Source organism: Chroicocephalus ridibundus, unplaced genomic scaffold, assembly GCF_963924245.1.
Source record: "Chroicocephalus ridibundus unplaced genomic scaffold, bChrRid1.1 SCAFFOLD_26, whole genome shotgun sequence".
Taxonomy (NCBI): Eukaryota; Metazoa; Chordata; class Aves; order Charadriiformes; family Laridae; genus Chroicocephalus; species Chroicocephalus ridibundus.
In genome coordinates, this window is record NW_026961775.1 from 1,208,421 (window position 1) to 1,279,468 (window position 71,048).

The following is a 71,048-nucleotide window of genomic DNA, read 5'->3' on the forward strand; positions in this document are numbered from 1 at the left end:
TTTGGTTAGTCACCCCTTGCACCCTGCTGTGGGCCTGGAAGCACTGAGCATCTCCTGCACTGGGCTCATCCAAGAAGCCATGAGGCAAGTGTCCATCTGCCCCCAAGCTGCGGTGACCATGGAGCGGGGACTGCACCAGGGTCTGTGTCAGGATGGGGAGGAAACAGCCCCTGCCCCTGCTACCGACCTCACTGTGCTGGGAGCAGCATCTGGGAGAGGTCTTCATCAGGGCAAGGGCTCCATCCCAGGAGTGTTGGCTTGTCCGTCCCTCCCTGCAGACCCCCACAGTGAGTCCCTCGCAGGAGCCGGAGCTGGATCATGTCCCTGCCCTGGCAGCAGACGGGAAGCCCAGAGGCTCAGACGTGTCCCTGACTCTCAGTGTGTCACCCAGGGGCCGTTATTCCCCACGGGCGGAGCGGGAGCTGGAGCCTGCAGGTGCACAAACCACAGCCCACGTGGCCTCGACGCGCTCCCCCCGCTCCCCCCGCAGCGCCCGGGCAGGAAGTCTGTGGTTTCCTCCTGGCGCCGTGCCCAGGCACATCCCTGGGGTGCCCCCGAGCCACCCCCACCCCGACTGCTCCAGCCAGGGCCACAGGGTCTGCTCCTTCGGCCTCGCAGACACGGGGACGGGCAGCTCCCAGCCCCCGTCATGCCCCTGTCATGCACACGGCCGCTCTGCACCGAGCCCCACGGGCACGGGGTGACATCGGTGACGTGACCTCACACCCTTCCTACTGCCAAAGCTGTGTGTTCGTGGGTTATACTGACGGTGACCTCACACTCTCCTCCTTCTGCTGCCGTGTGCTCATGAGTGGTACTGACAGCGACCTCACGTCCCTCCTGTTGCCACCACCGTGTGCTCAGGGGTTACAGTGACCATGACCTCACACCCTCCTGCTGCTGCTGCTGCGTGCTCAGGAGTCCTGCTGTCACACGTGTGTGTGTGTTGTGTACAGGCTTCTGATGACAATGGTTCTTCCAAAAAGCCATATTGGGGTGGGGTCCAAGTATTATTGTAATGGCATCAGAAGCAGCCACACAAGCCATATGCCTGCTCCTTGCCCAAAGGGTACACAGGCAGTGGTGAAATCACAAGAGCGACATTCACAAGCCACATTCCACCTCCACGGTAAGACCAGGATGGAGACACAGGGGAGGCTGATGAAACCTCTCCAGAAGTCAACGTCAGCTGCAAACTCCAAAGTTTCTTGGAGCGTTAATGGGTCCCACTGAGGGCCATTACTGCCAAAGGCTCCTGGGGGCTCATTCAAGGGAAAACTGGAGGCAGTGAGGGCAGGTAGGCAAAGGCAATGGAGAGGTGTCTCTGATGCTGGCTAATGCTGAATGTGTGAGAGGAAGGCAAAGGGCCAAGCCCTGGCCTCCAGCCCCTGGGAAGGGAGATCCTGCCCCACAAGCACAGCTCAGGGCTCTTGCTGGGGCATTGTGATGGGAGGACGTGCAATGCCAAGGGCAGAAACAGAGAATGATGGCTCCCGGGTGGGGAAGAGGAGGCGCTAAGGCCCTAGTGCTGTAAGGATAAGGTGTCTTCTGGTAGCCTTGGTGGCACAGACGACAGCCACAGCCAAGAGGAGAAAGACATAAGCAGTGTTGGGGGCTTTCAGCCTTGCCAACTCCCTTGATCGTCTCCACCCCTGGTTGTGCTATGGTGTCCCACATCTGCTCCTCTTCCCCTGCAGGCTGCAGACATCCCCCCTGCTTCCCCGTCTTGCTCTCCCCTCAGCATCTCACTGCCTTTACTCATCTCTCTCCATCGTCCTTGGCTGTTCCTGAAACACAACGCCTTGGGCTGATCCCGACTCCCTCTGGGTGATCTGTTGCAGCACAGCGCTGCCCTTGCAGTGGCATTTCTTTCTCCTGGTGCCCAGTCTCCACCTCCCAAGCTGCCCTTTGTTGCATTATTTCTTTCTCCTGCTGTTTCCCACCAAAGAAAAGCTCCATTGTCTCTGAAACAACCTTTCAACCAGGTTCAGGCTATTCCAATAGTGCCCAGAGCCTCCCTGCCCCTGGGCCAGAGAAGCCCAGGTCCTTCAGCCTCTCCACCAAGCACACATGCACTGGGCCCTAAAGGCCGTCTTGGCAGACCTCCTCTGGACACTCTCCAGGTCCTCGCCACTTCTCCAAAATGGGGAGCCACACACTGGGACACAGCTGTGTGCGTTGGACCACAGCAGTGCTGAGTCAAAGGGGAAGGTGACTCAAGTTGCCTGGGGGGCACACGTTCCTCCTCCTGCAGCCCCGTAGGCAGCCGGCCTTGTTCATAGTGAGCGTGCACCACTGGCTCATGAGGCGTCCCTCAGGGTGCCCAGCCCCGTCTCCACAGGGTCACTGCTCAGCACATCAGGTCCCAGCCTGTCCTGCTGCATTGGGGTTATTCTTCCCCGGGATGCAGGACTGGACACTTCTCCTTGAAAAACTTCAAGACATTTTTGTTGGCCAAATCCCAGCGTTTCTCCAGCTGCCCCTGGACTCAAGCTCCATTTGGTCAGCTGTTAATGTTTGTGTGCAGATGGTCACCCTGATGCTTGTTCCCCAGGGCTCGGTATTGGGGCCAGTTCACTTTAAGATCTTTATCAATGATCTGGATGAGGGGATCGAGTGCACCCTCAGTAAGTTTGCAGATGACACCAAGTTGGGTGGGAGTGTCGACCTGCTTGAGGGTAGAAAGGCATTGTAGAGGGATCTGGTGAGTCTGGATCGATGGTCCAAGGCCAGTGGTATGAGGTTCAACAAGGCCAAGTGCCGGGTCCTGCACTTGGGTCACACCAACCCCATGCAGCGTTACAAGCCTGGGGAGGAGTGGCTGGAGAGCTGCCCTGCAGGAAAGGACCTGGGGGTGTTGGTCGACTGCCGGCTGAATATGAGCAAGCAGTGTGCCCAGGTGGCCAAGGAGCCCAACAGCATCCTGGCCTGTATCAGGAACAGTGTGGTGAGCAGGAGTAAGATAGTGATTGTCCCGCTGTCGGCACGGGTGAGGCCCCACCTGGAGTACTGTGTCTGGTTTTGGGCCCCTCACCACAAAAAAGACATTGAGGTGCTGGAGCAGGTCCAGAGAAGGGCAACGGAGCTGGTGAGGGATCTGGAGAATAAACATTATGTGGAGCAGCTGAGACAGCTGGGATTGTTTAGCCTGGAGAAAAGGAGGCTGAGGGGAGACCTTCTCACTCTACAGCTCCCAGAAAGGAGGTTGTAGAGAGGTAGGGATCGGTCTCTTCTCCCAAGTAAGAGGTGAGAGGACCAGAGGAAACGGCCTCAAGTTGTGCCAGGGGAGGTTTAGGCAGGATATTAGGAAAACTTTTTACACTGAGGGGGTTATTAAGCATTGGAACAGGCTGCCCAGGAAGTTTTTGAGGCACCATCCCTGGAGGTATTTAAAAGATGGACAGACATAGTGCTTAGAGCTATGGTTTAGCGATGGCTTTTGTCAGAGGTAGGTTGATGGTTGGACTAGGTGATCTGAAAGGTCCCTTCCAACCAAGCAATTTGATGTTCCTCTTTTCCTTTCATGCCCTTTTCCGTTCTTTTTCCACTCTCAAGTTCTTCTCTTGGATCATCCTCATCTCCTCCCATATAAAGAGCCAACTCTTTTTCACCATTTCCTTGTTGGCCCTTCCCTTGGTGTTTCTGAGATGGTGACGGTGGCACTTTCCACCTTCCTCATGACGTCCATGACACTAGTAACCCCTTTTCTGACCTCTGCTGTCCTACAGCTACTCAGTTGTCTCGTTAGAGGAACCACGACTCAGCATGAACCATCTGCACATACAATTTAAATGCTGACGTGCTGGAGCTTCAGTGCACAGGGACCTTGAGACACCTGGGGACGTGGCCAACACAAACCTCCTCAAGCTTTTCAAGGAGAAGGGGCAAAGTGGGAGAGGACGAGGTGAGGAGTGAGTCTGAGGAGAGGGGCCTGGGCATTTTGAGGGATGCCATATGAGCCTCTGGTAAAGGCTCAGCACCATTAAGACCAGCTGCATATGGGGTGGTGTTAGAAGGACTGTGCCACCCAGACAAGGGGAGTTATTGTCCCCCTTGACTCAGGACTGGTGTGGCCACATCTCCTCTCATAGTGTCCCAGCATGCAATGGATTTGAAGGGACGTTTAAAGGTCATGTAGTCCAATCCCTGTTTTTTAGGGACATCTGTGACTCGATCAGGATGCTCAAAGCCCCGCCCTACCTGACCCTGAACACCGCCAACGATGGGCAATCCACAACTTCTCTGGGCAACCTTTTCCAGTGTCTCACCACCCTCATTGTAAAATTTCCTCCCTATGTCCAATCTAAATCTACCCTCTTTCAGTGTAAAACCATTGCCCCTTGTCCTGTCATTACTGGCCCTGGTAAAATCTCTCTCTCTCTCTTATAAGCCTGCCTCATAGGTTAAAAGGCCACAAGAAGGTCTCCTTGGTGCTTTTTTGTTTCCAGGCTCAACAACTTCAACTCTCTCAGCTTTTCTTCCTTGGAGAGGTCTTCCAGCCTCCAATGATTTTTGGTGATCCTTCCCTTGACCCTCTCTAACAGGTCCATGTCTTTCTTGTGCTGGGGCCCCTAGAACTGGACACAGCATTCCAGATGAAATTGTATGAGATTGGAGTAGAGACGGGGAATCCCCTCCCTCCACCTGCTGGACACGCTTCTGTAGATGCAGCCCAGGCTATGATTGGCTTTCTGGGCTGCTGTCCTGGTTCCGGCAGGGATAGGGTTAATTCTCTCCAGGACACAGACTGTTCTAACAGATGGAGCCCAGAGCCATGGATGAAATGAACTCAACGGGCACTTTGGAGGGATGGCCCATAGACTAAGGGCACTATATCTGCATGAATATATACGTATATATATACATGACAGGGGAAAGTGGTGGCAATTCATTGGAACCTGTAAGATGTGGGCATGGCATAGATGGTCTGGAATAAGGGGTGGATAATGTCCTGGTTGCGGCGGGGACAGGGTTACTTCTCCCCAGGACACAGGTATTCCATGCCATGTGAGCCATGCCCACCCTGAGCTGCCGGGGGAGGGGGCAGGACATCTCCGCTTGGAGCGGGCTGGGGCATCCCGGGTCCGGTCGGGGAGCGTCGGGGAGCGTGGGTTCCATAATCGTGTTTGTACATTCCTCTGTCCGTGTGATTGTTGTTGTTTTCTTGTTCCCTTTGCTGTTCTGTGAAACTGCCTTTGTCTCAACCCAAGAGTCTTGCCTTTTTCCTTCCGATGCTTCCCGTATTGGGAAGGCCCAAGCGAGCGGCACGTGCTTCTTTGTTGTCGTCTGAGGCTAAAACACACCATGGGAGCACTGGGACCACACTGGGAGCACTGGGGGGAGTGAGGGGGTCACACTGGAAGGACTGGGAGCGCACTGGGAGCACTGAGGGGGGGTTAGGGGGTCATACTGGGATCACTGGGACTGTACTGGGAGCCCTGGGGGGAGTCAGGGGATCATACTGGGACCACTGGGACCGCACTGGGAGAACGTCGGGAAGTCAAGGGGGTCATACTGGGAGCACCTTGAGCACCCTGGGAGCACTGGGAGGAGTCAGGGGGTCACACGGGGAACACTGGTACAGCAGTGGGAGCACTGTGGGGAGTCAGGGGGTCATACTGGGGGCACTGGGAGCACCCTGGGAGCACTGGGTGGAGTCAGCGAGACAGACTGGGAGCACTGGAACCACACTGGGAACACTGCGGGGAGCCCCGGTGGTCATACTGGGAGCACTGGGAGAGCACTGGGAGCACTTGGGGGAGTCAGGGAGTCTTACTGCGAGCACTGGGAGCACCCTGGGAGCACTGGGGGGAGTTAGGGGGTTATACTGGGAGCACTGGGACAGAACTGGGAGCACTGGGAGGAGTCAGGGGGTCATACTGGGAGCACTGGGACTGCACTGGGAGCACTGGGGGGAGTCAGGGAGACATACTGTGAGCACTGGGACCATAACTGGGAGAACTGGGGAACCAGGAAGTCATACTGGGAGCACTGGGACCGCACTGGGATCGCTCTATGCTGGTCCATACTGGGATCACTGGCCCGTACTGGGATCACTGGTCCGCACCGGCCCGTACTCCATCTCCCATCATCCCCTGCGCCGGAAGTGGGCGCGGTTTCCGGCCGCGGTGGGCGTTGCCCTGTGACGCGCGGCAGCATGGCGGAGCTGGGGTCGCCGCGGGAGGTCGCGCAGGTCGGTTGGCCCGGGGACACCCTGGGGACACCCTGGGGGGGGGACGGGACACCGCTGAGACTCTCCCGGGACCCCCCGGCCCCCACCCGCCCGTGGGCGGCCCCCGCTACCGGGTCGCGCTCATCGCTCGGTCCCCCCCCGCCATGTCCGCCTGATCCCGCACCCGCTTCCGGGTCCCGCCACGGTTCTGGGTCTCCCCCCCATCCGAGGGTGCCCCCCCACTTTCTGGCTGCGCCCCCCCGAATATCTGGGTGCCTCCCCCCATCTCTGTGTGCCCCCCCCAGTCTCTGGGTACCCCCTCCCCATCTCTGGCGTCCCCCTCCAGTTTCTGGGTGCCCCCCCATGGGTGACAGCCCCCCCAGTCTCTGGGTGCCCTCCCCAACCCATGGGTACTGTCCCCCCGCAATGTCCGGGTGCCCCCCCTTGCCCAGGTGTCCTCTCTCATCTGGGTTTCACCACCATCACCCTACCCCCGGGTGCCGCCACCCCTGCTTGCAGCCCCCCCCCACGCCCCCCCAGGAGGAGCTGCCGCCCCACGCCCTGCCCCGTCTCTGTCCTTCCTGGTGCCCGAACCCGAGGACCTGGAGGACCTTGACACCTTCCACAAGGTGGGTGTGGGCACGGGGGGTGCAGGCAGGAGAGGGTCCAGGCAGGCGGGCGGCGGGCAGGAGGGGGTGCAGGCAGATGATGGGGGCAGGCAGGACCTCCCCCCGACCTCCAGCTGTGGCAGGAGAAGCTGCAGCAGGAGCTGGAGTTCCTGGAGGCGGGGGAGGAGCACGTCAAGGAGGAGCAGAAGAACCTGAAGAAGGAGCTCCCGTCCCTCCTGCTGCCACCCTTGTGTGCGCAGGGGTTACGGTGATCGTGACCTCGCGCCCTCCTGCTGCTGCTGCTGCGTGCTCAGGAGTCCCGCTGTCACCCGCGTGTGTGTGCTGTGTCTGGGCTTCTGCTGACGATGGTTCTTCCAAAAACCCCATATTGGGGTGGGGACCAAATACTATTTTAGTGGCATCAGCTACTCAGGCACCCGTGATACCACCCATGTTCCTGCTCCTGCCCTACCAGGTACGCGGCCAGCAGTGACTTCACCAGCTCCTACACAACCCATGTTTCTGCTGGGCTCCTCAGGCACCAGTGACATCGCAGAGACATCCACAAGCCAGGTGACAGCTCCTGGCCTCTCGTCTGCGCAGGCACCAGTGACCTCCAGGCACCTACACAATCCCTAGGCCTGTTCCTGGCCCACTGGCTACTCGGGCGTGAGTGACCTCATAAGCACAGACACAGGGCGTGGGCCTGCTCCTGGCCTGTCAGGTGTCCGGACATGAAGGATCTCACCAAACCTACACGAGCCGTGGGTCAGCTCGTGGCCTGTCAGCTGAGCGGGACCTCACAAGTCCTTGATTTCCATTTTTATTAACTCATTCGTGTTACTCATCCCGTTTGTGTCCCAGAGCTCAAAATCCACCTTTTTGAGTGCAAGTTGAAGGTAAGTGTCCATTTAGTTTTAGGACCATCCCTACCCCACCCCAGAGGAGACCCCCCTCAGACCCATAGGGCCACCCCATAGAGCTGCCCCAGCCCCACAGGGCCCCGCACCGTGATGGTGACCAGGATGGGTTTGGGGTTTGGGCGCAGGTTGGGGTCCAGGGAGAAGACGCAGAACTGCACTGGGGAGGTACGGGATTGTAGGAATGTGTCTGAGAGAAAATGGCCATGTGAGCCAGCCTCCCTGCTGTGAGAGATTAGATTAAGGGCAAAACAGGTGGTAGAAGATGGAATTAGTACATGGGAAAAACGGGACTGAGAAGGCAGAAAACATGTTGTGCTAGTGACTAAGCAATTTACGACGCGAATTCTTGTAACCAATCTGATGTGTGAATGAACTGCATGCACAGCGCGTGGACAGTGTAACGAGCTAATCAGAAATAAGCGAGTCACGTGTACAGCTACAACGCAGGGTATAAAAGATGATGATCTGTGCTTAATAAACGGCTTCTGTTGATTCACATTGGATCGTCTGGAGTCCAGTTATTTCTCCTCAGATGGTGACCCCGACGTGATCCCGATCGGCGCTTGGCTTGAGCAACGGAACGCGAGGGGCGGAAGACCCAGAAGGAGATCCACCGGCTGGAGGATGGCTCAGATGGACTGAGACCGGGCGGATTGGGCGGCAATCCGGAATAAACAGACAACGTGGCCACGGACACCCGGAGAGAGGTGAGCGGCCGGGGCAGGAGATGGGGCAACAAGTAACAAAAGAAGAAGGGGCTATATTAAGACTTCTCCTGCATATCCTCTCTAAGAGAGGGGTGAAATACGATGAGCGTATGCTCCGAAGGTTGTTAATATGGTGCAGAGAGAACGGATTCGCACCAGAGCCCCAGACAGCTTTTAAAGCAGAAATATGGGAGGCTGTTGGGAAAAAACTGTGGGAAGTGATAAGTAAAGGAGACAAAGAGGCATCACCGTTGGCGACGACATAGCGGTTGGTGTTATCGACCTTACAAGATATGAAGGCGGAGCGAGCCACAGCGGCCGGGGCTTTTGCAGCATTACAACCCACGGGAGGGGGATCGAACAGGCCAGGTCCGAAGGTTTGGGACGATCCCCTGCTGATCCCCTCTGCTCCACCTGAGGAAGTTCCAGAGAAAGAAGAACCGATGGAGGAGGATGTTCCCTGGCCAGCACCGCCACCCTCGGAAGCAAGACCAACGGCACCTCCACCAGAGTGGTACAACCCCAGAACTGGGTTTTATGAAGGTCCACCTAAGCCTCCACGGCAACATGTTGATGTGCACCCCAGACCACCTTTTGATCCATCACTGTACCCACCGCTTCCACCGTCGCCTCCCTCTCCCGCTGAACAAGAATTGCCGCAAGGCGCATGCGCGACGGCAAAAACACTGCAACAGAAATTGGAACAGTTAGAGAGAGAACAACAGAGACCATGGAAACAAGAGGAGGAGCAAGCGATATGAAATATGGAGAGGCGACAGAGGGGTGAAAGCGGGGAGGGGTATGGGGCGGCGGTAACAGGAACGCGGGAGGAGAGTTGGATAACGGGAACGTGGGAGGAGAGTTGGGGGGTGCGACCGTGGGCTCAGGGGAGCCGCCAGATCCGCAAGTGCATTGGAAAGGAATCATTTAAAATGCCTTGGTAGAGGGTATAATGTTACCAAAAGCATTTCCGGCGATACTGGGGGGAACTACAGGAGGTCGAAGGAATCCCAATAAATGGGAGGGTCTTCCTTGGCTGATCGTAAAAGAAGCGAGAAAATTAGTGTATGACTTTGGCCTTAGTTCTCCCTACACTCAGTCGTTTCTTAACAGTTTTTTCACTACTAATATTATGAGTCCTTTTGATAGCCGGACACTGATGTCCATTATCCTCACACCAATGCAAGAACTAACATGGAGATCAAGGTGGGAGGATGGTGTACAACGTGCAGTGATAGCGAATTTGAGTAGAGTGGAGGGGGGTCCGTTGCGGCTGGCAACCATGGAGATGTTATTAGGAACAGGTCCTTTCGCTGATGCTCAGCAACAAGCGCGGCTAGGCGTCGCTATCTTACAACAGTCCGCAGAGTTGGCTCGCGAAGCACTGAGGACGTTGCCGGAGGATGGCAAGGTCACTCCCCCATATACGACGATAAAACAGGGCCCCAGCGAGGGATTCATGCAGTTTCTTGGTAGACTAAGGAATGCGTTAGACCGGGGAGAACTGCCAGCGGCAGCCAAAGAGGCGGTATTTCAATCATTGGCCGTAGAGAACGCAAATCCAGCCTGTAAGCGTATCTTGCAAACTTTGCCTCGACACGCCACCATTACCGACATGATAGAGGCATGCTGTAGGGTAGGGACACCTGAAGAACAGGCAGGATTTTTGGCCTCCGCTTTTGCTGCGGCTGTCAAGCCCTTGGTCAGTAATCGTAATTCAGGACCGAAATGCTTTAAGTGTGGGAAGGTCGGTCATTTGAAGATACAGTGTAGAGTAGGAAAGCAGAGGGGAGAGACAGATATGACGCCTGCTAGGAGCGGAGGAACGGGAGGATTTACGGGCACATGAAATCAGTGTTAGAAATTTGGACATAGAGCATCTGAATGCCGCTCAAAATTCCATAAGGATGGCACGCCATAGGGAAACGGGCTGATGAGCGCGGGGGGCCCAAGCGCGATGACACAAACCAGGCCTCAGGGTCAGGGTGCGTGGGTAGCGCAGCCTCTGCCACCACAGGGAGTGCCGGAGTGGACGTGGCAACAATAAAGGAGGTTACCCTTACAGACTCCCAAGTGCAGTGCATTCCTACTGATATGGAAGGGCCACTGGGGCATGGACTGAGTGCACTATTATTGGGACGATCTTCCATTACCAGACGGGGTTTGTTTGTGTTACCTGGGGTAATAGACGCTGATTATACAGGTCCAATTAAAATAATGGTATGGACACCCACTCCACCTGTGCATATCCCAGCGGGTACTCGCATTGGACAAGTCATGCCATTTAAGGCCGCCGTTCCGACGGCCGGAAATCAGATAAGGGGGGATAAAGGTTTTGGCTCAACAGGTAATGCCGATATATATTTAGCCCTGAAATCAGTAAAACAAAGCCCTTGCGGCGAGTTGCCCTAAGAGCACCAGGGGGTCAAAAGTGCGTACTTGATATGCTTGTAGACACCGGCGCTGATGTGACTATTATCAGTCAAGGTCGTTGGCCACCCTCTTGGCCCCTAGAAGACCCAGCTATACCCATAATGGGGGTCGGAGGAACTCAGACAAGAAGAATAAGCAAAGAGGTGATCCAATGCCAAATGCCTGATGGTGGAGCTTGTTCAATACGACCGTATGTGCCAGTAGCGCCGGTGTGCCTGCTCGGCCGGGATGCTTTAAGTCAACTGGGTGCTTGCTTAACAACTGGGGGGACGGGTTTTCTGGGGCGGCCATTGGGGAAGGGCGACCTATTTTGAAATTGAAGTGGAAAACGAACGACCCGGTATGGGTGGAGCAATGGCCGCTCAATTCGGAAAAAATCGAGCAATTGAGCAATTAGTACAGGAACAGTTGGAGAAGGGACATATAGAACCAACAACCAGCCCCTGGAATACACCCATTTTTACCATCCCAAAAAAGAGTGGCAAATGGCGGTTACTGCACGATTTACGAAAAATTAATGAGGCTATGGAGGACATGGGTGCTTTACAGCCAGGTTTGCCATCCCCTATCATGATCCCTAAAGGGTGGGAGATTCTGAAAATAGATCTGAAGGACTGCTTTTTCACCATATCCTTGCACCCCGATGACTATCCGAAATTCACTTTTTCTGTGCCAACAACAAATAAGAACGGGCCTATGTGCAGGTATCATTGGGTAGTGTTGCCACAGGGAATGAAAAATTCACCCGCCTTGTGCCAGATGTACATAGCATGGGCTTTGGCACCAGTGCAGAAAAAACACCCTGAGTGGATAATTTATCATTATATGGATGACATCTTGACAGCTGGACAACAATTAGAGTGTGACAAGGCTATTGAGGAGCTGCAGCAGGTACTAGGGAAAGCAGGGTTACAAATTGCACCAGAAAAAGTTCAAAAAGAACCACCCTGGAAATATTTAGGATGGGAAATAGCTAAAACTACAGTTAGGCCACAGAAGTTGGAGATTAGAACACACATTTCGACACTGAATGATGTTCAAAAACTCTTAGGAGATCTAAACTGGGTTCGTACATTGTGTGGTCTTACGAACGAAGACTTAGCACCTCTCATGCGCTTGTTGCGAGGAGGCGGTGGCGTTGATGCCCCTAGGCAGTTATCCTTAGATGCACAGAAGGCGATGCAGATGGTCAGTGATAAGGTCATCAACGCCTACGCGCATCAATGGGACCCTGATCATTCGATAGGTTTACTAATTATAAATCATGACGAACATCCTTTCACTTTAGTAATGCAATGGGTACAGGAAAGGGACCCGCTACGAATTCTGGAGTGGATTTTCTTATCTGGCCAACCAAAGCTTACGGTTACCCCGAGGGTAGAGGCGATGGCGCAACTTGTGATTAAGGGGCGTCAGAGGATCGTTGAGATATCCGGACAGGAACCTGAATATGTGGTAATTTCTTTAGTAGCTGAATACTTGCAGTGGGCCTTGCGACACTCTATGGTGTTGCAGATTGCGCTTTTGAACTATCCTGGGACAGTTAAGGTACATTCGCCTCTGCACAAGTTTTTTAGTGTGCTACAAGTAGGACAGATTGAGGAAATTCCTGCGTTGTCTCAATGACTTGTCCAAGGGCCGACAATCTTTACAGATGCCGGGGGGAAGACACAGAAAGCAGCAATAACATGGTACACGGACAATAAATGGCATGATATTGTGATCACAGACTGTAAAGGGTCCACACAAAAGCTAGAATTACGTGCTGTACTAGAAGTGTTTCGCAGGTGGACAAAAGGAGGTATTAATATCGTATGTGACTCCTTATATGTGGTTGGAATCGTTCAACGAATGGAGCGTGCTTTGCTGAAGGAGGTCAGAGATGAGCAGCTGTTCACCCTGCTCCATGAACTGTTGCTCCTACTCAGTGAACGGCACAATCCTTATTTCATCACCCATATTCGCAGCCATTCGGGGCTCCCAGAAGGTTTAGCTGAGGGCAGTAGACGAGCTGATACACTTGTGGCTCCTGCATGGGCCGCACCACCTCCAGATAAGTTTGTGCAAGCACGTGCCTCTCATACATTCTTCCATCAATCTGCACGAATGCTGCGCAGACAGTTTGGGATCTCGGAGTCTGACGCCCGAGGTATAGTGCAAACTTGTGCTGATTGTCAACCATTTATACCTAACTTCAACCCAGGCGTCAGTCCCCGAGGGCATGGACCTTTGGAGTTCTGGCAGACTGATGTAACCCATGTGTCAGAATTTGGAAAACTGAAATTTATACACCTGAGTGTAGACTGTTATTCAACTGCAATTTGGGCAACTGCGCAGACTGGTGAATCCGGTAAACATGTACAAAGACATTTGCGATGCGCGTTCGCGGTCTTAGGCGTACCGCGTGTGATAAAGACTGATAATGGCCCAGGGTACGTAGCCCGTTCAACAGAGGTATTTCTACGGCTGTGGGGCATTACACGTGTGACTGGCACACCACATTCTCCGACGGGTCAAGCCATAGTGGAACGCATGAACCAGTCTTTAAAAAATTTGCTTCAAAAACAGAAAGGGGGAGAGCAAGGGCTGAGCCCTTTAGATCGACTGAACAAAGCCATTTACGTCCTGAACTTCCTACGCCTCCCTCAACGCTGCCTTGTACCTCCAATCGTGCGGCACGGCGCAGGTCTACAGAGAGACCTGGGGGATTTTAGGCAGGAAAATGGCATGGTAGCAGTTAAAAACGGTGTGACGGGGAAGTGGGAAGGACCGTGTAGACTATTAACCTGGGGTCGAGGATATGCCTGTGTCGTTACAGATGCCGGAACCAGATGGGTACCACCAAGTGGATAAAGCCCTGGTTTGAGCAGACGGATTCGAATGAGTTACCCCACAACACCAACAACGATGGTGAGGGCTGAAGAAGTGCAGTGCCCTAGGTGTGGAACTGTGACCCATGGATCCTTGTGCCTTGTGAGGATTGTCGAGGCCGGTGGTGGTTTGAAAGACCACGTGCTGCGGCCCGGTGTGCTGTGTGTTTTAAATACGGTGTGCTGTGTGTTTTAATTCTAGTGTGCTGTGTGTTTTTATAAGGAATTAGGTAAAGTGATAGGGTATGCTGTCTATTTTTATTCCGGTGTGCTGTGTATTTTAATTCCAGTGTGCTGTGTGTTTTAATAAGGAGTTAAGTAAGGTGACAGGGTGTGCTATGTGTTTTAAATCCGGTGTGCTGTGTGTTTTAATCCGGTGTGCTGTGTGTTTTAATAAGGAATTAAGTAAGGTGATGGGTTTAATTCGTTTAGATATTGCAACAGGGCATATGGAGTCAGGTTCACCTCAACACGAGCTGGCTGAACGGCAGGAGATTAGGGAAGCCTACCATTCACAAGGACTGGCCAGGGTGTGTGACATACGGTGCCGTTACACGGTGCTGCTGCCAGAGGTTTGGTCGGTTCCGGAGGACCAGTGGGAACAGGTAGTACGTCACTGTAGCAACAGGTTCGGTCATCTACAGCGCAGAAAGAAGGGCAAGGGTACTGATATTTGAAGATGCCCCTGGGAATTAGTGTCGGGCTTATCCTCGTGATTGGAAGTTGCAGCTGAGCACAAAATTGAGAACCCTTGGTATTTCGGCTTCTTTTAATACAGCAGGATTCAATTCAGTTTACCCAATATTTAACACGTCCCTAGTGAACTTTTGTGGAGACACCACAGGGGTGATGATTGATTTCTGCTGTTGGCTCAGGGTCATGGATGTGAAGATTTTGAAGGTATGTGTTGTATGAACCTTTCTGAACACTTATCATCCATTCATAAGCAGTTACGGGAGCTGAAGGATAACATGTCCAAATTAAAAGTGGTTAAAAATGGTTTCGATGATTGGTTAAGCTCATGGGGTATAACGGGATGGTTATCAGATGGTTATCAGGTCTGTGCAGCTGGGAGAGCCGTGAGCACCAGGGAACCCTCTCCCTTTTCCCACGGGCCGCAGAAACTGCCAGGGGTTTCATCGATTTTGATTCCCCTGTTTTTACACAGGGGCCCCCATATTGGTTCTTATTAAAAGCCTTTGAGCCAGAGCTGTGCTTGCCTGCCCAGGTGCTTTAGTGTCTCCCTGAGGGTGGCTGGAGGAAACCAGAGCCCAAAGACATGGCGGTGGGGAAGGGGCATGTCTCGGGTGGGTGTGTGGTGCAGGGCAGTGAGCCGAGCTCAGGTCCAGCACAGCTGCCCGCCTCTCTCCTGAGAGGGGGCTCCAAGGAGGCAGCGCACACAGCCCTCCTCACCCCACAGCCAGACCCTGGCTGGGCAGGGCAGGCCCACAGTGCCTGCAGAGGACCAGAGGCTCCAGCTCCAGCCTTTCCCTGAGGCTGGGCATTCAGGGAAGAAGCCCCTTGGAGATGCTGGGGATGGAAGCCAGGATCTCCCACATGCAAAGTGGGCGCTCTGCCACTGGGCTACACCCTCTGGAGCCTTCCCAGCAGGAGACACTCTCGTCCCATGAGGGGTCTGTGACAAGCACAGCCCCGTTGTCCCCTGGGTGCCCAGGGACCCTCTGCAGCAAACAGCACTTGAGCCCTCCTGAGATGGGGGAAGTCCGCACTGCCTCTCCCCTGGGGCCTGATCCTGGCACAGGGCTGCACGGCAGAGCACTGCCCCTCCAGCGTCTCTGAAGGGCGATGGGGCAGAAGGAGGCTCTGGCTGCAGGTGCTGCTCCCACGCTCTGGCCCCCTCCAGGGCCAATGGAGAGGAGAACACTCCTGAGCCTCCTCTGCCCCCCAGGGCAAGGGCAACCCCCCTGTGTGCCACATCTGTGCGCAGCGGCACAGGAGGAGAAGTACAACAGGGTGAGGGACATGCCCTCCCTGGGGTGAAGTGCCCCCAGGCTCTGATGGCACCCCAGGGTGTGCGATGAGGCAACATGGGGGCAGAAAGCTCACACGCCCTCATCCATGTAGCGGGCCTCCTCCTGCACCCCTCTGCCCCGCAGCATCCCTGGAGGTGGGGTGAAGGGCAGGTGTCCATCTCCATGGGGCTGATGCCCAGAGAGGAGCATATTGGTGTGTTACCAGTCATTGGAGCAGGGGGGCAAAGGGGGACAAGAAATTCTGCTCAGGACAGCGTGTGGCTAAACAATACCGATGGCCATGCACTCCGGTGGGTGATCCTCAGCGTGGCTTTGTCAGCTCTCCTGGGCACATCAGAGGTCTCACTGCAACACCCCCCCGGGGGAAGGATGCTGCCATTCAGGCCGCAGCTCCAGGGAGTGCCTCTCCCTGGGACTATGGGTCCAGTGGCCTCTGCTCTGGGAATGGAGACAAGGTGCAGGAGGCGCCTGAGGAGGGGAACAGACTCTGCACCCTTGAGCATGACGAAGAGGAGAGGAATTGGGTCGTGCAGAGACCCCACAGAGGACACATCCCGATCCTGTGGAGCAGGGAAGGAGGCACAGCTGGAGACCGCCCCAAAGCAGCCCTGAGTGGAGAGTCCTGCCCAGGGGGAGGCTGGGGACTTGTGGGGCTGGAGGAAGGCTCCTTCTAAGCCACAGATGTGCAGGTCCAGGGCAGGGACAGTGCTCTGGCAAGAGGTGAAGGAGCAAGCAGGGCTGGGGCAGGCTGGAAGGCGGCAGACGGGCTCTGCAAAAAGCAGAGGGAGAAAAATCACTGCTGAAGCCCAGGGCTGAACCAGGCACCTTTAGATCTTCAGTCTAACGCTGTCCCAGCTGAGCTCCTTCAGCCCTGCCCCAGCAGCCCTTGTCCCTGGGCCACCCCTGCCGGGCCCCAGGCTGACACAGACGAGGAGTGCTCCTCAGGGAGGTTCCCAGGGAAAAGCTGTGCCCAGCCCCGGACAGAGGGGACCGGGCCCCTCCCTGCCTCCAAGGCCAGGTGGGCTCCAGCTTTGGTGGAGGCCACGTTACGCTGGGCGTGCCAAGATGTGTGTGGGCCTCGTACAAAGGGGACAGGAGTGAAGGTAAGTGGGCAGGCCAGGCATGTGCAGCTGCAAAGGCTGAGGGTCAAAGAAGCATAGGACAGATGGAAGACCTTATCACCTGGAAAGACTATTTCCACACATTTTTTTCCTTGTTGAACTTTGCTGCTTCCTTCCCAGCTCCTCTCCCTCCTTCCCCCTGAGCAGTGCAGGGCGATGGGGAATGGGGGTCCTGGTCAGTCCATACCAATTCCTCTCTGCTGCTCCTTCCTTCTAACACTTTTCCCATGGGGTCCCTCTTACTGGCTACAGTCTTTCGAGATAAACCTGCTACAGCATGGGCTCTCCTCAAGCTGAAATTCTTTCAGGAAATATCCAACCTCTCCAGTGTTGGGTCCTCCACCAAGTGCAGGGATTACCTCCTCCGCTGTGCTCCTCTCCTTAGGCTGCAGGGAAATACCTGCTCTACTGTGGTATTCTCCACAGGCTGCAGGAGACCATCTGCTCTGGCACCCGGAGCACCTCCTCTCCCTCCTTCTTCACTCACCCTGGTGTTTTCAGGGCTGTTTCTCACACTGTTTTTCCCTCACTCCTCTCCCACTCGAGCCCTTGTGTCCTTTCTTAAATACACTCTCACAGAGGTTCCACCATCCTCGTTGATGGGCTCAGTTTTGTCCAGCAGTGGGTTTCTTTTGGAGCTGGCTGGAACTTGGAACAGCTTGCTGGCTGGCAAGGCCTTTGACACCGTCCCCCACAGCATTCTCCTGGAGAAGCTGGTGAATGATGGCATAGACAAGTGTACTCTTTGCTGGGTTAAAAACTGGCTGGATGGCCGTGCCCAGAGAGTTGTGATTAATGGGGTGAAATCCTCTTGGCGGCCGGTCACCAGTGGTGTCACCAGTGGTAAAAGAATATTGAGGGAGATCATGCAAAGCGTTTTGCTGGAGCTGAACCACACTATCACAGAATGGTAGGGGTTGGAGGGGGCCACTAGAGATCATCTCTAGTCCAACCTCCCTGACAAAGTAGGTTCACCTGCAGGAGGTTGCACAGGATTGTGTCCAGGTGGGTTTGGAAGATCTCCAGAGAAGGAGACTCCACCACCTCTCTGGGCAGCCTGTTCCAGCGCTGTCACCATCAAGGTAAAGAAGTTTTTCCTTATGTTCAGATGGAACTTCCCATGTTCCAGTTTGTTCCTATTGCCCCTTGTCCTGTCCCCAGGCACCACTGACAAGAGTCTGGCCCCATCCTCCTGACACCCACCCTTTAACTATTTATAAGTGTTGATAAGATCCCCCCTCAGTCGTCTTTTTTCCAGGCTGAAGAGACCCAAATCCTTCAGCCTTTCTTCATAAGAGAGGTCTTCCAGTCCCCTCAGCATCTTGGTAGCCCTTTGCTGTCCCCTCTCCAGCAGTTCCCTCTCCTTCTTGAACCCAGAACTGGACACAGCACTCCAGATGCGGCCTCACCAGGGCAGAGTAGAGGGGGAGGATGACCTCCCTCCACCTGCTGGCCACACTCTTCTTGATGCACCCCAGGATGCCATTGGCCTTCTTGGCCACAAGGGCACATTGCTGGCTCATGGTCATCCTGTTGTCCACCAGGACTCCCAGGTCTCTTTCCACAGAGCTGCTCTCCAGCAGGTCAGCACCCAACCTGTCCTGGTGCACGGGGTTATTCCTCCCCAGGTGCAGCACCCGACACTTGCCCTGGTTGAATTTCATGAGGCTCCTCTCTGCCCAACTCTCCAGCCTGTCCAGGTCTCTCTGTATGGCGGCACAGCCTTCTGGTGTGTCAGCCACCCCCCCAGCTTTGTGTCATCAGTGAACCTGCTGAGGGTGCACTTTGTCCCTTCATCCAGGTCGCTGATGAAGATATTGAAGAGGACTGGACCCAGCACTGACCCCTGGGGAACACCACTCCTCACTGACCTCCAACTAGACTCTGTGCCCCTAATCACAACCCCCTGAGCTCTGTCTTTCAACCAGTTATCTATCCACCCCAATGTCTACTCATGTTACCCACACTTCCTAAGCTTCCCTATGAGGATGCTGTGGGAGACTGTGTCGAAAGCCTCGCTGAAGTCAAGGTAGACACCATCCACTGCCCTCCCCTCATCTATCCATCCAGTCACGCCATCACAGAAGGCTATTGGGTTAGTCACACAGGATTTCCCCTTGGTGAATCTGTGTTGACTACTGCCCATAGCATTCTTTTCCTCCACATGCCTTGAGATGACGCCCACAACGAGCTGTTCCATCATCTTTCCAGGGATGGAGGTGAGGCTGACTGGCCTGTAGTTCCCCGGCTCCTCCTTCTTGCCCTTTTTGAAGACTGGAGGGACATTGGCTTTCCTCCAGTCCTCAGGCACCTCGCCTGTTCTCCGGGACCTTTCAAAGATGATGGAGAGCGGCCCATCAACAACTTCCGCCAGCTCCCTCAGCACTCTCGGGTGCATCCCATCAGGACCCATGGACTTGTGGATATCCAGCTTACTTCCCTGATCTCTGACTTAATTCTCCTCAACCAAGGGGAAGTCCTCCTTCGTCTAGACTTTCGCTGTCACTTCCAAAGTCTGGGGCTCCTGAGGGCTGGCCTGAGCAGTAAAGACTGAAGCAAAGAAGGCTGACCTTTGCTAAAAGTCACTGACCTTTGCTAATGTTCAGCTATCTCTGGAAATCTCACATTGGACAGTTTACCAAAAACGTTTTATTTTCATCAAAAAGTGACATAAGAGGGCTGTAATGTCTCTGCAAATCATTCCGCTGGTATTTTATAACTGATACCAGCTGCTTCTGCCAGGCAACTAAAAAGACCTTCAACTAGGAAAATTTTTACAGTACAGAAAACTCCACCTAAACTATTTAACGGTGGCTAAAAATAAGATGCCCCAGTAAACCTTTTGTGTTACATGGTCACAACTAACAACTCTGTACAAAATACTCACTCTTACAAAGCTCTGATGTAAAAATGAAATAATCAAGCAGCAAAATTGGAACTGCAGCACAGGCTCTTTCGTGTCATTATTTGCAACGCCCAAATTTGTTTACATTTTAGGAAAAATTAGTACAGATCCCTTGGGAATTCAGTCTTTTTCAAATTATCTGTCATTCTGTGTAGTGACGGATTTCACTTTTTGGTCCTCTTTCTTTCTCTTTGCTCTTCTTCATTGTTTTCTTCTTGTGCTTGTGTTTTTGCCTCTTTCCCAATTCCATGTTGTTTCCAATGTGTTTCTTGTGCTTCTTGTGCTGCTGCTTCTCTTTTTTCTTTTTCTTTTTCTTGCTGCCGTGATTCGCTGCTGAGCTGGCACTGCCCCTGTGCCTTCGAGTCTGACTCTCAGAAGGGCTTTGACCGCGGCTGCGGCTAACACGGGGACTGCTTAGACTGTGACTTCCCCTTGCTTCAGGCTTCAGCTTCACGACGTCTTCAGCTGGGGCTGGGATATCATTACTGTGCTCCTCCATTGCCTCAACGACGCCTCCTTTTGTATCTGGCTCTTCTTCGGTCTTTCTAACGGCACTTCCTCCAGTAGGACTACTGCTGAGAGGAAAATAGCGTACCTCAATAATGGCTGGGATACACGATCTTTTGTAACATTTTATAAAAGAGCTTTTCTTTCAATTCTCTGTCTGCAGCATTTCTTCAAAGGATGTTCAATTAGGGGAACAGGCAAGAGACAGAACGAGTCCACTAGCTAACATGAGGAGCAATCAATTAATTTAGTGTCTTCCTACTCCACATTTAATTAACAAAGACACAGGATTATCGGATTGGGGTCTGTCTGAGCTGCTAATTCCTTCACATCCCACTTCTACCAATGGTAGATGAATTAGATACACGTTCCCGTTTCAACGTGGAAGCAAGCAATTACGGAGAGGTACACACAACCCAAATTTTATCCTCAAGTCCCATGTTCTTCTTTAGAAAAAATTACGCTTTGGAAACTTTTTAGACTATCAAGACACTGTCTTAAGCCTACAGCGATGTCTTCAATGTTTTGAGTTTGCTTTGTTGTGCTTCTTTAGGTGCTGGACTGTAAGGAATAGCAGCCCCACACCAGATCACTTTCCTGTTTTTCACATGTCGCACAATGGAATATAGAAGACTCATCTCCAAGGTCAGAGCCAAAAGAGTCGGCACTGAGCTGGAAGCAGTGCAGCTGTGTCGCCGTGGCACTGTGCTCAAAGCTAAAATCAGTGCAGTGTGTTGGCAACCAAGCTGCTATTTCTGCAAGGGTCGATTTCATGTCACACTGACAAAGGCAGATCATTACAGCACCCTGCAATTGTTAATGTCAAAGTATTGCACGGTATAGACGTGTCTGTTATCCTTGCCTTTAGCAGTCAGCTGGATGGGAAGGAAGACATGGGGAGGACTCCTCAGAGTCACCATGTAATGAATAAGAAGAGGAGGAAAAAGTCCCAGAGGAAGGGTCAAACACGTCAGCAATGAATTAACCTCATGAGCTTTCTGCGCAGTACAGACTGTTTGTTTTCTTTAACAAAATTTGATTCTGACCCAAGGACCGTTTAACAGGAAAAGTCACAGATCATTCACTCATGTAGCATGGATTTAGCTGTTCCTTTCATTAGTCACCACAAATAATTTGACATTTTTGGGGTGCGGGGAGGAGGAAGGAAAGAATAGGAAAAGAAATGATGAGGTACCTGGTGTAATTTACAAGAGCTGAACTACATCCATCAGCTGCTGTTACTTTTCTTCTCACTTCTCCCTTTGCTTTCTTTTGTTTAACTTTGCTGCTGCTCGGCTCAGGTTTCTCAGCAGGTTCTTTCGCAGGTGGCACATTTTCTCCACTCACCATCATTTTGCCAGTTTCTTGGTTAAGTTCAATCTTTTTTGCGGGGTTGTTAAGAAAAGCAGATTTATCCCCTTCTGGAGGTCGCTCTCCTTTTTCACCATCAGGCTCAGTCTTCCCCTTTGGCCATGTTTTCGATTGAGCAGTTTCTGGTTTAGAGGCCTTTATGTAGGTGGCTTCATGATCTTTATCAACCTTTTCATCTACTTTTCTTTTCCTTTTTTCAGGTTTTGCATCAGAATAGTATCTTGGGTATGGGGGTGACCTTGACTGTGAACAGTGATAACTACGGGACCTTGATCTAGAACGATAGTTACGACTCTTCCCTTTGCCTCTTCTTGGACAGGGTGGCGATCGCGAGTAGGAATGAGAATGGGAACGTCTAAATGATCGAGAGCAGGAGCAGGAGTGGGAAAAACCCCATCTTGACTTGGAGTAGGTATGTGAACTTCTGGAGTAGGATGAAGCACCACAGGGAGACTTGGACCTTAAAACATAACACCAAAAAAAAAAAAAAGAAGTTAATTCAAAACCGTCACTCTCCCCAGTTTTTTTTCCTCCCAAATTTGATTTATTTTTTTTTCGCCCTCTCCATATGCTTACGGCAAAGCTTTTTTCATCTGCTGACATAACGCTACTGTGAATTGAAGAACTTGATAACACGTAGAAGTTTCTGCTTACAAGACAGAACACCTGCTGCCTTGTTAGTGTAAAAACATACCGGAAGGGGAAGTCTATTTCCGCTCACTTCTACCACGTGAGCTACTGTAGCTATTGACTGACGTAAGGCGAAGTATACTGGCCTATACTGGTAGGTGAGCACACACACTTTTCACTACCCAGCAACCACGTGCAGCGCAAATCACTTCTGTTGCAGCAAGATGCAAAAAGTGCAAGTCTTTATGGCTACAGTGCAGCATCAAACATCAAGAAAACACGATTTAGCCTGACGCCAGGAAAGCTTAATTTTAAAATGCCAGCTTAGTCGATTTAACCTTGCTGCTTATTTGGCAAGGATGCAAAATGCTCGTACTGCAATCTTACATACAGGACTATTCAATCAACACCTCGAGAGGGACGAGAGTCCCGGCAAAATTTTGCACACGCCTCTATCTCTGACCAAGGGTAGTGACCACATTTCAAGAAAAATCATACCTAAAAGCTTCTAAACTCAGCCTCTAGTAGTACGACTCAATGCCATTCCTCCAGGAAAGAGACTGACCACATTGCGACTAAAGAGCTATTCAGACACCTGCCCAAGTCATCTTTTGGGACAGAAACCATCAGCTACCCTGAGGCTTTTCTTCACAAGCTTTTCTTTTCTTATTTTTTAAAGAAGCGTTTCACATTATCCCGCATATGTTCATCAGCATCATTCCTCCTCTCAAAGTCCCTCACAAATTTTAGATTTCCTTACGAACACGCCTGATCTTTTAATTCCTAAGGAAAATTTAACAGTGTCAACAAAATAGTAGCGAAAGCCACCAGTTTGCGATCCAGGTGAAAAACTCTCCGTGTATCCACATGAGACAGACGAAAGAGGAAACGAAGACAATTTCCCTCATGTATCTCCTCCAAAGTGCTTTGAGGTAATGGTTGCAATCAGACCAGGGAGACGCAGAAAATCCAGCAACTGCTCCTATTCGGTCTCGAGCCCTCTCAGGTTGTCAGGAGGTGAGGGACGTCACTGCAGCTAAACTTTACTAAAAGAGACCCTTGTTCCTGAACAACAACTGCCAAATTATAACTGTCAGCCAACTGCAACCTCTGCCATGTATCTGAGCTAGTAAGCTACATATGAAACTCCTGTCACTGCTAACGCCTCGAACCATCCAGTCCATCGAATGACCGAGGGGTGGAGCGGAACTCCTCCTGATTCTTCTAGACAATCTGCTTCTCCGTTATGGACATGTCGAGCACTTACCTGGAAAATGAACGCCTGCGCTCCTTTTGCACCTTTTGTATTCCATCAACTCCTTAGCAAAAGCATTTGTTTGACCTTTATTACAATTAGAGTTTGACCTTTAGGACAAAACGACACCAAGAAACAAACCGTGCCCAACGTGAGAAAACGTATACTGCACGCAAGCGCAAAAGGTGCATGTCCTATTTAAGCAAAACCAGTTTAGAATTCCTGTAAGTTGAAGGGACAGTTTTAGAATTACGTTTGTCTTCTTTTAGTTTTGCACGTTTGCCGTCTGCAAGAAAAAAGCCTGTTGAAAAAAATACTATGTCATTTTTGCTTATGTCAGATGCACTTCAGTGTAACTGCAGTCCAGTACGCTCTCAAAATACAAAAATGAAAAAGAACAAACACAACTTCCTTGAGCCAAGTACTTACTCCTCTTCCAGTCGCTGGTGTTCTCTGTAAAACTCCTCCCTAGATAAAGGAGGAGCTTGTGTCACTGGGATGGGATCGGAATGCGCCGTTGGTACTGCTGTTGGTACCCAGGCTGATGACATGTTTGCAGGAGCTGGGGGATATCCTGGAGGGGAGTCAGTGTAGCTGGCAGATGGAGGCTGACCAGGTGGAAACTGGGGAGGAAACTGTGGTCGTAGTGCCCCCGGTAGAAGAGGAAGTGCTTGGGGTGGTGGAGGGTACAAAGAAGGCGGAGGCGCTGGCACGAAGACTGCTGTTGATGCTGGTAGCGTTGGGGCTTGGGTCCTCTGGGTACGTTCACCACGCAGGCGTCCTCGACTGGAACTTCTAAAGAAACCCAAATACACGTGTCACCGTTTGTTACACTCTGTCTGATTTCAGAGAGGAAAGCGAACGAAGCCGGAGCGTGGTGGTGAGCACTGCGTGTTCTCAGCCTCAGCATTTTTCTCCCTGCTTCCATTTGAGACTACGCTCATTTCTTGATCCTCACACTTGCCTCCCACATCCTCACCCCCAGCAGTTCCCTCAGTCTTCTCTCCCTATACGCAGCTTTGCGACTGTGGATGGAGGCTGCCCGTGCTTAGGAGAGACTCCCATGTGCCAAGTGCCCACCGCTCCTCTACCAATCCTTGATACACCTCATACTTCACACTTCTGACCTTCAAAGTACTGCACAAATAATAACTAATCTTCTCTGAAACGTCTTTGGACTTCTTCCACGTACGCTTCCTATGTTGTGGACTCATGATGATGTATTTGGCCTGTTCTCACCCCCGAATTGTTATTTTCTTGCTTACTGAATTTGAGATTTTTAGATAATCTGTGGCATGGACCCTGGCTTTTGTTTTCATTTTTCTTCAAGATTTTACAAACACAATGCACCCTTACAATCTGTCTAGAACAAATATATACCAAAAGGGAGGACTCACTTGACGCGGCAGTAATAGATCAAACAGACTCTTCTCTCTCTCTCCAACTGAGAGAAAGCAGCTTGGCTATTTGAGATGACTAAATGGAAGGAATTCAAAATTGTCATCATATAAGAACGTTGACTTTTCCAATAATTTGCTCAATCCGTATCAACTAGGTTGTTAAAAAAAGAATGCTGGAGGCCGAATTCTATGGGGAAATCAATTTCTTCAGCCCGATTCAGCCAGTAATCAAGAGGGCATCTTTCCACCTGATTCTTTAATTGTATTTCATTTGTAGATGTACTTACGGTTTCCTCAAAAAGTGTTAATTTTTCAGAGTCCTCTTTTCAATCGTGTACTGGAGTTTTACTTTACATCATCTTAGTGCCATCACATATGCCCTTTGTCAAACACAATTAAAATCAAACCATTTCAAAACTAATTGGAATCACAGAATCATAGAATGTGTTGGGTCAGAAGGGACCTCTAAAGGCCATCTAGTGCAACCCCCCTGCAGTCAGCAGGGACATCTTCAACTGGATCAGGTTGCTGAGAGCCTCATCCAGCCTGGACTTGAATGTCTCCAGGGATGTGGCCTCCACCACCTCTCTGGGCAACCTGGGCCAGTGTCTCACCACCCTCACTGTAAAGAATGTCTTCCTCATGTCTAATCTAAACCCGCTCTGCTCTAGTTTAAACCATTGCCCCTCATCGCTACATGCCCTTGCAAACAGCCCCTCCCCAGCTTCCCTGTAGGCCCCCTGCAGGTACTGGAAGGCCACAATAAGGTCTCCTGATTACCACTTGTATTCTCCACAGCTATCTGGGCACACTTACTTCATTATAAATCAGCTGTTATCTAAGTTATGTGCTACGGCCTCATTTAACAGGTTACGAGCAGTAATATACTGAATTTCTGCAGAACACTTACAGGTCCCAGCCTGGTCTGCCACCCGCCGAGCGAGGTGTACTGGCTCTCGTTGGATGACCTTTCAGAGTGGGGAGAGGAAACAGAAAAAAATCCCGTTCACTTTATCTGATGATAATTTCTTAAAAGAAATTCTAAAGTTTTAGTTACTTACCAGTCGTGGGCATTGATTGCCCTTGGGGGCCCAGAAGACTTGGTAATGCTGGTTGTCTTAGTACAGGAATCTGACAGCCCTTGTGAATAAACGCAAACAGTTGGAAAATGAGCTCTACTAAAATACAGGACTCACTGCATATGTTGAAATAAAATTTACCTTCTCTTCCAACAAACTGCTGACTGACAGAGAGGAAGATCTAGAAAGCTCAGCAGCAGTCACCAGAGCACCAGGAGGTATAACGGTATCAGCACCGCTACAAAACACATGAATTTTTGTTATTCAAACAGTGTTTTGATGTGCTACTGGAAATATAAAGTCCAAGGTGAGAAAAGGCTGACTACTGTAAATGGAAACAAATAAAGAAAAAGTAATCTTCACCAGATCTACCAATCGGAAGTTGGGCGATTCCACATGAAGCCCTGAAGAGAAGTCTACGTGGAATACCGGCATTCAAAGAGACAGCTCACTGGAAACAGAATTTGTTAAGCTGGCTGCACGTGGGAGGATTACAGTACGTATAACCCACATGCTGAACCTCAGTTTTGGACGATGCAAGAACGGAAATTCTATTAGGAATCGGCTGTGTTCTAGTTCGGAGGCTGCCTGAGAGGTTCTTTTGAATTGTGAGCCCCTGTATTCAACGGTACGGCGGAGCCTGACAGCCTTCTGGACAGAGTGGCTGTTTGCATTCAAGGCATCGAGCTGAAAGAAGATAAACCCTAAACTAGAGTTCAGATTTTTCACGTGTTTTCATATTAATTCACTGGGTTGCAAAGTTAGACTGTCATGTTTGTAAATACTTCAAATGTAGTGTTTCAATGTTTGTTATCCAATCTGCATGCATCACTGACTACCCTGTGACTACTGAGGATGGCTCTGACTTATCGTACCATTGATGGCAGAAATACTGTAGGAAAAAGTAACATGAAAACACCTGATCAATGTTACCTCCAGCTGGTTTTACACTTTTCACGAGAACATGAGATCCTCAGTACTACACAGAAATGAATGCACTCAAGAAGGTCTGGCATAACCGAATGGTTACTTTAGGAATTCCTAGCCACTTCAAATCAGAGGGCTCCTGGGGAAGAAAGGTTCCTCTCTCGGGGTAAACCTGGACTGAACGACTGACAGGGGAACCAAACAACAAATACTTCTGAGAAGCTTCTTGCATGAGGTGTACTTCCAACTTATCAAAGTGTCCTCACTCAAAGTAAAAAAATATAGCTGGAACTGTCACTGATGTCACTAATGAATGTCACTAAACGTCACTCGCTAGCAGAGGAGCGCAAGAAGAAGAATCTAACTTCAGCGTTTCATATTCATGTTGCTCTATAGCTTTACTTACCGAGAAGGTCTATCTGGCTTTTCAGCACGGAGAGGTAGGGGCACTGCTGGAGGGAGATCAGGGACAATGACAGAAGAGGGACTTACTGGCAGGCAGGCTGCCACAGGTGACAGACCAGGGGCCAACGATGCCAAAGCAGAAGGAGAAGCCAGAGAAGCTAACGAAATCATTAGTGGCGCCTGCTGTCTGGACATTTTTGGCCGGAGCAGAGGCTGCAGGTTGCGGGTTATTGCTTGTCTCACGAGTGGTGGTGAAGGTGGTGGCGGTGGCGGCTGCCGCTGCTGTTGCTGCTGAATCCGCTTTCTGTAGCCAGTTCCACTTTTGAAGTTGTTCACAGCCTAGAGGCAGAAAAACATTTACAAAAACATACTATGAAACGTCAGTAGATAGGCGAACAAAAACCTCCACAGAGTAAAATTACTGGTGTATTCCTGGAAATGCCACCAACCCTGAAATAAATCAACGTGCGGATACACAAACACGGGACGTTAAACAGTGTCAGTAACGATTGGCACCTCAGAGTATCTGCACTTAAAGTAATTCTGTGTTAACATCGAATTGGAAAGGGAGGCAATCACGTTAAACAAAGTGTGACCCGAATTTGCCAGACTGTCTCTAAAGGTGTAAGCTTCTGTAATAACAGATGAAGCATTTGAAAAGTAAATTTAGCCTCATTCAATTTAGCCTTTCTTAAGGAGATGTAAAGTACTATTTTCTTCCCTTTCAGCTTTTTACAAACAGACTTTTCATGCAAACAGTTTACATCAAAGTCATCACGTTACCTGGCGTAGGCACTTGTTGGCAACTAAAGCATCAGGAGAAACATCTGCCTGATGACATGCTGGGCACGTATGTTCCTCCGATTCCAGTAATGCTGTTCTAATACCTGCGAATCATTAGAATCATCAAAATAGTTTTTAGCCAAACTAAGGAAATGTTGAGGGTTCTAATCATTCATAAAAAGACGTATATGCTTAATGGGTGAATCTGCTCTTGCCCTGAGTGCATCAAGCTATAAATGCTCCAGAGTGTAAAAAATTCCTAATATGCAGTAAATAGCTACGTAGTTTTGGTACTTCACTATTGAACATTTGAAGATGTAGGGCAGGCTGCGTCTTGATGGTTCAACTCCTCTTTTTTTCCAGGCTCTACGGTGACAAGTCACCAACCTCACGGTTCTTGAAAAAAACTCATCTCAAAAAAACGATAGTAGGGTTGAGTTCTGCCGGCTTTAACCAACTCTCCTGTGGAGAAGAATGTGGATTAAATGCCTAACTATCCGCTTGTTGCAGACCACAGCAAGTCACCAGAGTTGGCCACAGAATTTTGTGTGAGAGAAAGACACTAAAGGCATTCCCTATCTAATCCTGTAATCACCTGCACAATTACGCACTCTTCTCATAATCATCCCTCCGCGTGTAAAGAGGATTTAACTACATGCATAAAAAGCAAAAAAAGCTTTCTGTCTTATTTTTCTTTCCTTTATGTGAGAAAATTCTTTTCCTACTCAGGGGATACTTAAGTAGTAAATAGAAGTGGTAACACAATCATTCAGTTCTCTCCTATTTCTGCTTTCAGAAGATCAGGTTTTGAATCAACAATCAGGGGAGTAACACTTACATTCGCCACAAAAACTGTTTCTGCAGCAGGCAATAACAACTGCATTGGTTATCGTATCTCTACAAATGGGACACAGCAACTCATCTGTAATCGGATCATCAGAGGATGAGGGTAAAAAGGGCGGCTTTTCCTTCTTTCCTCTAGCAGAAGCTTCCCTGGAGGGTGGGGTGGGGAAGGAAAAAGAAAAAAGTTAAAGATGTGGATATGAAAACTGTTCCAAGCTCTTAATTTTATCAAAGGAAGATAACAGATGGAATTATTCTCACTCCGCATTAGCCTTATAAAACACATGCATTTAGTTTCAACTGCCAGAGAAGGGAGGGGGGAACAATTTTCCTTCTGCAGAACTCTTCCATTCATTGGATCAACTAAGAAATTAGCTCAGACTAGAAAAATCATTTTTTGACGGCTAGAAATCAGGGGAAATGAATCCCAGCCCTCGTTTGCCAGAGGGTAAATATAAATTGCAGGCTCAGGACAGAGTTGGCCTTCGAGTAATTGCATTTTATAAGTGAACGAAGTCTATGTTACAGCTCCTACCAAAGGAGATCCGTGACAGAAAAACAGAAGTGCTACCGATTCCTTTTTAAGAGAACCACTCTTGTCAGCACACAGTAGCATTTTTAGTTCGGAGCAACAGGAAAACTTCAGTCTGTTTCACACGTGAGATTTGATAAAAGGCAGAGGGGAAGGAAATCTCAGCCCAACAGTCCAATTTGATAAATTTTGCAAGAAGCCTTTGAAACATAAACCAGATGCAAAACGAGCTTTCTGAGAGAACAACTCCAACTGTAAACACTACGGAAACGTTTTGCAGAAATAGATTCTCAGCCTACCACACGTTTAACCAACTTCCAGGGGCACAAACAGTAGGACCACCCTGTTTTCATATTAGAAAGTATGGCAGATTTTAAGGTTAAGATACGGTGACAATGCTTCCTCCCCTGCAATTACAGATGCCGGCCAACTCGGCTGCATTGCCACTCAGACATTCACTCGTGGTTTCTCTCCTTCAGTTTTTGGTCAGTCCAATTAATTCCATACTTACGCATTAATAGTTGGTATGGCGTATTTTCCAGTGTTTGTCAGCATAGCACCCTTTGTTTTGGGATCGTTCACCTCCATCGTGAAACTTCTTGGAATTCCTGTGCTCTTTTTAATTCTGGGAACAGACTCCAAACTTTTGTCCTGCTAAGAAAAGAAATGCAGACACGTCTCATCTCAAGACCCACACTTAAAGTGATCTGTCAGTGATTCTGTTAAGCGGCAAAAGCCTTTCATCCTCTCCTTTTACCCAGCAGAAGGGTTGCTTGACTCAAATACTTATGTTCCTAAATGAAGATAGCCAGGATGTTCCAAAGGCTTGAGCAGTAGTTTGAACTCATTTGACATCCTTTGCCTTAACTTCAGGTTCCTTAAGGGTGAAATATCCCTTAGCTCACCATCCACTCCGAGAAGAGACACAAATCCGCTCCTCCTCCAAAGCACAGTTCAGAGGGAGATCTCAATTCAGGGCTCTGAGCCAGTCACTGGGGAAACTTAGATTCACCATCTCTGTAGGAAGGCCGAGTTCATACCTCACGCACATACGTTCAGTGACTAACGTTAAATGGCATGAATACGCAACCAGAGGCTTGTGTAATTAAAACATGCAAATATTCAACGTCAGGGAATTATTTGACAGGCACATTAGAAACACAGTTAAGCTCACACAGATTGTCATATCGACCTTATGCAGAATCAGTTTTTCAAATTATTGAAGCCATCTGATTAGTAGAGACGTATTAGTTCAAATGTTCAAATTACACACTAGTCCAGATACGAGCAGGGTCTAAGGGAGTGACTCTCAGTGATCTGGACCTTCAAGCACCTATCGTTCAGATCAGGCACTCGTGGTTTTGGTTTTAATGGCATTCATGCACAAAAGCAGCCAACTAGTTTCAACATTTTCTTAAATGCTTGTTTCACATACACAGCTTTTGCTCAACAGTGACATAATCCAGATCGACATCTATGAAATCACTGCCATTTACATTTCCAGAAAACTTTAGAGATCATTGACTAATTTGTTTGAACCCAAACGGTTTACAAAACACGTCCAAAACCCACAAAACATTACTGGCAATACACCAACATTCAATTATGGCGTTTAATGCACAGTAATAAAAAAACAGAGAACTCTGAACACCTTGCCTCCATGCTAAGCCAGCCTGCACCGAAGAGGTTAGAGTAAGTAACGGCTTTGACCTGCTTTATGGTATGTTCCTGCATTTTTCTGAAATAGTTAAATTCTCTCAAAAGCTTAAATGTGTACACCGCTTGGACGGTTTTTCACTTTTTCGAGCAAAACTTCACAGGAGTTTACAGAACCAAGGACACGTTTAAGGACAGCACTAACAGAGACCAATTTCTTTTGTTGGCTGCTTTCCAAACTATTTTTTTTCTCCATTGTACACAATTTAATTTCTGCAGTGAGAGAGGGAAGACGTTACCAGCAGGAAGAGATCTCTCCTTCTTGGAAATGAATTCCGGCCTTTATTTTCAGAAGGAAGAACTGTCTCCTCTGCATTAGGCCCTGCCTCCTCTAATCTTTGTGCTCTTTCAAGATGAGTAATTTCATTGCACAGCACTACATCTGTGCACCAAGGGCCATCACTAGTGCTCTCCCGGCCAAAGTCACACGTTATTGAGCCAAAAATGCAAGCGATTCCATAGCCAAACATGGCATTACAACAGTTTCAGAGGGCCACATCTGCTCTTATGCCACACAGACACATTGTTATAATCTTAGAAACAACTGGGCACATTTTCACAATTCACAGTTTGCGTTCAAACAAATTAGATTGCGCTCTCCACTGCACATATACCACGATTTATGAAATTGTGCAGCATTTAAAGAATGGTTCCGTGACTACCATCCCCAGAAATTCAAAAATAGGGATGCAATTGTCCACGTTACAGAAATGCTTCTATTTTGGCTGTTCAAAACCCCCTTAAATGTCCACAGCTTACACACAAATCAAGTCTTCCATAAAAATTGTGTTTATTTCCAACACAAAATTAACAAAACTTATCAAAAACGGTAGACAGCTAAAGTGCTGCTCCTCTGGGTTCTGAAGAAGACCAATACTACAACATCACCTTGAGGCTGATAAGGTACTCTGCTTTTATCTTCCAAAATGGGAACTACTCTTTACAGGATGGTATCAAAATATACACACATTTTAAAGTTAAAGTAAATACTTTAAATTAGTAGAAATTTTATTAAAGTCTTGTTCAAATTACAAGTGCTAGCCAGATACAGATGACAGTATAAGATTTAAAAGTACAAAGAAAATGCTTTTTTATTTTTTAAGTATCTGACGAGAATATTCATATACCTTAGTAAGCTGGGCCACAGAAATAGATGCAGGAGAGTCACCAATCTGTTCACGAGAAAAGAAACACACAGTCGAGTTCTACAATCCAAACACGGCAATAGCTAACCTCTACTGTAGTCCCAAAGCCTGCACTATAGCCTCTGACTGTCACTGAAAGCAGCATTTCCAACCCACTGGAACTTGTATTTGTTCCAAGCAAAGCCCAGACCTACAACAGCTTAAGAGTGTGGTTAATGAGGTTAATGAGAAGAAACTACAATTACCAAACCCGTTTGAGATCAGCTTACTGCTCCAGAATATCTCAGAGAGGGACCCTTCTCAAATGCTCACGACTGCTTAAAAGTCAAAGGGGTAAGGAAGCTGTCAATTTCCAACTAAAGAGCATTAAGAATATATTTCCTGCATTTAGAAAGTATTTACTGCCAGTCCCCCAAATCAATCAAGCAGAAACAACACCTCCATGAAACTTGTACACAGCCCTAAGGTAATACTGCAGAAGAACTGGGGGGAAAAAATCCAAACCCAACCAGCCAACGCATCCCTCAAAAACCAAGAACTGACAGTGAATTTATTAACTCCTATTTCAAACACAAGACTAGACAGAAACTCACATGAAGCACGTGGGAAAGGGCACCAAAAACAGGAGGAAAAGGCTAGTCGCACTGCTGGAACGTTACGTGTAAATTACAGCGGTTTCCTAAAATCCGATTGCTTGGCTGAACTAAACATTCAGCCAGGAAGGATCACGGTTGTGCCTGACGGTGCTAAAACAATGGGCCTGGCGCTGCGTTTCTGCAGCCTTTAAGGACAAGCCCTAACTAGAAATCCTCGCAGTTACCGAAACAGTAATACTAAACCAAAACGGAGGCACTTTCTTGCTTTGGCTGTAGTAACAGTAGGACAGCAGCGCAAATTTGGACGTATAGAATGACAGCTAATACAAGAGCGAGACAAGGAAGAAATACTGAAAGTAAAACCTTTTGTGCTTCCTGTTCAAAAAAATCACGACTAATTTTAATTTTGCTGCTTTACTGTTCAACAGTGATTGGCAAGCTTTTTGGTGATTTCTTCCTCCCACACTAAGATCCAGGTTCGAGGTTCGTCTTTGAAATACATGCAGAAATACAGGTATTTAAAAAACCAAACCGAAACAAAAAGCCCACGCTTTGAACCAAGAGTGAGTTAGCTTTAAGAATAAAGTTAATTGTGTCTCCAACACCAGAAGCACCCGAGGCTGCAGTGCTTTTACAGGGAGAGAGAGAGAGAGGATTTGTAAAGAGCGATGCAAGGCTTCCACCCTCCCCACGGCTACCCACAACCCAAATCAGGTCCAGGCAGAGCAAACTAGAAGGGAACGTTTCTGCTTCGTCTTTCATTTACTTTAAGTAGTTCTAGCTAACGCTGAGGCTTCCCTCCCACTCCAGGATTTTTCCTTTTCTTGGAGACATCTGTGCTAGCGGATGGCGAGATGCTACTCAGAAACGTGACACAGACATGCCAGGGAAGACACGAGGCGAAAAGAACGTTAACCTTCTTTTGGAACATGTGATTTGTGTTTATGCACATGCTAGTAAACAACAAGAAAAATAACCCTTTTCAAGAAATAAAAACTCATCTGAATTAGATGAAATACTATAAACGTGGTTTACATAAATGCATAAAATTAACTACTTGGGTCCCTGGGCCAGTAAACTAACTCGAACTCACAACGCGAGGCATTCATGCATTCATGGCCAAAAAGGAATTTGAACCACTCGGTGACAGAATTACAGGTGTCAGATTAAGACGTAGTGGTTTTAGACCTACATACAACAAGCTTACAATTTTAAGTTGATTGGATACTATTCCATGAGCATCAGAGGCTGCATTCTTCACAGAACACAGAGCCAGAGTTCATCTGTTTCTAGATTTAGGTGATCCTAACAGCTTATCAAGGCATCAGATCCAGCGGTCCAGGGTTAGTGTAATGCCTCACACCACAGCAGTGAAGTACTTAAAATAAAGATGAAAAATGAAATCCACCAAATAGTGATTTTTATACTGTAGGGACTATTTTGAAATGTGTAGTTACGCATAGCATTCAACCCAAGTGGCAAATCAAGATCTAGACCATTACCAGTCAAGTATTTCCTTGTGTTACTTCATTATATTTCAGCAGCCGAATGACAGTGTTTTCAAACCTGAAGAAAAATGCTGCTCCTTTTCCAAACGTAAAAAAGTGAGATTGTGATTTTACGTACCGCTTTCGATGTTCCACTCACTGGCTCAGTTCGACTTCTAGAAGAAGAAAGAAAGGTGATCAGAATTTAAAATAAAGCACTTGTGCCCAGCATCAAGCAGCAAAAACAGATTATAAAAGCAGGCCTATTATGTTAAACTGACATTTGAGAAGTGATGAGACCCTAGTGGTGCACGAAAGCCTATTTTAAAAGTCGAGTTCTGTACAGGACTGCCATGGAAATTGACTGTTTGGAAAACAGTCTGTTCCCCCGCTCAATTTGCCAGCAGTCCAACAAACCCACGCTCGGATTTCTGTGCCTCGGCCTACCTTCCTTGCCCGCTAGAGTCTTGCAGTGCATTACCAGCTCAAGTGATCTAGCCCCAAAGGTAACCCTACTGAGGCGAGATCTTTCTATGAGAAACATCTTTCAAGGTCCTGAATATAATGGCACAGGAGGGATAAAAACCTTTTCCCGTGTCTAACTGAAAACACCTGGGTAAGTCTGGCTGCTGGCAGGAAATGCCCCAGAATTGCCTCTAGATTGTCAGCAAATCAACAGTCAGGGATGGAGCACCAGCCACATCCCTTGCCTTTGGGGATTCAGAAAAGCCCAAGCCTGCTGGTGAAGTCGTTACTCACAGGAGTCGTTCCCCATTGCGGCCATGGCTCCTCGTCAGGAACAGAACAGAGGGGAAAGCTCTGGGTGACAAAGGACGCCAGGACGTGCTCCAGAAAGAGAAGATCAGCGCCAATCCCCTCACCTGAGTGCAAAGAAATAGTTGCACCCCTACAAAATAGTTAAAAAAAGAACCCCAAGCCAAACCCACAGCACAGCATCCCCCTCTACAACCGTTTCAGCAGTAGTTACAACCGCTGCACAGCTGCAGGCTGATGGCCCTGCTGGCCCTGTCACAGGACTCTCACTGACAGCAGTTACCAAGGCCCTTTTGGAAGACTGCACTGTGCGTCACCTTCACTGGAGAGCACCTGCTGCTTCCCTGTGGCTGCCTTTAGCAGCAGAGCCCTCTGGTTCTCCAGCCCACACTTTCCCACCTTGGATGCAGGAGGGACCGGCTTTCAGCCGCTGCTTTAACAGCTGCCTTTGCTGTGCTCCTCTGCTGTCTCCCTTCCCACCGCATCACTCAGGGTGGGCTTCTTGTCATTCCACACTGAGCCCCCAGCACATGCTAAAGAAACAACAATTAGCAAATAGGAACTCTACCCATAGCGCCTATCTGGACAGCCTATCAAGGTGTAATAGCTCATCCTACCCTTCCCAAGGTAGAGACCAGCCTATACTTTGATCCCGTATCTACCTACTGTACCATCTCTCCTAAAGCTCAAATCGTAATTACCTTTGCAAGAGGATGGCCGTTGAGGAGCAGTGGGCAGTAAACCATCACTGGCTGGAAAAAAGTAGCCAAGCAAGTGGCAAAGGAAGGAGCCGAGTTATCCCGAAGGCCAGCTCAGCCCAACAAAGCTCAGGGAGCTTTGGTCCTCCCTGTCTCCCTCGCAAAGCTAGAAATGGCGCTTTCACCATCAAGCTCCTGTGGGATAGAAGGCAAACTTTTCAGGCAGCAGCTGTGTCCTGCCGCGTAGGCTCTGAACTAGCCCTGCTGAAAAAGCTGACCAGCACATTGGGCTACAAAGAAGCAGCTCCTTGGTAAAGATGGCTTCCGAGACACGCGCAAGAGAACTTGACCAGCAGTGAGCTCACCTATGCAAGTGGGTCTATTGTTACAAGAAACCAGATGGAAACGTGCTGAAAGCCGCCAAGGTGCAACGAAAGAGTGCAAACTCAGCTATTAAATATGAATTAAGCGTGCTTGCAAAGCGGGTCACGTCAACAACTCCTCCAAAGTGAATGGTAACAGACGACCTCATGGCCAAAGCCAATAGGTTTCCTAGACTGTGACAATGCATATGCGAATCGCCTTAGGGTGGCACATAAGGGAGCAAGAATTGTAACACGGGGTCCTTCTCGGGCTCCCAGCCGAGAGGCGCCTTTACGGCTGGCAATAAGAAGGGGGTTTAGCTAATGTGTACGTCTGCTGCCTTCTTCCCTGTACCCACGCAGGAACTAGAAGAGAAGAGAAGTGCAAGCGTTTTACCGTTTCTGTAGAAGTTCAGGTCAACATTTAAACAGCCAAAGCTCTGAAGAGTTACGCTGACCCTTACTTAGGCACTTCTTTTGTCTCCCTTTGAGAGATAACTAAGCACATTCCCTCCTAGCCACAGTCTAGCATCCAGAAGCATGCAGAACACGCAGACAAACCTCCACCATTTTTTCAGGGATGTTTCGAGTCATGCGATACTTAGTGCAGGAGTTCACCAAATGTCACTAAACTCGGAGACTTTGACCCAGCCAGCCACGGCCACGGAGCTTCAGCTCACCATTTGTGTGTCAGAGCCATCAGACGGACGACCCCGTCCTCCTTGAGACACCCCTTGGGGCAGCCGTACCCAGCGCCCGGTGGCTGGATATGGCCTTTGCTCCATGGGAGGCGCTTCCTGGGAGCAGGATCTCTCACTAGGGCACTGGGAAGCCCTCCTGAGGCCTGCATGCCTGAGGGACGGCTCTGCACTGCTCCATCGCTCACCAAAACCAGGGGCGGAGGAAGGCTGCCCTGGTGGCCTCCAAAAGAATCAGCTCCCCTGGGCTCCTCTGCGGCCACCGGGCACCTTTGCTGTCAGGCGGCTCTCCGCGCTGCTCTGCCAGCTTAACCAGCATCTCTTGCCCTCCATCTCTTCCCGCTCCTCACCAGCACTTCTCCTCCCTCCCCTCCCCGACCAGCTCCCCCCTGCTCTCCCCGGCCCTCTGGCCCTTCCCGCCCCTCTCCCCCCACCCCGCCGCCCTCTCCCAACCTTCTCTCCCTCCCTGACCTCCTCCTCCCGGCCCCAGCCGTGCTCCAGGGCCTGGCCCTGGGCCAGGGCAGCCCCGGGGAGGCGGCCATGGTTCCCGCGGGGTCAGAGGGCAGGAGGGGGCGCCCCGGGGCACGCTGGGAGTTGTGGACCCGGCAGGAGGCTCCCGGCGGCCATATTGTGTCGGCTGAGGGGAGGCTGGCACAGGCCGACAGGACAGATCTGCAGAGCCGGGAGCTGCGGTGAGTCCTGGGCCCTTGGGCTCCTGTCAGCCCTCTTCTGCCTCCCTGTTCCTCCCTGCCCTTCCCCTTTCCCCCTGGGTCCTGTTTTTCGCCTCCCTGTACCTCCCTTCCTCTCTCCTGCTGTGCTCGGCTCCCTGTCGCCCTTTCTCTTCTCTCCAAGTCCCTCTCTCTCTGTCATCCTTCCTCTCCCTCTACTTTCCCCGTCACCCTTCTTTCCTGCTCCCTGGGCCTCTTGGTTTCTCTCTCTCTCTTCTGCACAGAGGCCCCAGGCTGAGTGTGCAGCTCGCACTGTGCAGTGAGGTCAAACCCATGTGGCTACTGGACAGACCTCTCTCCCTGCTGAGCACAGAGTAACTAGGTTTGGGGTGTTTTTAGCTGCCTCAGTTAAGCGACTCCAGTTAGATAGGATGAACCTGGCTTCAAAGTTTTACTCTGTTTTTTTTTCTTTACTCTGGGACCAGTTAATGAAGATATGCCACTATTATGTACTGGTAAACAGTGGGTTCACTCATTTGTCTTCCTATTATGTCCACAATGAACAAACAGGCTCTATTAAGACTAGCTATGTAACATGAGCTTTACAAACTAGCTTGATTAGTCACTGTGAGCCAAATCATGCTTGCTTTACTTACAGGATTGTCCCCCCAATCATTCTGCTTGCATGAGAGGCCCTTCAGATGAGCTTCTATTTTTGCATTTTCCCTGGGCTATGCCATTAGCTGGGATCTGTTTGTTAAGTAGGAGATTAATGTCAGGCAATTTTAACACGTAATCTGATCTGGAATACTTGTTTACTGGAGTTGTTTACCCAATAGTAGATCGTGGACAAGATGAAATGATTTTATTGTTGTATTCAAAAAAAAAAGGTTCTGAATGTGAATGGAAAACCGTTTTCTGTATTCACTTACCTTTCTGTTCTGATGTATTTACTGATGCCTGTCTTTATTCCCAGTCATGGAATTCATAGAGTCGGTTCTGTGTGAGTAGCACGCAGTCAGTTTGGTTTGAACTAAGCCGTGGGCAGAGCACTAGCGTAAGGTTTGGACCCAGAAATGTGCACTCTTGTGGGCCTTGTGTCAAATCATCTATTTGTGCACAGAAATAAAACACACAAAATTATTTTCTAAAAAATTTCAGGCTGCTCTTAGTTTCACCTTTGCCTCTTCTCCGCTAATCAACATTATTTTTCTTGCTAGAAGGTGTACAAGGAGTTACATTCTGGGTAAGAGCTAGAGTCAGGGGGATTTGTGTTTTCATTGCTGTTTTGCCCTCAGAGGGCTGCTGAGAGTCATGGTCACCGCCTTGTCAATCTTCTCAACCTCTCCTCCTCTGGGGAGGAGCAAATAAGCGAGCCAGTATCAGGATGTCTTTTTAAGGGAAGAAGCTTAGTTGCAGACAAGAGGATGTATTTACACTGAGACTGACACAGGCCCTTTCCTGTGCCTTCATTAACTTAAACAAAGTCTGAGCTGAGCGGAACAGAGCACGTGCCTCTCATGTTCCTGCACAGGGGCTATAGGGTAGAAACGCGTGGAGTTCACAGCACCGGGAGGGACAGTGCCTGACAAGAGAGTGGGATTTTCCTGAAAAGGGAGGAATGAGCTGAGAAAATAAATAAAAGTGGAGGGAAGGATGGGGCTACTCCCACAAGAAACCTTTCCCTTTTGTCAGATCTACGGGTGCAAGTCAACAAAACCCAAATCCTTCGGCAAGTTGGAAGGCACCTTGTGACCTTTCACTTCCACAAGTTTTATGCACAGTTTTGACTTCCTTAGGGGGTGGATGATGAGAGGGAGTAGACAGCTGAGATCAGATTTAATTTACTTATTAATTACTTGCTAAACTTTGTGTCAATTAAGAAGTATCGCTGTTGTGAAGACAGAGGGGTCTTGTGGCCAGAGAGGAGACTGCTAAACTAGGTTGATAGTCTCTCCTAATCGGTCTTCCTTGTCCTTTTCTCCTTTTCACTGGTTTCTTTGACTCTTCCTGGTGCTACTTCTCTCTTCTTAAAGCAAGGATAATTTGAATTCATATTCTAGCAATGCCAGTACCTCTTTCTGTGATGTTCTTCAATGGAAGGGTTTGAGGCAAGTGACAAATACCACCATGAAAAGTATATATGCAGTGGTGTTATGCACATGCCTGGAATATTGTTGACATTTCTGTCGTTACAGGTACTAGATATGGGGGGGGAGTGTCTGTTGCCAAGATCATATGCATAGTTAGCATCTGATATTTTGCCTGTAATCAATCATCCGTCCTACGAGAGTATTGCCTGGACCTTTCCAGTGCGTCTCTAATTGTGGTGTTTAAAGCCTGGGTAGCTCTCTGTTGGAATGGGAGCCATCACTGGCAGAGCAATCACTGCCTTTGTTTGATAGTATTTGCGCTTGACATTAGGATGAAGGGTGTTTGGCATTTCTCGCCAGCTGGATGTGTTGGAAGTGTGGACAGCTGTAATGTGGTGGTGCAAGCATAAGAAACTGATAAGTCATTTTGTTTGTTATAGGAACTGCGTGAGCTGATGGCTGAGCACAAGCCTCATATAGGTAAGATGGACAAACCTGGGCCTCAGTTGCTGGAGCTGAGCCCAGGGGAAGGTTTTTCTATCCAAGAGGAATATGTGGCAGCACTATGTATCAAAGGCACCCCATAACCTATGGAGCCAGAATGAGAGGTTGTAATGACTTGCATTTTCTTCCTTTTACGTTCTAAAACACCTCGTCTCATTCATTGAAGTACGAGTACAAGGAAGCCCACTGAATGTACCAACAATTTTAAAATTTAATATATATATCTGCTAAAATTAGACCTGAATAGTGCCAATTTAATTCCCGTCTTTACCACTTTTGTAAGGTTTTGTTGCTGCAATCAGTTTTCCAGAAGTCCGGAAGGTGGGAAGGCTACTTATCTTCCATAACACATTTTGCTGGCTTGTATGATATTCGCACTTCTAACAAAAACACTGAGTCCATAACGTTGGTCACAGTGTCTGATTTGAAGTGGGTTGTGTGGTGGGAAGAAGTCATTACCTTCGCATTGCCTGTATTCCTTTGAATAGAAAGGATGTAGCTATTTGTTCCCATCAGGCAATCTTGTTTTGCTGTGCTCTTTCTGGCACCTTTCCCAAGTGTAGTCGAGTGCTTTTTGTAGGTCCTGGAGGGATTGTTAAATGCACCCAAGGTTTACTAATTTCTGTAAATTGAAAGGGGCACGGTGGTGAGGTGTTTTTAGGAGTCTCTAGGGATCCAAAAGCATGTAGTAAAGGCTGTCTTTGGACCTATACCAAAGGGTGAACCATGTTACAGAGCTGTAATTGAGTTTCTGGACACCTCCCTGGGCTCAGTCAACTGTGGGTCAACATAACACACGCTCTTGGGTGCTTTTAGTTGCAGAAAGTAACGTTCCTTTACTGCAGTAACAAGCATCACCTGGGCACTAAGAGACGTCTTTTTGAATGACCAGACATATCGAATCTTAACCAGTGGTTATATGCCAGTGTATTGGTCCTGATATAAAAAGTATGTATTTACTACTCAGGTAAACAGCTTGCTAAAATGATGAAATGGCTCATGAAAGAGCCAACGAGTCATGGCTCTCCAAAATAAGGTACAACCTACTGTATGAATGACACAGGAGTAAAGGCAAGTAGATTCTGCTCTATGTATAGTATCTTCAGATGGAACGTGTCAGGACTGAAACCGGATTTCACAGTAAAATTCTTCAATCTGAGAGGAAGTACCATTTTGCAAGGTCATTTTTGTAATGTAGATATTGAGAGAGGGGAAGAACCACGAAGGGCAGTATTGCAAGTGGCACATACCTCTGTTGGCTAGAGATGTTAAATATGTTAATTTTAAAGTACCTTTTTCCAAGAGAATTTCAAATGCCATTTTTCAGTTGGTTTTTTTTTCCTAATTTCTCTGCCACTTCTTTCTGTCCTTTACCACCCTACCAGTTTCATGACAAGATAGATTCGACTCTTGAGAGTCTGAAAGGCACAGCTGAACGTCTGAGGCAGCCACCTTCGATCTCAGCAGAGGTTGAGAAGATTAAAGAGCAAATCAGTGAAAATAAGAACGTGTCAGTGGATCTGGAAGAACTTCAGCCGGTGTATGAGACGCTTAAACAGAGAGGGAAGGAAATGATTGCTCGCTCAGAAGGAGCCGATAAGGATATATCTGCTAAAGGTAATAGATGGAGGAAAGTTTCATGTAGTGGAAATGCAGCAAGCTGCAGCATATAAAAATGTTCATTTCTGATGACCACTGCTCTGGGGATTGTGTTCTCCTGGAGAAGCTGGAGAAGATGTATAAAAGCAAAGTATTTGTTTAAAATAATTCATCGTGGATATGACCTTTGTTTTATTTTTTAAGGTTGTGGTGGTTGTTTCCACTTAAGGTTATGAGTCGTCCTGTAAAGAAACAATTTTACAGTCTAAATTTTAAAAGATACCCATATGTTTCTGCTGTAGAACTGTAGAGAGATTTATGGCCAAGAATCGTTTGCCAAGGTAGTAATCTAGTTCCTCTGTTGTTTAGCTGTTCAAGATAAACTAGACCAAATGGTCCTCATTTGGGAAGACATCCAGAACTTGACTGAGGAGAGGGAGGCCAAATTGTTGGATGTAATGAAACTAGCCGCAAAGTTGTGGTGTAGTCACGTGGCTCTTGCAGCTACTATTAAAGATACTGAGGAGCTCATTGGAGAACTGGAGGGACCTGGAGTTGACCCATCTGTAGTCAAGCAACAGCAAGAAGATGCTGAGGTCCGTAGAAAGTATTTTGTTGACTTAAAGTATGTTATTTACAGTATGCGGAGAAAAGAGAGACTTACTATGAAATACCACAGGAGGCTATTTTTTTAGAGACCAAGAGGGATAATTGTGTAGGAATTTACTGTAGTGATATCTCGAGAGTCTGTGTACCAGTACACATGTACCAGTTCTGAATTGCAATGAGCATGCAACAGGTGCCTGTCCTTATATTTGCATATCTGCTTATAAACACGTATATAATAAGCACGTCACTGAGACTTTTGAAAGTGATACGTACTTGAGATTCCCTGAGTAATAGGCAACATCTAAATGAAAGGTGTACGCATGTATCGTGCTCTATGTATTATGCTCTAAGCCTGTAATTATTCATGCTGATAGTTAAAGATTTGAGGGTTGACTGACAACCTCTGAAAAAGAAAACACTCTGATTAAAGAAATCTAATTGAAAACTTCCTGTTTATTTTTTTTTCATCTCATGCAAAGTGACATCATAAGCCGTTGTTCTAATTTAGACTGGTGTCAGGTGATTTCACTCTGACCCTGCAAAGGGATGCTTGTGTTTTAAGCGTCAGATTGTAAGTCCAAGGGACTTTAAAGAAACCACAAGCCGAATCCTGCCATGTCCTCTCTTGAAAACAAGCTGTACATAGATTATTAAAGTTAGTCTGAGCGGCATTGATTTTTTTTCTCTTTGTAGGCTGCTAAAGACGAAATTGATGGACTGCAAGAGGAACTAGCAACAGTTCTGAGCCTTGGCTCTGACCTTGGAGCTGCTTGTGGAGAGCCTGACAAACCTATTGTCCACAAGAGCATAGATGAGGTACGGGAAATGCAGGTGCTTGAATCTGCTACGCCAGGTGCTTGTTCAGCTGAAATTGGTATATCCTCCCTGCCCCCAACACATTTTGCAAATAGACATTTTGCGGCAAATGTAAGATACCCCTGAAGCTTTTATGATAACGTAAGGTTTGCTTTTCAAGTAAATGGATCTTGGCTCGTATTAGTTTAGAATGTATAGACAATTTTATTGTATTGATTTATGGGTTAAAAGTTCTGTAAAAGACAGAAAGGTTTTTTGTGGAAATAGTCACTGATTACTGCAATAGATGGCTACTTTTTGCAATAGGAATGCTGGAATAAATTTGAAACGTATCTGGTTTATGCCAAGTGCAGCATCTTGACTGAGACAATGCTGCTTGGATGACTACAGAGTACTGACAGTTTCTCCAGTGTTCAGCAGTGTGTTTCTTTTCAGCTGCCTTTTTGATAAGGATGCAATTCCAAATGATTTAATAATAGTATTTCCCATATTGACTGTAATCCGTAGGTTAATGAAACTATTCAATAATCAGTATTGAATTTTACAGCTTTTGCCATCCAGAACGTCGAGTGTATTCTGAAGGAAAGTAACTATGCAGTGATAAGGAGAACAAGAGTTTTAACATGGAATTAATGTGAACTATTCATGCTTAGTTTATTGGTGTTATTGATGAGTGAATAATGAGTGAACGCACATTATAGAGCAGTAATATTCGTTTGTCCATTGGAGTAAATTTCACCTATTTGCAGCTGAATTCTGCCTGGGATGCCTTAAGCAAAACAAGGAAAGACCGGGCAGATAAGCTTGTTGAAGCTCTGCAGGCAGCTGTTCCATAGCAAGATGGACTGCAGGTAAAATGGTGTGATACACCTAACCCAATCTTGAGTCAATAGGATTTAATGTGGTTGTAGTAAAAAATGTTACGTGATTGGGAAGGTGACATGTGTCACTGATTATAGCAACTGTTTTCTTCAGTAGGCAGATATTTTTTCTCGGGGTTGGTTGGGTTGGAGGTTTTTCTTCCATTAAAGACTAAGTCTGTTTGGGTTGTTTTCTGCATGTAGTTGTTCATATACTCCTCTATGTATAGATTCGAAATTGATGTCCCCTTTATTGGTAAGACACAAGTTTATAGTAATCCTGCTCACATTTCCTGGTGGCAGTCAGTACGTAACATAATAGGCGAGTTGAAGGTGTGACATGTTTACATGATCTGAAAGGAACAGAATACAGGTCCGTATACTCACCTGCAGCTGTTTTCTTTGAGTGGAGGGCAGTGAAAGAACTTCAATTTTATTCCACCTTTTTTATAAGTGAAATATTTCAGTTTGACTATTTTAAGCCCAAAATATGAACATAATGTTACTGGACCATTACAGGAATTCTTAGCATAATTATACTAAGAATATAGACATACTGGAGCATCATACTAATTCTTAGCGTAATTTATCCAATCACAATACTTTGGAAGATGATTCACTTTTAAAATCAGTAGGTAAACTTTCCAGCGGTTTTTTAAGATATCTTTTCTCTATATGCGCTGTATTTTATTTCATTTTTTTGCCTATTCTTTGCAAGTTTTGGCTGAGTGGCAGGCCTCATGTCTTTTGTCAGTGAATGGCTGGAAGATGGAAACAGTAGAAGGGTTTTCATGGTCAGATTTTGCAAAGCTCTCTTTTTGCCCAGTGGAATTACTGTCTGTCTTGGTTCATTGGATCTTTAAAAACAGAGTTTCACATGACGCTGAGTGCAGTTGCTTGTGTGTTCGGTGCAGATCGAGCAGCAGAACACATCTTAATAATAATGCAACATCTTGTTTTCCTGTGCACCCTGGGTATGTTTTTTTCTCGAAGGCCTCTTATTTTCATACTGCCAGAGGTTGACTTGTAGGGTTACATTAGGAACATTGCCATTGCTTTAAGAGCTTTGTATTTCCTGGGGCTGCACATTGTACATCCTACAAGCTTGGTACTTTGTACAAGAACTGTATTTAACTGCCGCCTTACACTCATTTCAATAGACAATATTAAAATTATTTTGGGCAGATTGTTAGCTACAGCTGCCTCACCCTGTTGAGCGTGTTGGGGGGGTTAGTTCTCCTTTTCCCAAGGAGTTGTGTAGCAGTGGTCAGCTCTGAGAAGCTGTCCTAAGCCCTTCTCCGTAATGAATCACAGATAACAGGCAGGAGGAAAAAGGGCCTGGCAGAGGTATTTTTTCCTCTATGTAATTAATTGCCCAGAGTGCTATAGGTGCTCTTAATCTTTAACTGGCGTGTTCTTGAGGTTGTTCTGCATTATATCAGGAGTAAGGGAAGTACCCACAAAGCCTCAGATCTGGGGAGACTTCATTTGTTTTTTGAAGTTCCAACTGCCTTATCCTGAGGGGATTCAGTCAAGCTCAGGTATTGGCCATCACTGTCTAATCTCTACTGAATGGGTCGCGTTCCATCTTCCTGATACAGATACCGTTATCCTTCAACAGAAGTTCTTGTGTCATCATCATTTAAAGTGTGTTATCATTCAGCTACCACCTTCCATCTTTGCTCCGAAGGAGTGCGGAACAGAGTTTGTCTTGTATTTACCTTTCGGGGTATTCATAAAAATTGCTGATTTTACTCCAGAAGTAGAGTACCAGTCGGCATGAATAGTACTGGCAGGATATTGCTGCTAATAGGGGTTCAGTCTTGCAGCATGTACATTCTCGTAACCATTACGTGGAATACTTTAGTTAATACTGGATCCCTTGTATTGCAAAAACCCCTAGGTTCTGCTGGAGAAAGCTGTTTGGTTTTGGTTTGCTTTGTTTTGTTTTCAAAGCACACAGCAATCTTGTTCTCTGGAGTAAAAAATTCTGGTATTTTACTTAATGCGACTTTGAAATCTGACACTATTTTTCTGCTCATGCTTCAGTTTCATACTGTGATTTTCAGGCAATGTTTGACTGGGTGGACATTGCTGGCAGCGGTTTGGCATCTATGTCCCCAGTTGGAACAGGTCTGGAGACAGTGAAGCAGCAAACTGAGGAACTTAAGGTATGAACGAGCAATTTATTTCATTTCTATTTTCATCGCTCTGCATTTTCCTGTGGTGTTTAGTATTTTTCTGTATTTTTCAAGAGTCAAAAGCAATTTTCAACTGCTAGTAGAAAAGAATCTGTATGAAAATTTCAGGTAACATTTCATTGCACACTTCTCATTTTAAAATGTGTTTAATCTTAAAATCTATTCCAAATTTTGGTGAAAGTACATTTTATTTTGTGACTGTGTTCCGATAGCCAAGAAATACTTGTAGTGGCATTCCTTGTCTTTCACAGGCTGTAAGGCTATTATGTGCAGGGTTCTTTTGCTGTGACTTTTACGTGTTCTGGTTTCTACCGTGAACAGCTTCCTTGAGGCTCTGAAAGAATGCCTCCACAGCTTCACTTCTGCAATTGCAGGCTTTACCGAAATGCTCACACAGATCACAACATTCCCAGTACATTAGTAAGCTGAAAATCAAAATTTCAGGCTAACTTAGACCTTCAGAAGCCTGTGTTTGTGGATCTGTGACTTGAGTATGCTCCTGACGTCGGTAGGCTGTTATGCGATATATAAAAACCAGGGATGTGTAACGATCAGGTAATGTCCTTGGTTTCATGGCTCGCTTGTACTTTTTTTGGCTGTGGGCAGGTTGTTTAGTCTATCTATTTTATGATGTAACTTCAAATGACCCATAATCTTACGTACTTCAGAAGAACACACCTAGGCGAGTTGTTCAGAGTGCTGTCCCAGTTGCATGTACCAGAGAGGGTGTTCTGCTGAAGAAAATTTGCTTTCAGGTCTTCTGAAAAACAATTCTATCTGAAGTTTCACGGATGGTATTATCACAACCCCCAGAGCTAGAAGTGACTCCAGATGCGTTCTGCCTTTTATACAGACCAGAGAGATTGTTGGAGAATACTTTCCTATTAGCCATCTTTGCCATTCTGTGGTCACAGTTAGCAATACCTGCTAGACCATTAAGACACTGCTGCAGATTCTCAGTTTGCTGCAACCGTCGGGGTGATCGGTGTCTTACAAGCATTTTTACCCTGGATGACAACCCCCCAAATGTACGAAAGCTGAGAGGGATGCATTGGTATTGTAAATACTGCTGTACTGTGCTGTATTCCAGAAGGTCACTACTTGTGATAAGTTTACGTGTATTCTTTTTCTATTTACCGTAGCAATTTAAGACAGAAGCTTGTCAGCAGCAGATGGAAATGGAAGGACTGAGGCATCAGGCAGAGCTGTTGCTGCAGAAGGTAACAGAGGAGAGTGACAAGCAGCAGTTCAAGACCTTGTCTCAGAGATCAAACTAATGTGGGACAGCCTAGAAGAAAAAGTCATCAATAGACAGGTAAATAAACTTGAAGGTGGGGGCTTTCTTCATGACTTAGATTTTTGAGAAAAGCTTCTTAGTGTCTATCATGTTTGCATCAATTTACACATTTATTCCTTTTGGTTTAGAAATTACAGAGCTATAATCCAAAGGGAAATGGTGAGGGACCTGCTTCAGCACCTGGAGGTGCACAAATCTATGGGGCCGGATGGGATCCACCCAAGGGTACTGAAGGAGCTGTCGGAAGCACTCGTCAGGCCACTGTGCATCATTTATGAGCAGTCCTGGATAACCGGGGAGGTCCCAGCTGACTGGAGGTTGGCAAATGTGACACCCATCCACAAGCAGGGCCGGAAGGAGGATCCGGGGAACTACAGGCCAGTCAGCCTGACCGCGGTGCTTGGGAAGGTCATGGAACAGATCATCCTCGGTGCCATTGCACAGCACATGCAGGAGCACAGGGTGATCAGGCCCAGTCAGCATGGGTTTGTGAAAGGCAGGTCATGCCTGTCAAACCTAATCTCCTTCTATGATAAGGTGACCCACTTAGTGGATGAGGGAAAGGCTGTGGATGGTGTCTACCTGGATGTTTGCAAAGCTTTTGACACCGTTTCCCACAGCATTCTCCTGGAGAAACTGTCTGCTCATGGCCTGGACAGGTGTACTCTTCGCTGGGTAAAAAACTGGCTGGACAGCCATGCCCAGAGAGTGGTGGTAAATGGAGTTAAATCCAGTTGGTGTCCGGTCACAAGTGGTGTCCCTCAGGACTCGGTGCTGGGGCCGGTTCTCTTTAATATCTTTATCAGTGATCTGGATGAGGGGATCGAATGCACCCTCAGTAAGTTCGCAGATGACACTAAACTGGGCGGGCGTGTTGATCTGCTTGAGGGTAGGTTGGCTCTGCAGAGGGATGTGGACAGGCTGGACCGATGGGCTGAGACCAATGGTATGAGGTTCAACAAGGCCAAGTGCCAGGTCCTGCACATGGGTCACACCAACCCCATGCAGCGCTACAGGATTGGGGCGGAGTGGCTCGAAAGTTGCCCGGCAGAAAAGGACCTGGGGGTGTTGGTGGACAGCCGGCTGAATATGGGCCAGCAGGGTGCCCAGGTGGCCAAGAAGGCCAACAGCATCCTGGCCTGTATCAGGACTAGTGTGGTGAGCTGGACTAGGGAAGTGATGGTGCCTCTGTACTCGGCACTGGTGAGGCCCCACCTCGAGTACTGCCTTCGGTTTTGGGCCCCTCACTACAAGAAGGACAGTGAGGTGTTGGAGAGTGTCCAGAGAAGGGCTACAAAGCTGGTGAGGGGTCTGGAGGACAAACCTTGTGAGAAACGACTGATGGAGCTGGGGTTGTTTAGCCTGGAGAAGAGGAGGCTGAGGGGAGACCTTATCACCCTCTACAACTCCCTGAAAGGAGGTTGTAGAGAGATGGGGGCTGACCTCTTCTCCCTGGTGACAAGTGATAGGACAAGAGGAAACGGGTTCAAGTTATGTCAGGGGAGGTTTAGATTGGATATTAGGAAACATTTTTTCACTGAAAGGGTTATTAAACATTGGAACAGGCTGCCCAGGGCGGTGGTGGAGTCACCATCCCTGGAGGTGTTTAAAAAAAGGGTAGATGTGGTGCTTAGGGACATGGTTTAGAAGTGGTTTTTGTCAGGGTAGGTTAATGGTTGGACTTGATGATCTTAAAGGTCCCTTCCAACCTCAGCGATTCTATGATTCTGTGATTCTATATATAATATAATTTGAATTTTACAATTTATTGAGTTGCTTTTGTGGTTTTTAAACCCTTAGCAGTATTTTTTGTCACTTCCTCTGTCAGCAGTGCCATCTTGAATCATTATTATTTCATTTTGATTAGTTGATGATATCTTAAGTAGCGGTTGAAAATGTGTTTATATGTGCAAAAGTAATATTAGGTGCTGAACTGAGCAGTTTAAAAAAAAAAAAAGACACAACTTAATCCTTAACTGTTTCAGTGCTCTTTCCTTAAGTTATCAAAGTGAAAGAGAGATTTAAAGATGCAGTGCTTTGAAGTATATTTTTTTTCCTACATTGAATCATTTCACAACAAAGAAAAGGTTTTTAAAGATCATGCAGCAAATTGCATTTCTATTGAAATTCTGTTGTAAGTGATAAAAAACTACTGTCGTATCTCCGACGAGAGAACCTTCCAGCTTAACTCTGCTCTGGCTACATGGGGTCTCTGAAGGTTCGGGATTTAAGCCTGGCGCGTGAGGCTTTACAGGGGAATGGCAACCTCGGCTCTGAGTACGAAGCTGTTGCTTGTCTCGGATGACTGTTTCTCCCTGGGTTTATGATATCAGATGCACGGACGCTGCTCTGGATTGTGGTGACTAATGCTAACATAAGTCAATTCAATAGCATTGTGAAACCATTTCCTTGTTAATTTTATTTTTACTCTAGCGCAAGCTGGAAGGTGCCTTGTTCGCCTTGGGGCAGTTCCAGCGCGCCCTGGATGAGCTGCTGACGTGGCTGACGCATACAGAAGACTTGCTGAATGAACAGAAACCTCTGGGTGGAGACCCCAGGGCTATTGAAATTGAACTTGCCAAACATCATGTGTGTAATTATGATGAGCGTTAACTGAAATGTTCCTTTGATGTTTATCTGAGTGATGAGTCTTGTAGTAAAACTTAGCACTCCGTAAATAATTCTCTAGGGATTTTCAAGATGCAGAGTATAGCTGAAACGCAGGCTTGGAATAACTAATATTTTTCCTCTTACTCCTCCATATTCTTTCCTTCCTTTGCGTGTGCCATGCGAGTGACATAGGTTTTAGCTAAACAGAGCAACTCACCCTAGTCTCCACTTTTATTCACCTTAATTTGACCCAGGGAACTTCAAAGTTATTGAACCTGCTGCTGTCCCTGAAGCAGTAACCTCCTTGATTAGTTCTGTTTAAGCCAGGTCTCACAAAATGTATGCGGCCATTACGCATCTTTCGTTCTTGTTTCTTCCTTCTCAGAAAATAGCCATTTGCTGCTTTGAATTCTGCAGAATTTTATCCCAATTGGATCCAACTAACAAGAAGAATGGAATGCTTCTCTGAAAATCTCAGCCATCTTTAGGAAGGTGTCCATGCCCCCATCTTCTTCTCTTGTTACATACAATTTAGGGTTTTTTTTAAATATTTTTTTTTAGTATTTTTACTGATTATTGTGCCTGTGGGGCCCACGGAAGAATGCTTCTGTTGTGCCTTTTATTTTGAGGAGTGCCTCCCAGGAGCAAGAGATCTTCTCTGCCTCCTGGTGTGACTTGGTGTGCTGTCCATGATGATGTGTTGTTTCTAGGCCTGAAGATTTCAAACTAACCTCCTAAATCCCCTCCTTTCCTTTCAATCTGCCATTTAATTTTTGGCCTGCAGATGATGTGAGAAGCATTCAGAGTCCATTTGGGATGTAGAGAGAATTGATTGAAATTGACAGGACACGGATAATTAAGGCATTTTCCTTGTTTGTGGTAATGCAGCTCTGCAGCTGCTGAAGCCTTTTGTGTGGTCGGTTGGAACTTGAGCAGAGAAAATACCTACGTGGCCTGTGCAACTACTGTTAGAAACAGGCCCTCAAAAAAAATAAAGTCACAAATCCAGCGTCCCCTCCATGAACCTTTTATATTCTTATCTAACGGAAGCGATTTACTCTGAAGAAGCACCCAGACGTTGTTTGTGGCTTCATCTGCCTTCAGTGCTGAAGGAGTTCAGCAAACACATGAGTGAATCTGCCTCCTTTTTGTAAAACAGAGTTTATAGGTTAGAAAGTTCACACAGATGGAAAAACATCCATCTCTGGAATAACTTTGGCAAGAATAGACCTTGTTCCTAGTGAGCCTCATCAGGAAGGACGGGAAAAGATGCATCTGCTTCTGTGAATGTCCCTCTTTTTTGCCCTGTTAGGAAAATAAAATAACGAATAGCTTCCAGTGCTTAGCTTAGAAGAACTAAATCAAAGTCGAATGGAAAGTGAATCACCAAGTGAGGAAATTGCTTTTTGCGTTTTTAGATATGCTTACCCGTTGTACTTTATACTTACCCGTCCGTGGAACCTGCTTCCAAACTCAGGTTGTTTACCTTTCAGCTCTCTGGGAGGTCTGCAAAGATTCGATTTAACCTGTGTGGCTTCACTAGTGCAGCCACTACACAAAAAATACTTCAAGCACCACGTGGTCCTTCCTTTCCCAGTGATGGTAAAATAGTACAAACAAAAAATCACACCCGATGCAATCCGATCAGGGTATGGGCTCGTTATCTGGGACAGGAAGGAGTAGTTTGAGGAAGGTCAAGTACCCTTCGTGTGAATGTTTGTTTTGTTTGAACGGAGTGAGACTTAACCCATTTTGTCATGTTTTAACAGGAAAGCGTTCCCCAGCACCAGGCACGTATCTGTCAGCAGCCCAGGCGCAAATGGAAACCCAGAATCCACGGGCAAACCTTCTGGTCAGCAAATGGCAGCAAGTCTGGCTTCTGGCCTTGGAAAGAAGAAGAAAACTGAACGATGCTTTGGGCAGACTTGAAGAGGTCAGAAAAGGAATAGATTTACTTTATGCATAATTTGGTTTACCCTGGGTTAAATGGTAAATACTGTCAACGACTTCCACATTTGTTGCATTCTATTGTATGATGCAGCTAACTGAAAGCATTGCGATACACAGGGTCCCACCCGCAGGGAGGAGCAGAGGGGACAGGTGACCCCAGACTGACCAACAGGGTATTCCATCCCATCTGCATCACGCTCAGTATAAAAGCTGAGGGATCAAAGGGGCAAAGGGGGCTCTGGCTCGTTTTTTCTTCAATGGCCGACGTCTGAGGAGGACCCTGTCTGTTCGTCTGCCTTTGATCCCGATCCGAGCACTCCTGACTCTAGTTCCGGAATTCAGCTCCTGTCCGTCGCTGACTCCAGTCTGGGACTTTCCCTGTGTCTGCTGCTGACGCCATCGTCATCCTGAGAGCTGGATATGGTTTTGTATATATTGTACACTTCTTTTCTTTAATTTTTATTATTCTATTACTACTTACTATTTTCTTATTTATTATTATTTTCATCAAAGTAGTTTAGTTCTTTTTCTAAGCTCGTAAATCTCCTTATCTCTTCCTCTCCTCCCTGAGGAGAGAGTGGGGGGAGGGCCATCTGTCGTTCTGATCGGCCAATCTGGCCAAAACATTTTTACAGAACTATTTTTACAGTCAATGCAGAGTACTACAGCGGTAGCTGAAAACATAAAACAAGTGTTTTTGCTGATCAATGTGCAAGAACATGTCCCAGTGAACGGGTGACTATGTCAGTTCTATTGAGGGAAGCGTCCCATTTATTATCGGCACGTTTTTTAGTAAGACTGTGGTTAGGAATAAGATCCGTCCTGTAAGGTAGCAAGTACCTTCCCCTTCACGCTGGAGTGCGTGAGTCTGTCGTGGCTGTTTCCTCAGCTGTGCCTGTTAAATGTTTCCGTGTGCTCAGGATGCAGTCATTGGTGCTTGGTTGAGGATTTCTGCTGATTTGCAGGATTGAACTTTGGTGAAAGTTTATCGTGTGGCTGTTGGTTTTCTTTCTGTTTTGAGTAGGGATGCACATCCGCTGTTATTAAAGCCATCGCCCAAGAGATTCTGCATCAGCCAAGTGACGTGTTCCCAGAGCTTCTCTGCGGGGTGCCGCTACTGGGAAGTAATTCCCCAGGTCAGCGATGGGTGGGCGGTGGGAGTTGCTGATGAACTTCTTGGAAAAAGGGACCAATTAGGAAGAGCGGAGCATTCCTGGTGCGGAGAATGGCTAGGTCCCAAAGAGCAGCTGTCAGCGTGGCACAGAGATCAAGAAACATTATTCTGCAAGGATAAACCGTTGAAGGTTGGAGTTTTGCTGGAGGTACAAAAGAAGACCGTGTCCTTTTATTCCATCGCTGACAAAGAAGTGCTTTTGCACACCTTCGGAATCAATACCTCAGCTCCTGTTTACCCTGCTTTCTGGCTATATCGTCTAGAAAGAAATGGATCTTTCAGTCTAAGTCAGAAAAGTGACAATTTTGGCTGTGACTGCAGAGCTTCTGTACGAGCTTCAGTGTCTCGCACAGGAATTTACCCAGGAGTGTGTAGCGACCCAGGCCTTCCTGGGAATCAGCAGCTGATACTTGGCTCTGCTTTTCTTCCCGCTCTGCTCTGATGGAGCTGAACACTGAACTGCTGTCCCCGAACACCCTGGAAGCACTCTGGACTAACTGCGCGTCTGTAAGATGCCAGCGGTGCGTGTGTCAGCTTCTACAAGAGTGGGGGTGGCTCTCTCAACGTTGCCAACAGTGAATGCAGAGCTGGTGGCTGCTGCCTCTTGTTAGGGCTGAGGCATCCCTTCCTGGTGCATCTGGAGCAAGAACAGGGCCAGCACGATGAGCTGCCTGGGCACCTCTAGGTTTGCACGTACAGAATGTGCTGCAGTGCTCAGGAGCAGCAATTTGTTGCGCTTTGATCATAAATGACCGTGCCATGTGAAAGGGAGTGTGTTGTGTCGCTCCTGGTGTTCCTGTGCGTCGGAGGCGCTCACTTGGCAGGCGCAGCACTGCAGCCAGCGCCGTTCCATGACAGCGCTTGAAATCTGCATCGTGGCTCCCAACGGCAGAAAGCTGCGTCACCATCCCAGGGAAGCCCAGAGCAGAACTCCCACGCAGAGGCGACAGGAGCCCACAAGCCCACTGCCTGCTGTATTTCCCACTGGGCTCTGAGGGGGGAGAGCGGAACTGGGGGCTGTGATTTGTCAAGGGGATGCCCCCTCTGTCCCTGTGACCGCCGTTCATGGCCCAAAACAAAGGGAAAAAAACCCAACACAAAATAAGGTCAAGGGCTTTTTATTAGTTAAATAAGAAATCACTTTCTGGAGAGCAGCTGTCCCTGGCCAGCTGCCCGGCTCCTGGGTCTGTCCCGCGGGGGCCTTGGTGCGTGAGGGAGGTGGCAGTCGGACGAGTCGCTCTTGCTCTCCGCTGCCTTGTGCAGCCCGGGCTGGTGCTGTGCTGGCCCTGTCAGGCAGCAGGGGTGGCAGGAGAGAGCAGCGTGAGCTGGGGTGGGGGCAGTGGGGGGGACACGGGTGGGGAAAACCCAGCACCTCGTGGGTGCCCTGCCCTCCCCGCTGCCCCTTCACACCCATGGGATCCTCTCCCCAAGCCAGCCCCGGCCGTACCCTCTTTGTCCGTGAGCACGGGACTGTCCAGCTGCTCCCTGGACATGCAGCCGTCCTTTGCCAACAGGTCCACCACGTTGCACTGGGAATGAGAGAGCGGGCTGGCTGAGCCACGGGGCTGAACTCGGCATCCCTTGGCAACCCTCCCACAGCCAGCTCTCCCTGGGGAAACTGAGGCACAGATGCCCCCCCCCGCCCCTGCAGAGGCTCGGCCTCAGTCTCCCCCACCGAATCCCTACCTTTGTCATCCCTACCTTGTTGGGGAGCAGGAGCGGCTGGAGGCGCCGGGGGAGCTGGAGGCCCTGGCGGCGCTGCAGCGGGGTGGTGACAGTGTGGCGGCCCCCACAGCTCCGCGGCACGGTGGGGTACTTGACCTCGGCTGGCAGCTGCCTGTGGGAGGGGGTACGCGGATGCTCAGTGCCCGGCACCGTGGCAGCCCGTGCTTCAGCCTGCTACGGCACGGAGGGGGCCAGGGGCTGCTCCCCGGTGGGGTCTGTCCCTCCCAGCTCCCCTCCACCTGCTGCAGGAGACCCCCCGGCCGTCCTGCTGGATCTGCTCTTTCCCCACAGCCCCCGGGAGCTGGCCGTGGCAGTGGCAGGTCCCTGCACCCCACGCCAAGGACAGCAGGAGGCAGGAGCTGGGCTGTCCCGGCTGCAGCGCTTGATTTCAGCAACTTGTTTGGGAGAAGGAACCTGACCTCCCTAAGCCCGAGGTCAGGCTGAGACCAGACACAACTCATCGCACGCGGCTTCAGCGCCCGTGAGACAGAGGCTTGGGCCAGACGGGCAACGAGGGGGGGCTGTAAAACCCCCCAGAGGCAGGGTAAGCACAGCTGACCCTCTGCAGCACAGCTCTGCTCCCCTGCCCTGCCCAGGTCCGCCCGGACCCCTGCGCCCCCACCTGGGGAAGAGCTCTCCCTCGCCGGGGCCAGGCCACCCTGCACCCCAGTGGGACGGGGATGGGTCCCCGTGTCCCCTACCTGTGGTCGTGCTGCTGTTCCTGCTCTGGCTTGAGAATGGGACGGGGGTGCTCGGCGAGGCGGGGGGACAGCGGCGGCAGGGATGGGATGGTCACGATGTGCCTGGGGAGGGCAGGAGCCGTAGATGGGTGACGGGGCAGTGCCCTGAAACCCATGGGCTTGTAGCCCACGGCACCCCCTGCTCCCCGGGGAGGGCTCTGTGTCCCCCTGCTCCCAGGCAGGGCCGCGAGGGGGCTGGGCAGGGTCAGACCCCCCAGGCAGAGCCCCGAACCCCTGTGCCTGGCACAGCGGGGCACTGCCAGCACCCATCGCCCCCCCGTCCCGCCCACAGCGCCAGGTGCTACTCACGGGCCAGGCACCGACATGTCGAGGGGCCGGTCGCAGGACAGGCAGTGGAAATGGGTCAGCAGCGGGCTGGAGTGGGGAGAAAAGGGCTGGGTGAGCTCCTGGGGGGGACACAGGCAGGCAGCTCGCAGGCAGCAGCGAGGTGTCCCTGAAGCCGCCGCCGTCCCCAATGCACTCACTTCTTAATGCCAGCTGCATCATCAGCCCCTGCCTGTGAGCCCTTCTGGAGCTGCTTGAGGTTGCTCTCCCAGTGCCCCTCCAGCTGCTTCTGCAGAGCCCCCAGCTCCTGGCGGTCCAGCTGTGGACAGGTGCCCCCCCTCAGCCAGCTGCCCCGCGATGGGACATGGTGGTCCCCGGCTGGGACAGCTGGCAGAGGGATCCTCGGAGGGATGCCAAGCCCTGAAGGAGCAGGTTTTGCGTGGCAGAGACGAGACACCCCTCACCTTGGAGGCCACCTCTTCACTAAGCTGTTGCTGGACCTTCTCCTGGCCCGTCTGCTGGCTCAGCACCAAATCGAGCATCTCGGTCAGCCGCTCCATCCTTGTGTCGAACTCGCTGCGGTTGACTTTGCCAGCCAGGCTGGTTTTGTCTGCTTTCTAGCAAGAGGGAAGGGCAGGAGAGCGGTGGGGAGAGGACGAAGGTAGCCTAGGCAGGGCCAGCTCGTGTTGGGAGGAGAGGGAGAAGTGGCTACGTGGCCCTGCTTGCCCCATCACCCCCATGGGGTTGGTGCCAGCAGCCAAAGGGACCCGTGGGGAGACAGAGGGACCTGGCGAGGGACGTGCAGCCAGTCTGGAAATCTTCCCTCCCCCCGGCAGGTTCTGCCACCAAGCACCCAAGGGACAAGAGGTGATTGTCACCCTGCCTGGGACCCCCTTGGCTGCTGCTGGGGACCCTCCAGGCCATACCACATCGAGTGCCAGCATCAGGTCATTCTTGTCCGCTTTGCCCTTCACCAGCTTCTCCAGGGACTGGAACAGAGCCTGCCAACACAGAAAGCACCCCATGATGCCACGGCAGCGTCGCAGCTGCCTCCCGGCCAGCTCAGCACCCCCCATCCATCTCCCACCCCCCTTAAAAACCTGCGGGAAAGGGACAAATCCCTGGTGGTGCCCAGGCTCTGCCTGGAGGATGCTCTGACCCCGTGGGGCTTTCAGCCACCCACCTTGGTATCTTGCTGCTGCCGCTGACTGTCATGCAGGAGGTTCCCCACGACGGAGCTGAGCTTTTCGTAGCTGCCTTGCACCTGCACAAGGGTGGCCTGGACGCGCTTCAGCACCTCCTCATCCTGCTGCAGGGAGGAAGATGACAGGGCGGTGCTGTGCAAGGGGGGACTGGCTGCCCCGTGGGGACAGAGCCAGGTTACTTGGCCGGTGGCCAAAGGCTCTCGGTGCCAGCAGGACATCTGCACCGAGGCTTTCATTTCCTTCCGTGCTGCTGACTTGTACAAGGCAATGTGGGGAGCAGCGAGGGGCTCCCCCATGTTACAGCACAGCACGACCAGCCAGGGGAGTCCCGGCAGCCCCCTCCCAAGCCCCCCATGCCGCCATCTCCCTACCTGGCTCTGCCTCGGCAGCTGCCTCGGCACCTTGCCCACCGCCCGCCGGGACATCAGGGAGTCCACCACCTCCTGGAGCTTCTCGTAGCGCTGCAGGAGCTGCCCCACCTGCGCTCCGGTGTCCCCACAGCAGGCAGGGCATGCTGCCTGCGCCTCTGCCTGCTCCTGCCCTGCGCTCTCCATCGCCTTCAGCTTGTCCTGCTGCAGGAAGGGGAGAAGGGATCGGCTCTGAGATGGAATGGATGCAGCCAACAAGCCAAGGTGCTGTGGAGGCTCGATGGCTGCAGCCGGCCAGGGGCCGTGGCCGGGAATCCACCCAGCCGGCGGGCAGTGGGAGCACTCCCCCTAGACCTCACCTGAGCCTGCATCAGCTGGGCCACCTCTGTCACCAGCTGCTTCAGCGTGGCCTCGGTCATGTCCTGGTGTTCTCCCAGCTCCTTCAGCTCACGCTTTATCTTCTGGAATTCCAGCTCCTTCATCTCCAGCACCTCTTGCTTTATCTCGTGCAGTCCCAGGTCCTTCAGCTCCAACATCTCTCGCTTTAACTCCTGCAGTCCCAGGTCCTTCAGCTCCAGCACCTCTCGCTTTATCTCCTGCAGTCCCAGGTCCTTCAGCTCCAACATCTCTTGCTTTAACTCCTGCAGTCCCAGGTCCTTCAGCTCCAGCACCTCTTGCTTTAACTCCTGCAGTCCCAGGTCCTTCAGCTCCAGCACCTCTGGCTTTGTCTCCTGCAGTCCCAGGTCCTTCAGCTCCAGCACCTCTCGCTTTAATTCCTGCAGTCCCAGCTCCTTCAGCTCCAACACCTCTTGCTTTGTCTCCTGCAGCATGGACCTGGCCAGCAAGATGGGCGCACAGGCAGGCTTAGCCTCATCGGGGCCACTCAGGGGGGTGTCCCTTGCCCCCCAGACTGGGATACTCCCAGCCACTGGGCTCCCTTGCAGCCCCATGGGGTAGCAAACCCTCTCCCGTCCTTTTACCCCAGTTGCAGGGCGATCTGGTCGCTGCCATCTGCTCTCCAGTCCGCTCCAGCCACCCACGACTTTCCAAGGGCATCCTCCAGCTGCCTGATCTGCGAATGGCGGTGGTGGCAGAGTCAGGGCATGGCACCCCATGCTGTCCCTTTGCGGGGGGGCCCTTTGGCTGCCCCCTCCCTCTCCAAATCCCCCCTGGCATCCCTGCAGCCCCCTCAGGCACTGCCACCGGCTCACCTTCTCCTTCACCTCCTGCAGCTCGCTGGCGAGGCTCTGCAGGGAGGACACCTGACCCCGGAGGACGATGCTGTTGTCATCTAGAGGGACATGGTCCAAGGGGACATGCTGTCAGTGAGGGGGTCTCGCCCTTGGGGCCAGGCTCTGAGCACGATGAGGCCCCAGCCCAGGGTGTTCCCACGCTAAACACCCCCCACCAGCCCCCTCAGGGTTCCTACCTCCCTCTGGGAAGAGCAGGTGCATCTGCTCACGCTCGGCGTGGTCTGACTTGGTGGCTTCCAGGTGGGCCACCTGCTCCTTCAGTTGGCCAAGCTGCCCAGACTGGCGGAGAGCCTCCACCATCTCCATCCCATGGCCAGAGGCACTGCTGGAGGCTGAGGACCCCCAGGGCATTGCTGGCTCTTGGAAATGGGACATGCCGGGGGATCCTAGCTGCACCCCTGGGGTGGTGGTCCAGGCGCCAGGGGACCCGGGCTTCTCTCCTGGGGTCGTGCTCTTGATGCCAGGGAATGCTGCCTGCACCCCTGGAGTGGTGATTTGGGTGCTGGAGGGTCCTGGCTGCGTCCCTGGGGTGGCGGTCCAGGTGCCAGGGGACCCTGGCTGCTTTCCTTGGCTGGTGGTCGTGATGCCAGGGAATGCTGGCTGCATGCCCGGAGTGGTGATTTGGGTACTGGGGGATCCTGGCTCCATCCCCTGGGTGGTGCTCTGAGTGCCAGGGGACCCTGGCTGCATCCTGGGGGTTGTGGCGCTGGCATCAGAAATGCTCTTCCCGTCTGAAGGAGCGCCTGTCACCTTCTCAGGGCTCACTGGTGCTCTGTGTGTCCCTGCTTGCATCTCCTCGGAGCCAGGCTGTGTCCCGGGAGCCCCCTTGCTTGTGCTGGGCACAGGCTGTGGCCCTGGTTCCTCCGTCCCCGGCACGGAGCTTGCCCCGTGCTGGGTGTCCACGTCCGCCTGGGGGGACTTGGTGGGGGAAGAAAGGCTGCCACTGCCCTCCTGGGAAGAGGAGGCCAAGGGGAGCAGGGTTACAGGCAGCCATGCAGCGGCAAGGACAGAGCCCAGGCCCCCCTGCCATGTCCCCACTGACTGTCTCCAAGGCACCGCCTCCCGGGGCCAAACTCAAGGACACCACGAGAGCCCCAAGGCAAAGCCTGCCCCCCCGGCACAGAGCCCCGGGGCCCACGGCCACAGCCTCCCGCAACCTCCGCAGCCCCCTTAGTGCTTTGCTGGCCTCTGGGCCGGCAGCGTCTGAGCAGTCGAGCCTGGGGAGCGGCAAACCCTCCCTGACTCCCCGGGCCACGGCAGCGAGGCCTTTTGCTCTCCAGCAAGGGCATTCGGTGCTCCAGGCCTGCTGCCCAGACCCGCTTCCCAGCCCAAGGGGCTGCGCTGGTATTTCAGGAGCAGCAGCCCCCGGCGGGACTTGGAAACCATCTCACAGTGCCAAATGCTGGCATCTGCCCCCTCCTCCTCCCCCTTCTGCTTCGCTGCCCACCAGGCGAGCCACCCCCCAGCACCTCCCAGCCCACCATGCTGCGCACCTCCTCCGGGACTGGGCTGAGGCTCCGCATTTCCTTCAGGCTTTTCTGGGGAAGGAAGGCATCAAGGGCTCAGCCCGGCCACGTAGCTGGCAGGGACGGCCCCCTCGGGGACAGGACCCCCCAGCATCACTGCCCAGCACCCACCACCCATGGACCATGCCCCAGAACAGGAGGGATGGTCCCCCCAGCGGAGCTGGGGACACAGCTACCTCCTGTCTCAGTGCAGGATCCCGGACCCCCCGCGGCCATACTTCACCACGACACTTCTTGTGAGGGGGGCCTGGCAGCTGGCTGGTGGCGTCCTGGAGTTTCCCCTGGAGCAGGGAGAGGACAGGGACACCAGTCTGGCTGTGGGAGCGCATTTCAAAGGAGCATCCCCACATTGCCTTGGGCACAAGAGAGAGGGGCGCTGGGAAGGGCTGTGCCCGGGGGCTGTGGCTGTGTTGCGCGGGGCAGAGCTTTCTCGCCCTCCTTCCCAGCCCCCAGGTGTCTTTTTTGATGGCTCTTTGGTTCCAAAGCGCCTGAGCATCCCTTTGGGTGATGGCCACAGTTCCTTCTAGCCCCAGCCTGAGCTGCAGGCAGCGGTGCCCGTTTCTACCCTCCCTGGGGCCGTGCTGGCAGGCAGAGGGTGGGGAGCTCTGGGTGGGGGTGGCTGAGCTGCCCTGCTGCCCTCCTTGGGACATCCTTCCCACTCTGCCCTCCTGGTGCCCTTCCTGCTGGGGGACAGGGAGGGCTGATGGCCGCGGGGCAGGGGTTGGGGTGGTGATGGGGAGAGGGGCAGGGAGGGGGCGAGGGTCCAGCTCCCTCTCGGGGCACTGGCGGCAGCTCACCAAGCCGAGTGCCTCCTGCATGGCCCGGAGCTCCTCTTCCAGGTGGGACTGCGCCTCCTTCATTGCGCCCATCTCCTGGAGGAGCTCCTCGGAGAGAGCTGTGGCCTGGCAGAAAGGGGTGGTGGGGGTGAGCCGCAGGAGAGGGTCCCTGGGGACCAGGACCATTGCCGCCGCTGTGGCCTGCCCAGAGCCGGGGGGCAGTGCCAGGCTGGCAGGGCAGCGCGGGCAGCACGTCCCATCCATCACATCTTCAAGAGCTGAGATGGGGCAGCAGCTCCCCAGAGACCCCCACCCCTGCCCCGGGGGGGCCCATTGCACGGCCCGGCTCAGCAGGGACGCCCCCAGCCCTGCTGCCCCTGCCAGGCTCCCAGTGAGATCCCTGCAGCCCATCCAAAGGGCAAAGAGCCGCTGCAGCCCCCTCGAGCACAGCCTGGCCAGGGCAGCAGCAGCCACTGCTAACCAAGTGGCCACCATCATCTCCAGCTGCGCGGGGAACCCTCCCTGCCGCCATCTCCCGCGGTGTCCCAGCCCTGGCAGGACCTGGCCCGGCAGTGCTGACGGTGGCTCTTTCCTTCAGCCCGAGCTTAGTTCTCCCCACAGGGGATGCTCTGGCGATGCATGGTCACCTGTGGCTCAGCACCATGCAGGGTGAGGCCCCTCTCCTGTCCCCACCAGTGCCGGCTTCAGCCCGTGGGCAAGCGGTGGGAGATGAGGCCCATGAGGTGCTGATGGAGCCTCTCAGCTGCCCCAGGAGTGGATGCGGCACTGGCTGAAGGTCAGGAGCGGGGAAGAGAGGGCTGGAGAGGGTGGTGGGGCTGGACCTCCAGGGTGCCGAGCCTCCATCCAAGGGAGCCAAGGGCACCAGGGACTCGCTGGGTATCGGCCCCACCAGGACCGGCTGACGGCAACGTGGGGAAGACCCAGAGCAAGCGGAGCAGCATTTCAGCCCCGGCTTTTCCTCCCCAAGACTTCACCCCTTTCCTTCACTGAAGCCCCACGTGCCACCCTCAGCTCAGGCTTATACCAGCCCTTGGTCTAAGGGCAGCACAACGGCGGCTGGACCCCGGAGGATGGGGTGTCGTGCAGGGGAGCAGCCAAGGGATGGGCAAGAGCCTCTACCTTGGAGATGCCGCTCTCGTTGGCTTTGATCTTGTCCTTCATCCAGCCCACGTCGGTGGCCACGGAGGCCAGCTGGGGGCTGCTCGTGCTCTCCTGGAGCAAGTCCTTCCCAGGCAGCCACTGCCCCGGTTCCTGGGGCTGCTGCCCCCTGTCCTGGGCCCTGTCGCCCTCCTTCTCCAGCACAGGGGGTGCCTCTGCAGGCTGGTCCCCCTCCCAGAGCAGGGTCAGGCTGTCCCCCTGCTTCTGGGCAGGCAGGTCCCGCAGGCCCAGGTGCCCGAGCATGGCGAGCAGCAGGCTGCGCAACGCCATGAAGTTGACTGCCCCGAGCTCGGGCGTCCCGATGGCCTCGTCCAGCAGCTGGTACAGGCTGAGCTGGGCCATGGCTGCTGCCCTGCCCAAAGCCATGGAGGCACCTGTGGGGGATGGGAACCTTTCTGCCTGAGGTGGGGCCTGGGATGGCTGGAAGGGATGGGCACTTGAAGCCTTCCTCTTCCTCCTCTTCTTCCTCCTCCTCCTCTGCTGGCTCCTCGCAGCAGAGTGGTCGCACCAGCGGGACTGGTCACAAGGGACAAGGCAGCATCGCCTGTTGCTAGGCGACGCCCCGCCCCCCGCAGCCACCTACCAACGGGGACGCTGCATTGTCCATTGTCACCCATCCCACTGTGGAGTGGACGCCCTCATGGCGAAGGTGGAAGCAGACAAGAACAACCTGATGCTGGGACTCGATGTGGTGGGACCAGCCCCATGGGGGTGATGGGGCGAGCAGGGCCACGTAGCCACTTCTCCCTCTCCTCCCAACACGAGAATGTTTCTTGATCTCTGTGCCATGCTGACAGCTGCTCTTTGGGACCTAGCCATTCTACACACCAGGAATGCTCCGCTCTTCCTAATTTTTCCCTTTTTCCAAGAAGTTCATGAGACACTCCAACAGCCCACTCTCGTGTTTTAGCCTCAGATGGCAACAAAGAACCACGTGCCGCTCGCTCGCGCCTTCCCAATACGGGAAGAATTGGAAGAAAAAAGGCAAGACTCTTGGGTTGAGACAAAGGCAGTTTCACAGAACAGCAAAGGGAACAAGAAAACAACAACAATCACACGGACAGAGGAATGTACAAACACGATTACGGAACCCACGCTCCCCGCCGCTCCCCGACCGGACCCGGGATGCCCCAGCCCGCTCCAAGCGGAGATGTCCTGCCCCCTCCCCCGGCAGCTCAGGGTGGGCATGGCTCACATGGCATGGAATACCTGCGTCCTGGGGAGAATCAACCCTGTCCCCGTCGCAACCAGGACATTATCCACCCCTTATTCCAGACCATCTATGCCATGCCCACATCTTACAGCTTCCAATGAATTGCCACCACTTTCCCCTGTCATATATATACACATATATATTCATGCAGATATAGTGCCCTTAGTCTATGGGCCATCCCTCCAAAGTGTCCCTTGAGTTCATTTCATCCATGGCTCTGGGCTCCATCTGTTAGAACAGTCTCTCAGGGCAGGTGAGATGCTGGGTGGTGCTGGCCTCTTGCATGCTGTATTGTTGGAGCTTGTGACTGGTGCACCCGCTGTGGCTCATGCACACAGTCCGTGGGCTGAAGATGTAGGTCTTGAGGACAGTTGCTGGGCGCCAGCTGCTGAGGTCAGTTCTGATCCCATCACCCCTGTGCCTTACTTGTAGTACAACTGAGAGCAATTATAGTAATGAGGACACACAGTGACAGTGTTACTTAGCAATTAACACACACAATTTGATTCATTGGCTATTCTCACCCAAAATCAGATCCCCATGAGGTACACATCGGACTTCCCCATCCTTCCGCATCACCCACCAAGTGCACCCAGGCACTTGGGCAAAAGCAATCCCATGGATGGGTTTGCCTTTGCCTGAGGCAGGACTGACCCAGACTGTCTTCCCTGGCATATTCTTCATGTGCATTACGGGGACTTTATCCCCTTCTACGGTACGTGGAAGTTTTGATTGGGCAGGGCCAGCCCCATTGGTAGATCCCCTGGGGTTAACTAGCCAGGTAGCCTTTGCTAAATGTGCATCCCAATGTTTTAAAGTCCCACCACCCATTGCTCTCAGTGTAGTTTTTAACAGCCCATTGTATCGTTCCATCTTCCCAGAGGCTGGTGCGTGACAGGGGATGTGATACACCCACTCAATGCCATGCTCTGTGGCCCAGGTGTCTATGAGGCTGTTTCGGAAATGAGTCCCGTTGTCCGACTCAGTTCTCTCTGGGGTGCCATGTCGCCACAGGACTTGTTTTTCAAGGCCCAGGATAGTGTTCCGGGCAGTGGCATGGGGCACAGCGTATGTTTCCAGCCATCCGGTGGTTGCTTCCACCACTGTGAGCACATGGTGCTTGTCTTGACGGGTTTGTGGCAGTGTGATGTAATCAATCTGCCAGGCCTCCCCAGATTAGTATTTCAGCCATTGCCCTCCATTCCAAAGAGGCTTCAAACGCTTGGCTTGCTTGATCGCAGCGCATGTCTCACATTCATGGATGACCTGTGCAATAGTGTCCATGGTCAAGTCCACCCCTCGGTCACGAGCCCATCTATATGTCACATCTCTTCCTTGATGGCCTGAGGAGTCATGGGCCCACCGAGCTGTGAATAGTTCACCCTTATGTTGCCAGTCCAGATCCAGCTGAGCCACATCAATCCTAGCAGCCCGATCCACCTGCTGCTTGTTCTGATGATCCTCTGTGGCCCCATTCTTCGGTACATGGGCATCTACGTGGCGTACTTTCACAACCAGATTCTCTATCCGGGCAGCAATATCTTGCCATAGTTCAGCAGCCCAGATGGGTTTGCCTCTGCGCTGCCAGTTGCCCTGCTTCCACTGCTGTAGCCACCCCCAGAGAGCATTTGCCACCATCTGTGAGTCAGTGTAGAGATAAAGTACTGGCCATTTTTCTCGCTCGGCAATGGCCAAAGCCAGCTGAATGGCTTTCACCTCTGCCAACTGGCTCGATTCACCTTGTCCTTCACTGGCCTCTGCAACTTGTCGTGTAGGACTCCACACAGCAGCCTTCCACTTTCCATGCTTTCCCACAATCCGGAAAAACCCATCAGTGAACAGGGCATCTTTCTTCTCATTTTCTGGCAGTTTATTATATGGTGGGGCCTCTTCTGCACGCGTCACCTCCTCCCCTGGTGACATTCCGAAATCCTTGCCTTCTGGCCAGTCCATGATCACTTCCAGAATTCCTGGGTGACTGGGGTTTCCCATTCGAGTTCGCTGTGTGACCAGTGCAATCCACTTACTCCATGTGGCATCAGTTGCATGATGTGTGGTGGGGACCCTTTCTTTGAACATTCAGCCCAGCACTGGCAGTCGAGGTGCTGGGAGGAGCTGTGCTTTTGCAAAAGAAAAACAAATCTTTTTCCCCATCAGGGCAGACAAACATTGCAGCAGGTTGCCCAGAGGGGCAGTACTGCCTTCATCCTTTAATATTTTTAATTCCTTTCTGGATAAATTCCTTAGCAACCTGGTCTGCTCCCATAGCTCATCCTGTTGTGAGCAGCAGCTACAAGCAGAGACCTCCTGAGGTGCCTAAATACTGAATAATGCTGATTTCTTCCCCTCTCTCTTTCCCCTTGATGATGGTGGGGGAAGCGCTTGGGTTCCCTGTGACCATGGAAGTGAATGAGATGCCAGTACAGTCAGATCAACGGCCGCTTCCTTGTCCTGCTGCAGGCAGTGTTGCTCAGATGCAGGGCTGCCCCACAGGTACCCCCTAACAGCCCTCATCCTATCCATTGCTTCACCTTTCATTCCCTTTTCCACTCTTTTCCCCCTCTCGAGTTCTTCTCTTGGACCATCCTCATCCCCTCCAATACAAACAGCCAAGCCCTTTTCACTGCTTCCTTTCTTTGTCCTTCCCATGGTGTTTCTGAGATGGTGACAGTGACACTTTCCACCTTTGACATGACTTGATTACACCAGGAACCCCTTTTCTTACCTCTGCTGTCCTACAGCTACTCATGTTGGGAGAGGAACCAGGACTCAGGATGCGCCATAAATAATGAACCTTAAATACTGACGTGCTGGAGCTTCAGTGCACAGGGACCTTGAGACACCTGGGGACGTGGCCAATGGAAACTTCTTCAAGTTTTTCAAGGAGAAGGGACAAAGTGGGAGAGGACCAGATGAGGAGTGAATCTGAGGAGAGGGGCCTGGGCATTTTGAGGGATGCCATATGAGCCTCTGGTAAAGGCTCAGCACCATTAAGGCCAGCTGCATATGGGGTGGTGTTAGAAGGACCAAGGCCACCCAGACAAGGGCAGTTATTGTCCCTCTTGACTCAGCACTGGTGTGGCCACATCTGCTCTCATAGTGTCCCAGAATGGTTTGGGTTTGAAGGGACCTTGAAAGATCATCTAGTCCAACCCCTTCTTTTCAGGGAAGTCTTCCACAAGACCAGGATGCTCAAAGCTCCGCCCAACCTGTCCTTTGTCACTTCCAGTGATGGGACACCCACAGCTTCTCGGAGCAACCTTTTCCAGTGCCTCACCTCCCTCACTGTGAAACATTTCTTCCTTCTATCCAATACAAATCTTCCCTCATTCAGTTTAAAACCATTGTCGTTGTCCTGGCATTACTGATCCTGGTAAAATGTCTCTCTCCCTTCTTTTTAAGCCTTCTGTAGCTATGGAAAGGCCACAGGAAGATTTCCTCTGAGCTTTTTGTTTCCAGGCTGAATAACCCCAACTCTCAGCCTTTCTTCATAGGTGATTTTTGGTGATCCTTCTCTTGACCCTCTTCTACAGGTCCCTGTCTTTCTTGTGCTGTGGAAGAACTGCACATCGTCTTCCAGGTGAAGTAGCATGGGATCACCGTAGAGAGGGAGAATCCCCTTCTTCAACACTTCTTTTGATGCCACCCAGGGTATGATTGGCTTTTCAAGCACACATTGCCAGCTCACATCCATTTGCTCACACACCAGTATCCCCAAGTCCTTCTTCACAGGGCTGCTCTCAATCCATTCATCCCCCAGTTCGTCTTGATACTGGGGATTGCCCCGACGTAGGTGCAGAACTTTGCACTTGGCCTTGATGAAATTCCAGAGGTTCACATGTGTCCTGTTCACCAGTTACTAAAAATCCTGAAGGTTTCCTTCCCAAGGTTTAGATTCTTGGCTATACTTTTCACCTGGCATATATCCTTTCAGGTCATGAATTCCACCAGGGCATGAACACTGCAGCCCAGGTTGCCACCAATCGTGGTCTTGCCATAAGTTGCTTTGAGTTGGTGAGCAAGAGGTCTTATAATGCTTCTTTCTCTGGTCTTTCTTTTCTTTCACGTGACCTGTGTGGAGAGGCCGAGGGACATGGACCTCTCTAGCCTGGTGATGTCAGTTCATGACAGTAAAAGAGTAGCCTGAAAGTAGCAGTTTCAGGTGGTTACAAGGTGGTTTCAGAGATGACAGAGCTTTCCTTGGCATTGGGAAACCACCTGAGAAAGGGAAACCATCACAAAGTGCAGCTTGGGAAGTCGAGATTGACCATAAGGAGAAGGAAACGTCCCTTGAAGGGCAGTGCTGTGGTAGAACAGGTCACCCTGAGGAGCCTGGATCAGCGCAATGCTGGGTGTTTCAAGGCAACAGCAGGGAGGAAGAAGAGATACCAGTAAAGGCAGAGAGATGTCACGGTGGGAGCACGGTGGAGAAATAGGTCGTGTGTCCCCAGCCTGCAGGGAAACGGGGGCAGGTGTAGGACAGTGTAGGGCAGCCTGCGATGGACACAGGCAAGGGCAGTGGCAGGGCAGGAAGGCCCCAGCAGAAGTGAGGTCTTTGTCCCCTTAGCTGTACCAGTTGTCACTGCCACCAAAGCCTGAAAGGAGACACATTCATCTCATGGAACTGGGGCATTGGTGCTTCCTTGCACCCCCACAGGGCGGCTGGGAGGTGTGGTACTACACCCTGCATCGCACACCCCACGTGACACTGCCCCAGGAAGAGCCCCAGGTCATTTGCCTCTGAGAGAGAAGATCCTTGGGAAGGACTCAACTCTCCCAGCTCTACCGTTACTCAGTCTGGCTGGGATGGAGTTCATTTTCTTCATATTGGCCTGTACGCTGCTGTGTTTTGGATGTGTGACTGAAACATGGCTGATAACTCACTGAAGGTTTAGCTGCTTCTCAACCGGGCTTTGCACAGCATCAAGGCCGCCTTCCTGTTTCTCAGTTTGCCTTGGACTGCCGTGTGCCGTTAGGGACCAAGCAGACCAAAGGGAGAAGTCATGCCCTCTAATGTCATGCTCAGTAATGAAGTTGGGAGGTAGGCTTTGCAAGGTTGCTGTTGCTCAAAGATTGGCTGGGCATTGGGCTGCTTGTGGGAGGTGGTGACTGATTGCCTTTGCATCATTGTGTTAGGTTTTTCTTTTCTTTTTCCCTCTTCTTCCTTCATTTCTTAAACTCTTTATCTCAACCCACGAGTTTGTCTTGCTTTGGCTCTCAGGATTCTCTCCTCTGTCCCTCTGTGCTGGGGCTGGAGTGAGCGAGTGGCTGGTGTGTGCTTAGTTGCTGGCCAGGGTCACCCACCACAACCCTCTTGAACAATAAAGTCTGTGGCTGAAGCTCTTGTCACTCAGACAAGATCAGTCTGCTGATCACCTTACACCTGTAGTGATGGTAACAGGAGCAGCCAGGGGGTGGGCTTGTGAGGGGCAATGGGATTATCAGTACATCACCTCCTGCACCCATCAGGTGGAAAGGTTCTTCAGCATCTTCCCACCATGCTTTCTCCTGGGCTAGAGAAGAGGAGCTCAGTGATAGAGGGTGAGTCCCCTGCAGGGGCAGAAACTGGCACTGGCCCTTCCTGCATTTCCTGAGGTTCTTGCCGACACATGCTCTCCTCCTCCTTGAACCCTTTCCCTGATCACAAAGGACTGGAGAGCTTTTCAGTGAAGACTCAGGCAAAGAAGCCTTTGAGTCCCTCAGCCGCACCTGTATCTGCTGTTATGAAATCCCCCTCCCCATTCTGCAGCCGCCCTGCATTTTCCATGTTCAGCCTTGGTCTCTCATGAGCGACCAAAGCTCCTCTTCTTGCTCTTCACTCTTCTTACAGCCACCAACTCCAGGCGAGCTTTGCTGTTCCCTAAAGCATACCTCCACAACAAAGGCAATTTATAAATTTCTTCTGTGTAACCTGTCCTTGCTGTCACCTCTGGGCAGCTGCTTCATGGTCCCTCTCAATGACCTGTCCCTACCCCAGGAGCCCAATGCACGGCCCCACAGCCCTGCTGTGAAGGCACACCACACAGTAGTGTGCATTCAGGGGTGGGTAAAAGCCCCCCAGCACCATCACCTGGGCAGTCGTCTTTGTCCCAGCTCCCCATGAGCATCATATTTTGGAAGCTCCCCCAGCACCCGACCCCTCCCCAGTGCCAGCCATGTCCCACATGGGGCTGTGCAGACAGCCCTGCTCCAGGTCTGGGCCAGGAGAGAGCCCGGGCAGGGCTGGACGTTCCCCTGATCCAGGTACTGAGCCCAGCAGGAGGATGGAGATGGCCTCGCAGTCGCACTCACCCGTAAACCTGGGGTGAGCAACCAGTGCTGGAAACGGTCGGTGAGACAGACCGGTGGGTAAGAAAGGCTGTCCATGCCACCAGGGGCACAGACCAGCCTCCTCTCTCCTGCACCTGCCTGGCTTTAATCCTTTCCACAAGCCCTGGCTCTGCACCACAAACACTCTGGTGTGAGTCCTCACCCCGCATGGTCACACGGTACAAGCTGCACTCCGAGGATTTTTCCTCCTGGGCACTTTCCAGCCCAGCCCAGCTCCCTCCAAGCTCTGCCACCTCCCCTGCCCTCTCTCCATCCCAGCCCAGTCTGCGCTGGCCCAACAGCAGAGCCTGCCCCAGGGTGCTGCAGAGCTCTGGGCACTCACTCCACAGCCACAGCCCCTCTGAAGGGCACCGCAGCTGCTGGGGGGCAGAGGAGGGTCAGCCCCAGAGACGGGGGGCATTTGGGCACAAGGCAAAGGCAGTCAGTGGTACCCTGTGTCCTCCTCCCCAGGATGTTCTGAGGGGTCTGCAGCCCCTCTGTGCCATCCCCTCTCCCCAGCCCAGTACAAGAGCCCTGGCCCTGGGGACCCTCAGGCAGCTCCTGCCGCCCCAGTGACAGAGTGGCACTGGGAGAGCCTGCCCCAGGCTGCTGCAGCCAGAAAGGTCTTCTCATTTCCTGTTTATTCAGCCCTGCTGCTGGTGGGTCTCAGAAAAAGAAGTGTTAGAATCTTATGAGGAGTGGCTGAGGAAGTTGGCGTTGTTTAGCCTGGAGAAAAGGAGGCTGAGGGGAGACCTCCTAACTCTTTTTAACTCCCTGAAAGGAGGTTGCAGAGAGATGGGGCTCGGTCTGTTTCTCCAAGTAAGAGGCTATAGGACAAGAGGAAACGGCCTCTAGTTGTGTGACAGGAGGCTTATACAGGAGATTAGGAAAAGTTTTTAAACTGAAGGGGTTATTAAGCATTGGAACAGGCTGCACAGGGAGGTGGTTGAGGCACCATCCGTGGAGGTATTTAAAAGACGGACAGACATAGTGCTTAGAACTATGGTTTAGTGATGGCTTTTGTCAGAGGTAGGTTGATGGTTGGAGTAGGTGATCTGAAAGGTCCCTCCCAACCAAGGCAATTTGATGTTTCTCTTCTGATTTCATGCCCTTTTCCACTCTTTTTCCACTCTCAAGTTCTTCTCTT

At 50.6% G+C, this 71,048-nt stretch overlaps 1 protein-coding gene across 1 annotated transcript; it reads right to left on the bottom strand.

Annotated features, from left to right (window-relative positions):
* Nucleotides 1–19,053: 19,053 nt before the first annotated feature.
* Nucleotides 19,054–35,184, bottom strand: LOC134509663 (E3 ubiquitin-protein ligase RBBP6-like). Its single transcript, XM_063322243.1, has 12 exons — nucleotides 35,165–35,184; nucleotides 34,549–34,585; nucleotides 29,977–30,119; nucleotides 28,929–29,083; nucleotides 28,091–28,194; nucleotides 27,309–27,646; nucleotides 26,117–26,213; nucleotides 25,958–26,036; nucleotides 25,807–25,864; nucleotides 23,926–24,291; nucleotides 21,436–22,071; nucleotides 19,054–20,308 (listed from the first exon to the last, which is right to left on the bottom strand). The coding sequence occupies exons 1-12, from the start codon at nucleotides 35,182–35,184 to the stop codon at nucleotides 19,876–19,878; spliced, it is 2,466 nt and encodes an 821-aa protein (XP_063178313.1). The 3' UTR covers nucleotides 19,054–19,875.
* Nucleotides 35,185–71,048: the final 35,864 nt, after the last annotated feature.

Bases quoted from the DNA above. Each gene is read 5' to 3' on its own strand.
- LOC134509663 (XM_063322243.1), bottom strand. From the start codon at position 35,184: ATGGGGAACGACTCCTGTGA. The intron at 29,084-29,976 runs GTAAGTATGGAA...CCCACCCTCCAG, and splicing joins GCCATACCAACTATTAATGC to GGAAGCTTCTGCTAGAGGAA. The intron at 24,292-25,806 runs GTAAGTGTTCTG...GGGTTTCTTTAG, and splicing joins GGCAGACCAGGCTGGGACCT to AAGTTCCAGTCGAGGACGCC.